Source organism: Micromys minutus (assembly GCF_963924665.1).
Source record: "Micromys minutus genome assembly, chromosome: 10".
In the NCBI taxonomy this organism is placed as follows: Eukaryota; Metazoa; Chordata; class Mammalia; order Rodentia; family Muridae; genus Micromys; species Micromys minutus.
The window spans coordinates 50,433,862-50,504,791 of NC_137979.1; the positions used below are offsets into that span (position 1 = coordinate 50,433,862).

The 70,930-nt window shown below is 50.3% G+C and overlaps 2 protein-coding genes across 5 annotated transcripts; both read left to right on the plus strand.

Annotated features, from left to right (window-relative positions):
- Nucleotides 1-13,243: 13,243 nt before the first annotated feature.
- CRHR1 (corticotropin releasing hormone receptor 1) lies at nt 13,244-53,233 on the plus strand (the record flags this gene model as incomplete). 4 transcript variants are annotated; one of them, XM_080923366.1, is made up of 13 exons in its annotated part: nt 13,244-13,276; nt 32,925-33,012; nt 38,832-38,951; nt 42,993-43,078; nt 48,148-48,254; nt 48,836-49,055; nt 49,245-49,398; nt 49,600-49,660; nt 51,618-51,690; nt 52,023-52,108; nt 52,309-52,444; nt 52,594-52,635; nt 53,093-53,233. In XM_080923366.1, 13 exons carry the CDS (start codon nt 13,244-13,246, stop codon nt 53,231-53,233), a joined length of 1,347 nt encoding a protein of 448 aa, XP_080779492.1. The 4 variants fall into 4 exon arrangements, with proteins under 4 accessions (XP_080779492.1, XP_080779493.1, XP_080779494.1 ...); XM_080923367.1 differs by having other exon boundaries at nt 48,935-49,055; XM_080923368.1 differs by lacking the exon at nt 52,594-52,635 and having other exon boundaries at nt 48,935-49,055.
- A 12,823-nt stretch (nt 53,234-66,056) lies between these two features.
- SPPL2C (signal peptide peptidase like 2C) lies at nt 66,057-68,132 on the plus strand (the record flags this gene model as incomplete). Its single annotated transcript, XM_080924629.1, has 1 exon — nt 66,057-68,132. The coding sequence occupies one exon, from the start codon at nt 66,057-66,059 to the stop codon at nt 68,130-68,132; it is 2,076 nt and encodes a 691-aa protein (XP_080780755.1).
- Between the last annotated feature and the right edge of the window lie 2,798 nt (nt 68,133-70,930).

A 70,930-nucleotide genomic window follows, 5' to 3' on the forward strand; every position in this document is an offset into this window, starting at 1 on the left:
TTCCCAGTCACTGGACCTTGCCCTTAGCAGCCCTCCACTGAATCCCAGGCAGCAACTGCTACAGAAGAGGCTCAGTAGTCCGTCTTGCTTTTGCTCCCCCCTCAGAGAGCTGTAACTCTTTGGCTGCTCCTGCTGGGTCAGAGCCCCGTGGATGTCTGCCAACAGTGCCCCAGCACGCAGAACAGCAGTCTACATGCTGAGCTCTACGGCCTGAATGGAACTTTCATCATGGAATTAATTGTGGTAAGATCTGGGAGCTTGTGATAAACATACTATCTCATTTGAACAGCGGGGTTGTAAGGGTAATACCATTAACTTAGCCTAAAGCTAAATTTTGCTCTTTTTTTAAAAAAGATTTCTTTATTTGTGTGTGTGTATGTGTGTGTTTGCCTGCATGTGTGTATATGCACCATGAGTGAGTGCCTGTGGCCTGAGAAAGCCAGAGTGGGTATCAGATCCCCTAGAGCTGAAGTTACATATGGTTCTGAGTTGTCATGTGGGTGCTGGGAATCAAACCTAGGCCCACTGCAAAGGCAATACTTGTTGCTGGACTTCTGGCTACTTTGTGGGTTCCCTTTTCTTCCATTTTTTCACCTCTCTTCTTCCCCCTAACACTAGATTGGAGATGGGGAAAAGAATTAAGTGGGGAGATCCTGGAATAAAGTTAGGGATAGGAAAGGGGGCAACTATATCATTAGACGACTTCCTGCTGATTAGGGGTGTTGAGTTTCTTGGGACAAGTTTGATCTTCACCATCAGGTTACCTAATTTTTGTCTCTTCGCGCACAACTACGTGACCAACTACAGCAAACCACAAACAAGTACCAACAGGGCAGCTCCCTCTATCAAGGCTCTAGCATGTATTTATCTTCTGAAAAGTCGCCAGAATCACACACTTGCAGAAAGTGTCCGCAGCTGGCAAAATCACAGCCCTGCTAGAGCACGAGGCAAATCATAGTCACCTGCTGTAGCCTGGGCTTTAACCTGGGGTTAAAACAACAACAAACACATAGTCCTATAATATTTCTGTTTTTTTTTTTTTCAAAAAGAAAAACAGAATTCTCACTGCAAATAAGTGCTCTTAACTGCTGAGTCATCTCTTCACCCCACTACATGGTGTTTAATAAGTGATTTGATGAGTAACAGAAAAGCTCAGTCTGAAGCTGCCTCCGCATGCTTAAGTTGGCTTACAGGTTTCTCTGCGCATAACCAACTATAACCTAATTTGATGTACAAATTGTAGCTGGTTCCATCAATCACGATCAGCCAGTCACAAGCAGCCAACTGTCCCCCATCAGACAGTGTGTGCCTCACTTCCGGCTTCTGGGTGTCATCCCCTTTCCTCCAACTATAAATATAACCCGCTCCCCTGGTAAAGCAGGACATCCAGAGAGCCGTCTGGGGCTCAGCGTTGCACGGTTATAGTCACAGAGCTATCAAGGGTCTGGACAGCTCCTTGCCTGGAGCCATGAGAAGAATAAAGTGAGTCGCTATGGAGTTTGAGAATAAAGATTTAGGCAGAGCACTTGCTGAGAGAGTGTAAAGCCCTGGTTCAGTCCTCGGCTCAGAATAATAATAATGATAATAATAATAATAATAATAATAATAATAATAATAATAATAATAATAATAATAATAATGTCACAGATTTGCACATACATACGTAAGTTCCTTTACATTTTTGTTTTGTTTTTTGACACAGGGTCTTACTATGTAGCTCTAGCTGTCCTAGAACTCACCTTGTAGACCAGGAGGCTGAACTCCAATGCAGAGATTTGGCTGCCTCTGCCTCTGCCTCCCAAATACTGGGATTAAAGGCTTGTGGCATGATGCCTGGGCATGTATGAGTTTTTAAATGTGTGCTTTAAAAAATGACTGAGGAACTTGGTACAAAATCTCAAAGACAATAAAGGACTAGCAAATCTCCTTCTTGCTTTGCACCCCTGCCCCAGCTCTCAGCACCTCATCCCTGTCGCCCCAGCCCTCAGCACCTCACACCACCCCAGCCCTCAGCTATTCATTCCTGCCCTAGCCCTCAGCTCCTCACCCCTGCCCCATTGCTCAGATACTCACTCCTGCCCTAGTCCCCATCTCCTCAGTCCTGCCCCAGCTTACAGCTACTCAGTTTAGTCCTTAGCACAATCAATGGTCCTCTATGTATGACCCCCCCCCAAAAAAAGACACACCACCTTTTTCTATCTTGTTTTAAACATTTTTTACTTATTCTTGTGGCAATTTCATACATGTGTATAATGTGTTAGATAATATTCACTCACACACACACACACACACACACACACACACACGCACAGGCACAGGCACAGGTAGCTAACTACAGTACTGAAGAAAACTCACCCCTACTCTCCCCTCCCCCCCACTCCCCATCCCCCACCCCACCTCCCTCCACACCAGCAGCCCAATGGCTCCTCAGCAGGTGGGGATAGGGCACCTGCTGCAATGCTGGCTGTGCAGCTGCTCACAGCTGCTGTGTGCTTGTGAGAGAAGCACCCATGCCACATCCAAAGGACAGTATGTCACAACATCCCCCACCTTCATTCTGATCACTTGTTTTTCTTTGTTGGTTTATTGTTGCCTAATCTGGCATCAAATTTAGAATTTCTCCCACCTGTGCCTCCCAAGTACTATGCTGAAAGATGTGGACCACCACACCCAGCAGACATTTTTCCTTCAATTATGGGCCTTGAACCCAGGTCCTCACACATGTTAAGGAACTGCGATACTACTGACCTCTGACCCGTGCCCCAGACCTTATATATCTTAGAAGTAACTTCCGGTTTAAATAAGAATATGAAAAACCAAACAGGAATCCTAGAAAAACTTTGGTTTCCCCAATCCCCAAAGCTGATACCCACCTCGGAGCAACTGTGGTCAGTGATCCATGCTATTCCTTTAAAATGTGACTGTCACGGCTTATTCAGGAGAGAATAGTCTGCCCAAGAGAGCAAGTTACAACTGAGAACATGCAGGATTAACGAGGAAGTGGGCAGAGGCTGTGGCAAGTTCCCAGGAGATATTCCGATCATCTCAGAGGCATGGGATAATTTCCCTCTGTCCCTGCAGGAAGATTTATCATCCACCCACTCAGCCGCCCCTCCATCTCTCCATCATTGCTGTAGGGGCCTCCATTAGGTGATGTGCAGGATGCAAGGAGGGATGAGACACACTCTCTCATGTTGTTTACTCAGAGCAAATCTAAGAGGGACAAGAGAAGCCAGCCAAGGTACCTCTTGCCACCATGACCATGTCACAGACCAACCCAAGAGACGTGACTTTCCCAAGGTCACTTAGCAAGAACATGGCTGGGCCAGGGTTAAAGGTCGGTTCAGGGAGACAACCCTTGCATAAGGTGGGCACCAGTGCATGAAAGAATTGGCTGGAAGTCGTGGCTTTGGAGTAGATCAGTCTGGCTGTGTCGGAGCAGTGGAGGGTCTTCCAGCAGATGATGGGCTACAGGAAAAGTCCTTGGGTTTAGAGGCACTCAAGGTTATTGGTTAGAGGACTCAGAGCTACCAGGAGGGACCCTCAACCAAGAACCACAGCTAGCCATGGTTGACTCGCAGCTGGAGAGTTGGTGGGATAAATTTCCCAGCCTTCTGCCATCTCCAGCCAGAGCTTCCTATAGGCTAAACATGTTGTGAATTGGGAAGAGAGATGTTACTATGAGTGTGAATTACTTCATCCAGCTCTGGGATAGTGCAAATGGGGAAGGGTAGCCGTGAAGGGCTGAAGTGGAAACTCAAGGGTTCTTTGGAAAGTCGGTTGGATGGTGTTTTGCTGGGGCAAATACTCGAAGGAACGTTTCACATTTCATGAAAGTGGACACAAGTGTGAAAGGCTAAGGCAAACTCATGAAGGGATGTTTCACCGGAGCAGACACAGGACAGAGGATGTTCTGCTAAAGCAAGCACAGGAAAGGACACATGACAAAGGCTTCTTTGCTAACAACAAGCATGTATTGGTCTGTCTTGAACTGCATAGTTGAGCTATACTTGTCAGGACGCCATAGAGAGAAACACAACAAAAACTTCTGGTGGCGAGCTGCAATTTGTTGTCCCTTCCTTGGACAAGAGCTGATTGGATAGATGTGCTTAGGCAAGACCCGTGCTGAGGCAAGACACGTGGAGGACATGTGATGTTTAGAGGGTAGAAATAGGACTCCACGAAGTGACGGAGACAGAGCTTGGCTTGCTGGCACAGCTAGCTGTGCAACATTTGTGGGTTTCCCATCTTTGGTGATCTTCACTTCCCTGAGAGAGGCACAGCCAGAGAATGTGTTCCTGTTGGTCCCTCCTGCTGATTCTAGTCTAGGCTAAGGCCTGGCTGTCTCTGCTTGGTCATGTCAATGCTGTTGCTAACCCAACTCTACCAAACTAGACTGCTGGTTGTCTGTGAAGTGTTTGCAAGTGGATCGAGCTGCCGCTGCTGACCCTTGAACCGAACTGCCGATTTCCAGACAACACAGATGGAAGTTGCTCCAAAGAATCTTTCTAAATAGGTCTACTTCCCCCTCCCACATATCCTTTCTTTTCCACTACCTCTGGTGGGTGATGGGCTAAAAGGGAGGTTAAAGTGTTTAAGACCCATCATTAAAAATAAGGATTGGAAAAAAACTGAAGTTACAGAAGGCAAACAGAAAATTCAGTGCATTGGTTCCTCTTTACTATCACCTGGTGCCTATTCTCCTTTGTGCTCTTAGCCCAGCCAGATTTCTGGCCATAGACCTCTACTACAATGTGACAGTTTTCTCCACATGTGACTCAGTGGTCCCCTATGCATTTAACCTGCAGATGGGACCCAGTGTCTTCACCACCTTCATCTGACTACATAGGGGTATAATCCCAGAGAGATTCAGGCAAAAAAGGGGGTGGGGGGGAGACACAGCATTTTCCTCCCAGAATGTGATGCTGCTGCTGCTGTGTGATTTTAGTCTGGAACCTGCTCACTCCCTGCTCCTCTGCCTCAGGTGTGTCTGGAAGGCACTGGCCCCTGTCCAGCTGAGCCGTTGGGTCCTGGCCACATGGCAGGCAGCAAAGCCAAGACTGGCTCAGTGCCACAGACCCAGCTTTAGAAATCAAGCCATGGGTGGTCAGAGGGAAAGGCAGCATGTTCCCAGCCAACTTGGAGCAGAGATGGCACAGACCATCCAGGCCCCCACTGGACTTAGACCCCAGGTCCTTAGTCTTGCAAGGACCATGAGCAGCATCCATGCTGGAAGAAGCCGGTATGCCATCATATTGTGTGCAGGAGGCTAAGAGCTGCAGCCTCAGCTGAGCCAGATGTGTCCCCCAACATAGCTGGTCCAGGGAAACTCTGAACTCCATAGGCAGGAACCTTTTTGCCAGCTAGAGCTCTCCTGCAGAACACCACGATCTAAAATCCGTTTCAGGCTGGACAGTGGTGGTGCACACCTTGAATCCCAGCACTCAGGAGGCAGAGTTCAAGGCCAACCTGGTCTACAGAGCTTCAGTGCAGCCAAGACTGCCAGAGAAACCCTATCCTGAAACCAGAACAAGACAATGACAACAATAATAACAACAGCAACGTTCTCACCTGGTATAATGGTGAACGCTGGAAGTAGAAGTAGGAGGAGCAGGAGTTCAAGGCCAGTATGGATTATTCACCACATTCAGGAGAGCCTGGGCAATATGAATCCCTGCATCCAAAAAGGGCCAGTTATGTAACTCGGTTGATAGAGTGCTTGCCTACCATGCATAAAGTCCTGGCTTCAATCCCTAGCACCTTGTAGACTTGGCATGGTGGTGCACACCTGTCACCCCAGCACTTGGGAAGTGAAGGCAAGAGGGTCAGAAGTTCAAGGTCATCCTCAGCGTCTTTGCAAGTTTGAGGCTAGTCTAGGCTACATTCGACCCTGTCTCAGAAACAAACATAAAATTATAAATGTTTTAAATTGGTTGAAAGGGAAGTGCACCCTGACATGATGATATCTCACTCCTCTCATCCCAACACGCAGGAGGATGAGGCTGGGGCTTGAGGCCTGCATGGGCTACATAGGAAGAAGAGAAGCAGGAGGAGGAAGAGAAGGAGGAAGAAAAGGAGGAGGAGGAAGAGGAGGAGAAAGAGTAGAAGAAAGAGGAGAAATTTCACCCTTCCAGCTCTTTCCTCCCTCAGCATCATTCCTGGAGGCCCCTCCTTGAGAACTCAGAGTTCACTGGAAATGGTCTAGAAATCCCAGTCCAACCCCTAATGTTTCTGTAGCTCCTACATGCTCTGAGTTTTTTTACTGGCTGTTTGTTCTGGTGTTGGGGTCTCATACCTGCTAACCACAAGCTCTACCACAGAGCTGCATGCAACCCCTCATGAGTATGTAGATAATCTAAATGTGATCTTATATGTTCATGTACCCATCATTCGGATTCAGCTACAACAATGGAATCTGGGTGGCTGGGGGGATGGCTCAGTGGTTAAGAGCACTGACTGCTCTCCCAGAGGTCCTGAGTTCAAGTCCCAGCAACCACATGATGGCTCACAACCATCTGTAATGGGATCCGATGCCCTCTTCTGGTGTGTTTGAGGAGAGTGACAGTGTACTAGTATACATAAAATAAAAAATAATTCTTAAAAAAAAATGGAATCTGGCTTTTATCAGGATCCTGACCCATTCTGTTTCTTCCAGTATCACTCTGCACAAATCTAGAACATTGTGACAGTTCATCTGTAAATATTTCAGTTTGTGTCTCCAAAAGACAGGCACACACACACACACACGAGCATGCACTTGAGCACGTGCACAGAAGAGGGCTCCAGAATCCCTGGAACTAAAATTGCAAGTGGCTATGAGCTGTCCAGTGTGGGTGCTAGCCACAGAACTGGGCACTCTGTGCTAGAGGTGACATTGTTCAGAAAACAGACTGTGGCCTCTCTGTGATTCCTATGCAGAATTAGATATTTAGGTTTGGACCCTAGTTTCCTGGAGTGTCAGGTCTTCACAGCACTGGTTGGCACAGATGTCTGTGGGTCTTTTGAGCCAGGTAACTCTTTGTTTTGGGTGCACCATTTTATACTTTGTAGCATATCCCTATGGAATGAATCCCTAGACCCCCGGATACCAGCAACAATTCCCTTAACCAAGGCAATCAAAACTGTTTTTAGACATTGCCGAAGACTCTTCTGGTCTGGACATAAAGGGAACCCTGGTCTACTGGCTCTGGCTTAGGCCTCAAGAGGGAGATACTGTCTCTGTAGAGATCGGTGGATATGTACCCTTCCTTTAAAAAACAATTCTCTCTATCTCCAGAATATTTAGAGGTATCTTCTCGTTGCAAACCCTTCTATTTCCATGCTCCTTTAAAACGTTGTGTTACAGAGCCAGATGTGGTGGTTCACGCCTTTAATCCCAGCACTTGAAGGGCAGAAGCAGGAGAATATCTCTGAGTTCGAGGCCAGAAAGATCTACAAATGGATTATAGGACAGCTACGGCTGTTACACCGAGAAACGCTGTCCTGAAATAGAAAAAAATTTTTTTCTTTCAAAAAAACCAAATAAGTATCATAAACAAACAAAATATATACACCAAAATAAACCAGACCTCAAATGTATATGACTCAATGAACATCTATACAATTTATTTGCATGTTTTCAAGTGACAAATCTATAAAAATTTTAATAAGAAGAACCAACCGATAAACTTCAATGGCCTTCTTGTCCCTGCTTAATAAATGCAGAAATATGGTAATTGTTCCACGGATACGTGTACCTGGTGCCTTTGATAGATGCAAGCTCACACTTGGGAAGGGCAAGGAGGATCCACAAGAATTCTCCTTTGCCTGTGACTCTGCCAAGCCCCATCCACAGTATGTCTCATCCCAAGGTATCACTTTCCTGGAACTGAAGGCCCCTGAGTCACAGTGCAACTCCCTAGAGGACCAGGTTCAAGCCATCTTTCCATGGTACACCGGAAATGTCCAACCCCGGGATATGGGGCTGCCTGTGTCTAGTCAGCTGTGTGAGCATGGATGTCAGGCCTGAGAGGCTTTCCCAGCTGTGAAAGGCCCCCATCACAGAGCTGTTGCCAGGATTAAATGAGGAACATACATGGAAAAAACTGAACCCTGAAAGCAGCCTTCCCAAAACCATTGTCCGTCAAGCCCTGTCTCCAGCCTTCCCCTGCTTGCAACAGCCTCCTGTGCCCAGCTTGATCTCTAAGAGAATCGTCTCCCTCTCTTGCCTCTATTGCCTGTCCACATTCTCTTCCCACAATCCATCTCTTCCAGAAAACTCTATCCTCTGGCAAAGGCAAGAAGAACAAATCCAGGTTGTCCTCCTCCACTTAGTGTGACATCTGAACCCAACCCCAAAATTAAGGGCAGTGTGGGTTACATCTCTAGAACGATAATATTGCGATGGACATTTATAATATTTAATAAGAAGAATGGCAGCTGGGCCGGAGGCATGGCTTAGTTGGTAAAACAGTTGCCAGAAGCTCTGGGGTTCATCAGAAGCACCACACAACCCAGACATGATGACATATTCCTGGAGGCCCAGCCCTTGGGGAGAGAAGGCAGGAAAATCAGAAGGTCAAGTCATCCTTGGCTTTTTGGTGAGTTGAAGGCCAATCTGGCCTGTATAATAATCTCTCTCTAAAGAAAAGAAAAAAGCAAAGGAGATGGCTCAGTGGGTAAAAGTATACTTTTCACACAAGTCTGAGGACTGGAATTCCACCCTGGAACCCTCATAAAAGCTAGACACAGTGGTACACGATCCTAAAACAAGATAGGAGAGAGGTTACCTGGAATAGAAGCAGCTTGAGCAGAACTTAGAGAGACCCTGCCTCAAAAAAACCGGGCAAGGGGCTGTGGCGTGATTCAGCAAGTAACGACTTGTGCTATTCAAGTCTGAGCCTGGTGATCTGATTTAAATCCCTGGAGCCCTACGTAAAGGTGGAAAGAGAAAAGCAGGTTCACAAAGTCATCCTCTGAGCTCCACATGTATCACAGCAGGTATTCTCAGACAACCATCTTACACACATAATAATAATTTGTTTGTTTGTTGGTTTGTTGAGATAAGTCTTCTCTATGTAGCCCTGGCTAACCTAGAATTCACTCTGTAGACCAGGCTGACCTGAAACTTACAGAGATCCACCTGCCTCTGCCTCCCGAGTGCTGGTGTTGAAGCAGCACCGCTGCCTAGCTAATACTTTTTTAATAAACATTTTAATTTTACGTGTGCAAATTGAGAACTGACCTAAGTCATCTTCTTACCTCCACACAGAGCCTCAGCCATGAGCATGTACCTCCACTCACACACAGAGTAAGAGGTCAGTGGATCTCTTGAGTTCGAGGCCAGTCTGATCTACAGAGCAAGTTTCAGGACAGCCAGGGCTACACGGAGAAGCCCTGTCACATGGTATAGGGCACTGCACATAAAGCACTGTACACACTTTAGTTGTTGAGAGCAGGTGCTGAACAGATACCTCTCTCCCTCCAGATCCTGAAAAGCCTTGCTTCCTCTATAGATTCTTCCCTGTTGGCTCAGGCAGGATTAATATTCCCGCCTCTGTGACCATAGTCTGCCCAGTCTATTGTTGACCCAATTTTGCCAGATTTCAATTATTCACCCAAGTGTCTGAATCCTACTCCAAGCTGTGAACACCTTGAGGACTAGGACCCTGGCACATTAATCATTATTAGCGTTGGCATCCCACGGTGACTGGCACATAGTTGGTGCTCGTTAAATGTTTGTTGATTAAGTGGAATAACTCACACTGTCTCCCAGTGTTCCTGGGATTTTTAAAGACATCTCTCTCTGCAAGGCCATTTTCCTGGCTCCATCCTTGGGACTGGAGTATGGTCTATAGACTGATGTAGGTCTGCCAACTGTGTTGCCAGGGTGTGACAAGGTTAGTGAAAAACATGGAATAATCATCCATGCACGCCAAACAACCCGGTAGAGTTGTGTGGGTCTGCTGGATCCTCTCGGGTTTTAATTGTGCCTTTATTTTATTTTATTGTCTTAAATTTCACTTCCTAGTCACTTATTCCCATTGCATTTGCAATAGTGTCAGCTGTGACCAATTAGGACATTAAAAATAGCTAGGTTTGATGGAGCATGCCTGTAATCCCAGCATTGGGAGGTTGAAGAAAGAAAATTGACATGAGTTAGAGGCCAGTCTTGGGCTAGAGAGTGACTTCCGGGACAGCCTGGGCTACTGAGACCCTGCTGTGATATATAAATAGGCCTGGTTCTTAGGTGATCTGAGAGGTCTGAGACCTTCTGCCTGACTGGAGTGTTCTCCACACTCCACACTCCACACACACACACACACACACACACACACACACACTGCTACTGTCCTCACAGCTCTCTGTGAAGGTTGTTTGGGTTACTTATTCGGCTCCTTTCTTTGTAAGTGTTACCAGGGAGAAAGCTGATTCCTGCTTGGACCTAGACTGAATAGAGGGCAAAAGAAAGAATGAGAAGAGAGTGTGGGAAGGCTCTAGCTGGCGAAAGAAGGCTCAGATGGGTCAAGCAAGCCCTGGGCAGAGTGTGGTGAGGCTGTAGAAGTGGACGGTGGGGTGCATCAGGCGGTGGGGATGGGGTGATGGTAGAGAAAGAGTTGCTCCACAGCAGAGCAGAGAGCCAAGCCTTTGAAAGTAAAAGGTTTGCAGTTTCCAGACAAATACAAGGGAATGCTATTGAACTGTGGCTCTCAGAACAGGTTAGATCCTGTCATGAAACCTAAGCCCCGGCTTCAGCCTGGGGTCCTGATGGAGGTTAGGTCAGGGAATTAACACAGCCAGGGTGACTGTTGGAAACAGCTGGACTGGCTGGAGACACTTCAGGGAGGAGGCTGGAAGCCAGAAGAACCGGAGCTGATTTCTGTGAACTGATGGCATTAGCATATTTAAAGATCATGTCAAGGGGAGGAGGGTGAGCTCAGAGCTGAAATCTGCTGCTTACTGAGCCCCAGGAATCAGGATCCAGAGAAGAGCAGCCCTGAGTCTGTCCTTCCCCCAGGGACTGTGCTCCAAGGCCAGGACTGAGATATGGCTCTGGAGACCGGCTGGCCTCCCCTCCCCACCCTCCTCCCATCCCTCAGACCAGGGTTCCGGGGCTCTTCTCAAGACTCTATTTCCTGACAAGAATTTCCTGGAAGAGCACAGGCTCCACTCTGTCTTGATGAAGATCGTGACCAGACACTTTTCCCCCAACAACCCTGGGAGGTACGCATTCCTGTGCCCATTTAAGAAGTAAGAATATTGAGACCCCCATTAAATCATTTTCTAGAGCCATTCAGCTTAAAATTGGAAGAACCTAGACTCTAGCTCAGTTGGCCTGACTCCAGGACCAAAAGGCTACCCCGCCACACTGCATTCCCCTTTTGCTGGTAACCGTGGACACAGTAAGTTGGCATTCTGGTTAGTATGTTCACACAATCATCTCTCAGGGACTGACTGGAATGAGTCACTGCTTTGAACCTGAAGACTTGGGACTCTGCCTCACTGAGATGTGTATTCCCAGTGGCTAAGCCAACGTGAGCAGTGGGTTTAATCAATGATCCTCTCGACTGCACCCCATCAGAGCCAAGACCACTAGGGATACTGAGTTGGAAATTAGGAAGAAGGGGGCTGACTGTGGGGGTTGGGACAAGCCACTCTCTCCCGTGTCTCAGTTTCCTCACCAGTAAACTTTCACATGACCTACAGCAACTCCAGCTCCAAAATGGCTATCGCCTGGGCCCCTAAGCTGTGAATCTTGTCCAGTGTGCTGAGAACAGAGGATAAGGGAGAGGAGTTGCACAAAGCAGAGTCCAGAGCAGACGTTTTAAAGTAAGCTGGTCCTCCAACTAGGACCTTGCCTTTCTCCGTGCTTCTGGGAACTCAAGAGCAACCACCACCAGAACTGGAGACCCGGATCTGAGAGGTGAAGATGTTTCTACCTCGGAGACTCCTTTTCTCCTTCTCTAGCTCTCGCTGGGGAAGGAAAGGGGGGTGAGGGGAGGATATCAAAAGAACAACCTAACTGGCCTGAAGGTGGCGAGAGCTGTTTTTCAGGCTGGGAGTGGAATTAGAAAGCCAACCTAGATGAAGACCCTGAGGTCTGGCGGGACAGCCCTATCCAGCCCCGAGAGCTTGGCCAAGAGGGGGCGCTGTGGCTCCCTCCACGCCCTCCCGGCTGGATTCCCCGCTGCGTCCACAGCGTTGCGGCGCAATGCGCGCCCTGCTTTCCCCTCCTTACAGTCTATGTGCCCAGCCCGCTGTCTCCACTTATCTTGGGGATCCTAAGTAGGGTCTGGACCAAATAAGACGCCTTAGCTCCAAAAATGAATGAATGAATGAGTGAACGAACGAAGGATTGAAAGGGGAAGGGTTCCCGCCGCAGAGCTTCGGTGTCTCAGCACATCCTAGGTGTTTCTAGGCCAAAGGCGTGCGGAGCAAGGGGCGAGGGTTCGGGCCCGGGTTCCCCTCCCCACTAAAGTGGAGGTGAACCTCCTGGATGGTTGGAGGGCGGGAACCACCCAAATGTAGTTCTCAGCTTCTTTTTCCACGCAGGCTGAGTTTTGTGGAGATCGCCCTATTCCCCAGCTCTTACTAGCCTCCTAAATTCCCCCGAGCCCCGCAAGTACCCCGAGATCCCCCTGACTCCCTTGGTCGGGACATCTAGCCTCATAGGAGGCTAGAGAAAAAAGGCTGCCTGCTCTCCAGCCGCCGCCTTCCCGATCCCCGTTCTCCCCTAGCTGCGGTGGCCGCCACCGCTGCCTGTGCGCCCCGCGCACTGCCGCAAGCCGGGGTGCGGGGAGACTGGGTTCAGCACGGCCAGGGTGCGGGGATACGGCCCGGGGTTGGGCTGGGGACCGAGGAGGCGGGAGCCCGCAGCCAGTGAAGGGGCGAGGAGCGGAGGAGGGACCGGAGGGGAGAGGAGGGAGAAAGAGGAGGGGACGCGAGGCGAGGGGGCGGGGAGGCGAGGCGAGTGGCAGGCGGACCGTGGGGGAGGCGACTGGGCTAGGCGGGCTCCAGGCAGGAGAGAGGTGGCCGCGGGCCGGGCTGAGACAAGAGAAGGATACCAGACTTGCTCGCTCGCGGAGGGTGAGCCAGCGCCTGCCGGTGGGGCGGGGCGGGGCGGGAGGGTGCGAAGCCGGGCGCCTGGGCGCAGCTCAGCGGCCCGGGAGACCCGCCGCCCACCGGAGCCCGCAGTCGCCCGCCCTCCGCTCTGGGATGTCGGAGCAATCCAGGCATCCAGGACGCTGACGGAGCGAGCCCGAGGATGGGACGGCGCCCGCAGCTCCGGCTCGTGAAGGTAAGAGCAGACCGACCTGCCGGGATCAGAGGCGCTCCGGGCCAAACGAGCGCAGGACAGGCGTAGGCAGGGGTGCCCGGGGGTGGGAGGGTCGGGGAACCCGGTGCCACCCGGGAGTCTGGGGCTCTGCCTGATATTCTCTACCTGGACCTTTGAAGCCGGGCTTCGGAGACAGAGGGACAACTCTGGTGGAAAAAGAAAGGGTGGTGGTGAAGCCACTGCGGTGCGGGAGGAGGAGGGGGTCCGCCCACTCGAAGAACGGGCTTTGCGCGAAGAAGAATCGCTGCAATCTTTGGGGTTGAAGCGCCGTCCCCTTCAGGTTTTGGATGGGGTTCCTGTCCCTGCTGGACACCCTCCGAGCCGGCCCTGTCCCGGTCCTAGGCGCTCTTTCCTGCGGGTTTTCCTCCGTAGATAGCTTCAGGTTCCGGAGGTAGATGCGGCCCGCGCGTCGCGGCCCTTGATCGACTTAGCAGCTCCTGGAGGCGACGGTGCGCGCGCCCCAGTGTCCGGCCGATCCTCCGGGGAGCCACAGCCCCGGAGCGCAACGCATTCTCTCGCGGCGCTCGCTCCTGCCACCGGGCTGGAGAAGCGGTTCGGCTGGCCCGGAGTTTCGGAAAGTCTCCAGGAGGCGTTTACAGCGCCTGTTGGATAAAGTTCGGGGGCGATCTGGGGCTGCGCGGGGGTGGACAGAGCCCAGGAAGAGCTAGGAGCTTCTCAACCAGGCCCGCAGCCTAGGGACAGGCGCCACTTCGCTGGCGCGTCCCGGAGCGCGCGCGCTCACTGGGTACCAGCACCTCATCACCGGTGCTGGAGAAGGTGAGTGGGACTGGGCACTGTCGTCCGGCAGCCCCAATTGCCATACCTGGGTCTCCGGACCGCTCAGGGCCGACTTAGACCTTCTGGGCCACAAGCCGGGTTAACTGTGGTCAGGGACATTCAAAAGCGACTGCATTCAAAAAGATCTAAGTGGATTTGAGAGGAGCAGTGCGAATTGACTGACTTTGATCTTTCCGTCAGTTATTAAACCGGCTGCTTTTACTTGTTCGAAAAGCGTTTGAGTTAAACCACCACGCTTTTAAAATGTGACAGACTGTTCTGCTCGCCAGCGACTCAGGTTCCCATGACACCCCGCCCCTCCAAATACTCAAAGGTTGCTTCACATCTGAGGGAGTCTCAGTGAACCTAAGGTCTGGAACCCGAGATTAATTTTTGGGTGACCAAAATCTTCCTCAAAGAAGGTAGGGAAGCTCTTGGAGATTGAATAGATAGCATCAGTGGAAGTATTTTCCCAAAGCTTCCTGTGTTTACTGAGCCATGATCTAAATTCACAGAGGGGTTGGAAATGCAGCCTCTTAAGCAAACTCAAAAGATTGGGCTGAGGATATATATATATATATATATATATATATATATATATATATATTAAGTTTACATTGAAATCGATAAATGTTCTTTCTGGGGCCATTCTTAGCCTGTTTAACATGTCCACATTTTCTTAGGATAAAAGGTACTTTTTTTCTCTTGTTCTATGGGTAGTGGAGTTGGGGGGACTTGCCTCACCCGATACATGCAGCGTGTGCTCAGGAAATGCAGAATGAGAGGCCATGAATGTGCCATTTGTGTGGTACACACACATTTCCCAGGGCTGGTCTAGTTGCTTCGTAAATATTAAGTCATGCAGTCGTCATGACAGTCCAAGAAGTAAGAATTATATCCTAGGCATAGAGAATCAAGGCCTTTTGTTCAGAAAGGGACACCACGAGCTTGGCAGTCAGCGAACCTGACCTTGCCCATAGCGTCTGCACACAGATTTCAAACCCAAGAACTCCAGCCTAGGACTTTGTTTTGTTAAATTCTGGCTTGAATCTCACTCTCCAACCCTACCAGCTGAGGGCCTGAGAGTTTCATCAGTGTGAACGTGTGCATCTAGGGAACCAGCTCTCTCACTGATGATTGACAGACAAGCCATGCTTGGAAAAGGGTCACTCAGGGGGCCATAGTGTGGGTTTCTCACTGAACTTGTTATAGAGCGTTGTGAAAGAGTGCAAGGAAGATGAGGTGTGTGAGTGTGTGTGTGTGTGTGTGTGTGTGTGTGTGTGTGTGTGTGTGGTGTTTGTGGATAAGTATACAGAGGAAAAATGGTCCCTCTTCCTGTGACCCACGCACTAGCTGTTCTCCTTAGAGACAGATCTATGTTCTAGTGACAGATGATTCCGGATGGTGACTGTGTGGGGTGAAATAGGCCTAAGTGTGTTCTTAAAGGACAGTGAGTGTCCAGTGACTTCCAGGGAGGCCAGTTTCATCGCTACTGTTATTGCTGCTGTTATTGTTTTATAGCAATTTAGAAGCATTAAGCAGAGTCTAAACCAGAGGAGCAAATGGCTGTGACATCACTCACGGTCCCTGCAGGTCCTGTTTATAAGAACAGGTCTGGGCATTGCCATGACCATTGGACAGCCCTCTCCCTTGCTGTGTCAGAACCCCAGTACTGTCCTGTGCCATTTTGAGCATTCAAAGGGAGATTGCCCATTTCTGTAAATGCCCATAAGTGGCTACGGGTAGTCCTCTCTTCGGCCGTGTCTTTTCTTGAGTCATAATGGAGTCCAGTTTTCTAGAGGCGCTGAGAAAGAATAGAAGACAAATATTGAACCAGGGTGGGACTGTGGTCTGTGGGTTAGGAAGTGACCTGGCCACAGACCTGAAACAGAATAAGGAAGGGGAGGCCCAAAACAAGGGCAAACTGTGGGATTTGATATCCAGCCTGGGGAGAAACCTGGCACGTAAGCTCCTCTTTAGTGTGCGCAGACATGAAAAAGCAAGCCACGGGCCCGGAGCTCAAGTGAAAAATCCATTTCTTACCCTTGCTGACATTTGACTCCTTGGGGAGCATCAGCAGCTAGCAAATCAGCCTCACAGAAATAGTTTAAGGGTCAAATGTGCCCTTTGGAGCCACTGTGTATGTCCAAGTTCTTGGCGAGAGCCTGAACTCTGGTCCTAGAGATGAGGACGTAAGGCCTCCATGGAGGAGCAAGGTGCAAGGCTGAGAATTTCAGTAGAGAAGCAGGTAGGTCATCAGCTTGGCAGTCAGCAAGCCTGACTTTGCCGTTAGCTCTGCATCTAACTAGCTGTGTGATTTCTGGTAGGTTAACTTTCCTCTCTGAGCTGCAGTTTCTTTGTACCTGAGTGTGGAGCTGACTATCCTCACTCACTGGCCTCTCTCGGAGGCTCCCATGAGCTCCTTAGGGCTGCAACCTTATGTGAGAAGAACAGGTCCAGGGAACTGAACCCCCAGTTCTGCTCCTCTTCCTCCGCAGACCTCAGTGTGCAGGGACCAGGGCTCTTCTCTGTGCCTTAGCCTGAGCTGATATTTCTCCTTCACCACTGGGCCTGGAAACCCAGTGAGTACAGTAGATGTTTACCAAATACCTGGGGACTAAGATAAGGGTGGAATTGTCACCATCTTCTCCTTTTAGCTTATGCCATTGGGATAAAGAAACCCTTGTTGCCCCCGTGGGACTTGGATGTCACCTAAAAACAGAGGAGCCCAAGATGAAACAGCAAAGCAAACACCAGATACGCTGTTTGCATAAAACAACAGAAAGGGGGAGAAAAGGGGGAAAACGAAGCCGAATCAGATACAGAAAACCCCAGAAGCCCACCTTTGACCCAATGGTTATAACAAAAGAGAAAAGAAAGCCACCAGCACCATTACAGTTCACCCCAGTGACCTGGGGGTGGGGCGTGGAGCAGCCCAGTAGGGAGTCTGGAAAAATTGAGTGAACCCTGCAAGGTTCTGCCCTTCCTGCCTCCTTCTGGGTGGCAGGAGGGCCGAGGGTGCTGTCTTCCATCTCAGATTCCGTCCTGCCATTTCTGGACTGTCTGGAAATGAGAGTCCATCGGGGACGGAAGGACAGGTGGAGACACCGACTGCTGTTTTCTGGTCAAATAATGAATTGTTAATTATAACCCAGTCGTGTTAGAGGTCCCCAGTCATCGGAGATACTTGTAAGCTGGTATGGTATACACAGAGCCCTCTTAAAAGGCTCATCATGAGACATCTTGCTCTAGACCAGGCATTTTCTTCTGGGAGACGGGAACATCAGGAAAGCAGGTGTGGGTGGACCCCGGCTCTGCTATGAGGCTCCGAGCAAATAGGGTTATCACTCTGAGTGATATCTTCACGGTTTGAAAGACAGGAAAGAGGAAGCTGGAGATGGGAAAGATGAAGCTCAGTCAGTACAGTACCTGCCGTGAAAGTGGGAAGAGCAGGTTTGGGTTCCCAGAATCCACATATAAAAACTTGGGCATGCAGAGGTCAGGTGGCTGTCTGTGGTCCACGCTGTCACCAGATGCCATGTGGGAGTAACCCCTGTTCTCCCAAAGTAACAACAACCTAGACAGGAAGCCATCAAAGAGAACTCTTAAAAATTGTGATAAGGATGCTGGTTAGCTGTCCACAGCTGACAGCTTCTGGTGGGGATGCTGGTGGTAAGGGATTCAGTGTTCTTTAAGGGACCGGCCATGGGGAGTTTGACCATGCTCCAATGAGTATGTGGATAACACAATTTGACCTTTCTTTTTCCTTTTCCTTCTTTCTTTCTTCTTTTCTTTCTGTCTTTCTTCTTCTTTTTTTTCTTTTTCTATTTTCAGGAGAAGGCATTAAAGGTAGGAGGCAGCACAGGAGAGGTGGGGTGCGTTCTAAGACAAGTAGATCCTTGAAGCTTATTCATTAGCCCAGCCCAGCCTAATCAATGAGCTTTCAGTTTCCGTGAAAGATGCTGTCTGATAAAATAATGGCGAAGAGTCATAGGGAAAAGATACCTGACATCTGTGGCCGCCCTAACCACACACATGCATATATGACCCTGCTTTATCCACACTAGCAAACACATACATCACACACACACCGCACAACACATATGCACACTCTCCCCAAAACTGGGAAAAGGGGGTAACCATGACTTCCTGAATTGTTGAGCATGGCAAGAAATAGTCCCAAAGGATCAGGCAGACAGCCTGCCCTTAGTAAGTATGAACTAGAGTGGTCTATGAGAAATCCTGCCAATGTCTCCAGTCTAAAAAAGGCTGTCTGAGGTGAAGGAGGGGATGGGAAGGGGGTGGGGATGTGGTTCATTTGGTAGAATGTTTGCCTAGCATGCAAGGAGTCCTAGGTCTGACTCTTAGCTCTGTATAAACCAGGCATGTGCCTACCATCTAAATATTAGGTGATAACAAGAGGATTAGAAGTTGTTGGTCATCCTGGACTACATAGTGAATTTTAGGCCAGCCTGGGCTACATGAGACCCTATTGAAAACAAAAACAAACAAAAAACTAAAAGAGGAGAAGGAGGAGGAGGAGTAGAGAGGAGGGAATATTCCTAGTGCTTTTCACATTTCAACCTCCCCCACCCCCTACCTCCCAGAACCTACCCCCTTGGAAAGGCTAAAGCCCTAGCTTACTGCTGAGTTCAAGGTCAGAGGCCACACCTTCGTGTGGAAACATTTGTCAGTAAAAATAGACGCTTGCAAGAAGGTCGATACAATGTGATTAACTTCCCGATACAGGCAATTATTTTGAAAAAAAAAAATTCCTTGGGGTCTGTCAGGAAGCAGAGTATTAACCTCTTATTTTAGAAGTAGGAGCTGCTTCCGTGAAATTAAAAGGCAGGAGGATGGGGTAAGAGGGAGCCTAGGCTCTCAGAATTTCACCTCAGGCCTGGGAAAGATCCTTCCTTCCGAGTGCAGTGGATATGTCAGGGTTCTGCTCCAGGACATGGGTCCCTTTGCCCAGAGCTACCTGTTGAGATGCCTCCGGCTTGGCCGTCATCCACCATGTGATTCCGGACCACACGGAGATGCTGCAGAAACAGACAATCCCGACACTGGTCTGTTAGGCCAGGGAACAGCAACTACAGGAGCCCAGAGATGGTCTGAATGTCCCTCATCCCTCTCCACTATCATCCCGATCTCTGGTCTGGTAGGGAGCCACGGCACCCAGGTCAAAGTCCAGGACAGAAACTGGATGGTCAGGTCCAGCCGCTTCACTGCTTGGGGTCAAAGAGTTTGAGCTGACTTTGGATTCTTCTGTGTTTGGCTTCTTCAGGCCATTTTGGATAAAGAATTGTCTGAGACATACAATAAGCGCTGGAGGTGTCCAGCCTACCAACCAAGAGTGTAATGTGGCCACGGGGTGGTAGGATGCTTCTGGCAGAGATTTAAGGCTGTCAGGAGGCGTAGTAGGAATCTTGGTTGAGTCTTTAGGCACTGGGAGGTCAGGGCATTCAGAGGACTGAGAACAGCTTCTTTGGTCAAAGTCCCTGGCAAGGACACAGAGCCACAGAGATAAAATGCAGTGAGCCCAGGTAAATGGCTAGAACAGGAGCTGGTTACAAGCACAAGAGTGTCATCTGACAAAGGGCGGAGCTAATCTCCCCCTTAGACGTCCCTTGCTTTCTCAGCCCTGTTGGCAAAGGCTAAGTAGTTGCTGGAAGACCTTTTTTGGCTCATGGCCCCCTTCTCTCATGAGGGCGTTGCTGGTGGGCAGCCAGTGGGCATGGATGGGAGAAAGAGGAAGGCTCAGGCAGCCTCGGAGACAAGAAGGTCTTTGCTGATGAGAAGCCAAATGTTGTCCTTCTGGGATCATACAGACTTCTGTCTTGTCCACAGCCTACCTTGGAGCAGGCAGTTTGGTGTTGATAGAGGAGTCTGTCTTCAAGACCAACAGTTCGGTAGAGAGAGGCTTCACTGGGTAATAGAGGAGAAAGGGTATTGAACATGAACATGAGATCTGAGCAGGCATGGGAAGGAAGCTGGCTTGCACGACTACTTTGGTCATTCTAGCCTTTCCTTTCTCTCTAGTACTTGAGGATAGCTCTGCATCCTGGTGCTGAGCACTTAATAACACTCAGAGGTCCCAGCCCTGTGTCTCCTGGCATATGGACAGGTGGGTCTGTATCTTGAGGGTTTCTGGAGGAATATTACCAAGGGGAGGCCAGAACCCAGGCTGGGGACATAAGAGAACAGGGTGTCACAGAGCAGGCCTGGGTCACTTCTGTCCCTCCCGGTGGGATCAGAGGTATTCTGATCTGTCTGGCAACCAGGCAGGAGGAACCAGGAAATGCAGAAGTGTCTCAGAACAGTAGCATTGCTGTCTCCTCTAGACAGTCTTGTCCTGAGAGTATGTTGCATGCCCCTAGCTTCTTATGGGTGGCGGTGGAATGGCCTTGGGTCCTTTCTCTGCAGATAGCTGTGCCCTCTGGTCTGAAAGAAATGCTGCTACATGGCTGTGAGACCCAGGCCAGGAGTGGCAGGGCTAATACGTTGTACCCCTGGTGTCACAAGGAAAGTTGTCCCCAATGCCAAAAGAACAGGAGTCCTGGGGTTAGCATCAATTCTGTCCCTTCCTGATTGGGTGACCTTTGGAAAGTCTCTCTAGGCTTCTGTACACTCTTTACCTGAACAATGGTGAGGATTGATAGAAGATGCTGCAACAACTAAAGCTCAAATAGGGGGCCCTGCTACTTTCCTGGGTATCTGCTGTCTTCTCTGTTCCCCCCACACCTCCATGCTAAACTCGGCAGTTACTCAAACTGTCTCTTCAATGAGGCCTTTCATAATGAGGCAGTTGGAGCTCTGTCCTCCAGCTAAGCCAGCAGGGAGAAAGACCACGGGGATTTTCCAGTCCTCTGCAGACTGGCATGTGGTCTTGTCGGCACCCGTGATTCACCTTGCCGGTCTGACAAACACTGGGATCGGTCTAGACCCAGTTCAAGGAGATGAGTTTATTGACAACTTGCTTGGGTGTCACAGCAAGGACAAATTCCCATCCAAGTTTCTAAATAGTGGAGCTCGATTTTTGGACTTATCACACTGTGGACTGATATGGAACAGTTTGCCCTTGACAAAGCCCTGCCCAGACAGGTCTTGAGCATCCTTTGAGTAGCACTGCTCTGAGATGCACCTGGGAGCTACAATTCCCACCTTCAGTGCTGGGATCATTGAGCGTGCCCTGTGTCTTCTCTTCAGCTCTGCTTTAGGGACTTGAGTTAGAGAACATCTCCGGTGTGGAGCCTAGGAGGAAACCTTGTGGGTTACTCTGGCAGGAGAGGGAGGGCTGGCGGCATGCTCTGGCTTCTTTCTTATTCTTTAACAGCAGAAACCTGAACTAAGATAATCGCCAACCTGTCCCTCATCACTGAGGGAGCCTAAGCACAGTCAGCAGGTCCCAGCGCTGCAAAAAGTCCAAAGTGTTTCTTTCTGCTATTGGCTGAGACTCAGTCTAGATAAAAGAGACAAAGTACCCAGTCCAGCACTGTGTTCTGACAGGTGCTGGCCCTGTGCTGACTGCCCCTGAGCTTCTGCCACACCAACCATCTTTCTGGCCCTCTGTGGCATCCCACCCAGGAGGAGCTGGGAGGAGCTGGTTTGGGTGGAGCGATAGCTACCCAGGTAGGATCTTTGTGACCAGTTCTCTGATTGCAACTTGAAGTAGAAACAGGGATGACTGGTTCACGGTGGCAGAAGGCTTTTGATGGACAGAGAGCAGCCAGAGCTTCTCCCTGGATGTAGAAGGTTCTTTTCTTGTATGTTTTCCTTTCCCCCCAAAGACCTCCATTGTCTCCCTTTTTTCTCCTAATGAGCAGACAGATGAGTACCTTCATATAGAGGTATATGGCCATATAGAACTGGCCAAGGCCACTATTACTAGCATTTGGTGTCAGTAGTTTCGTTGTTTATTTGTTTGTTTGGTGTGTGTGTGTGTGTGTGTGTGTGTGTGTGTGTGTGTGTACATGTGTGTATGACAGCCAGAAGACAACCCTAGGTATTATTTTTGGGTCTGGAGCTCACCAATTAGGCTAAACTGGTTGGCCATCAATCCTTAGGGTTCTGTATGTCTCCACCTCCCCAGCATCACATTCAGCATCTGTATGTGGATTCTGGAGACCAGACTCAGAACGTCATGCCTGCAGGACAAGCACTTTGCCAACCAGATAGTCCCTGAGCCTGAGACAATAGTTCTTTGCTATGGGAACTGCCTTGAACACTGGGATGTTTATCACCCCTGGCCTCTACCTACTAAGTGCCAGTCACTCTTCCCCCCCACGCATCACCTGGAAACGAGAAACAAAGACAAGACCATTGCTTGCCCCATGATTATTCCTCATTTCTGCTCAGTGGGCCTTGGTCCAGCAGCAGACAGCTCATGCTCCCGAGTGGCCTTGGCAGGCAGCTGCTCACCCGAAACATCCAGTTGCTGAAGTTCTAGGCTTTCTATAATAGACCCACTTGCAAACTGCCAAGAAGTCTCCATCTTCCTTCCCAGCATCCCCCAAATAATGTCTGAAATGCTTCTCCTCCAAGGACATACTTCTGCCACTGCATGGTGACTTTACACTTGCCTCCATGCAGCTGATCAAGGTCCCCCAGGGTGGGGGTACGTCACCTGATGCCTCCAAAGTTGTCCTAAGATCTGGCTTCTGCCTCCTCCGGGAAATGTATCAGGAGTCAGGGTTCACACATAGCTTCCGGTCCTCCAAACTGAGAGCAGTTTTAGAGCCCAGTCCAGGCATCTGTGAGAATCAAACTAAGTTCTACCTAACTCTTGTCTCCCCATCCTGGTCCCATAAGGGACTCTGCTTCCCTGTTCTTTCTACAGAATACTGGAGCTCTAGCTATGACTTAGAGGCATAGAGGCAAAAGAAACCGGTACCTATTTGGATGCATTAGCCTTATAGAAGACGTCAGGGAACAAGTTGTCTTACTGGGACAGGAGAGCAGCTCCCAACCCAGTACCTCTAGTTGCTAGGGTAACAGCCATGAGCAAGACTCTCTGTTCACACCAGTTTGACATCTGTACACAGGGAAGAGGTGGTAAGGTCTCCAGGTTGGGATGGGTAGAGATTACATGAGTGTCTTAGGCAATGTTCTATTTCTGTGAAAAAACACCACAACCATGACAACTCTTATGAAGGACAACATTTCACTGGATTTTGCTTTCAGAGTCTTAGTCTGTTGTCAAGGTGGGAAGCATGGTGGCATGCAGACAGACATACTGCTGGTGAGTAGTTGAGAATTCTTCATCCTGATCCACAGGAACCAAACAGAAGGAAAAATAATGGCCCTAGCCTGAGCATTTGGAACCCAAAGCCCACCCCTAGTGACATACTTCCTCCAACAAGGCCACAATCCCTGTCAAGTAATGCCACTCTCTAATGACCAAGCATTCAAGTCTATGAATCTATGGGGTGGGGGAGGCTATTCCTATTTATTTCACAATGAAAAACACTATCCCTGAGTCTGTTAATGGGCAAGTCTTTAGTAAAACCAGGAAATAGAAAGGCAAGGAAGGAGGCTAGAGGCCTACACTGGACAATCATGTCACTGGGGTTATCAGACAGCAAGTCACACCATTCGAGCTAGCTTATCGTCAACTTGATACGAGTTAGAGTTTTTAGAAAGGGGGGAATCTTAATGGAGAAAATGCCTTGGAAAGGTTGGACTATATGCAAGTTTTCTTGATATTGTCTTGATAACAGCTGATATGAAAGGGCCCAGCCACGGTGGGTGATGCCAACCCTGGGTGGGTGGTTCTGAGTTGTATAAGAAAGCAGGCCGAGCATGCTATGAGGAGCACACCAGCAAGCCTCGCTCCTCCATGGCCTCTGCTTGAGTTCCCGCCCTGACTTTCTTGGATGGTGCACAAACATAAAATGAAATAAACCCTTCCTTCCCCAGTTTGCTTCTGGTGATGGTGTAGAAACACATTAGAAATTCTAAGACTCACTTAGGGCAGCACGTGAGTGACAGGCTGGATGGGTGTTTTAGTTACTGCTCTTCTCAGTGTGACCAAAGAACTGAAAAGCAACTGAAGGATGAAGGGTTGGCTGGGCTCATGGCCCAGGGGAGCAGAAGGCTACCACAGAAGAGGAAGCACAGTGGCAGAAGCATCTCTCTCTCTACGGCCCTGACCGAGAAGCAGAGAAAGGGGCATGCCAGACGGTCAGCCCGCTTTCTCCTCCCTCCACACCTTCATCCACTGTCAGACTTCAAGCCACAGGATGCCGGGTTATTCAGGTTATATTCAGGCTGGGTTGTTCCTCTTCACTGATTGAGATTTAACCTCTCTGGCAATTTCCTCACAGAGACATCCGAAGACATGCCTCGTTGTGTTTCTTTCTCTTTGTGGGTACAGACGGTTGTTTTTGTTTTGTTTTGTTTTTCAAGATATCTCTGCAACATGACTAGCTATCCTGGGACTTCTTCTGTAGGCCAGGCACCATTGTATTTCTTAACCCAATTCAGTCTATAGTGAAAATTAGCCAACATCGTGGGGATTAGAAACAGGTACCAGTCCATGTCTTCATGCCCAAGCCCAGCTAGTCCATATCAAGGGTGACACCACGAATGCACACACACACACACACACACACACACACACACACTTCATAGGTGACCACAGCTCTTGGGAACAGACTGGTGGTAGAGGATGATGGGCAGGATACCAGGCAGGGGCATTTCCGGTATGGAAGACTGGGTCACAGAAGAAGCACCCAGCATAGAGAAAGCCCACTGTGGTAAAGATGGCCAGTCCCTTGGTCCCTTGTCATTCTGTATGCGCCGAATAACCAAATAGTTCCAAGAGCTTCTGGGTGTAGATATTTCATTCATACTAGTCCCACTTACAGACGGGGGGCAGGGGGAAGGAAGACTGGGAGAGGTTCAATGGTTTTCTCAAGGTTACACAAGTGGGCCTGGGCAATAAGATGTTCCACTGTGGAGCTCCCCCTAGTTAGAGTTGGATTTGGGCTTTTCTGGGAGTCTTGGAGCCAGGAGAGGAATGTCAAGAACAAATGTCCTATGCATTTCACACTTGTGGAAACTGAGGCTGGGCAGCGACTTGTCCACTGTCCAGAGCAAGCCTGTCCTACACTTCCCTTGACCAGGGTGTGACTTTCTTAAGCTCAGCTCTCTAGATGACCCAAGGCAGTCATGCTGTGCAGGAGACCAGAGCAAGAGAAGGGATGCATGCCACCAGGAGAGGAGGAGAGAAGAAATAAGGAGATGCCAAAATGTCTTGGTGGAGCTGGGCACAGTGGCACATGCCTGTGATCTCAGCACAAGGAGGCAGAGGCAGGATTGCCGAGAGTCATGGCCAGTCTAGACTCCATAATGAGTTCCTAGGCTAGAGTGAGATCTTGTCCCAGAAATCCAAAGGGAGGAAAGGAAAAAAAGGAAGGAATGAAAGAAGGAAGGAAGGAAGGAAGGAAGGAAGGAAAGGACAGAAAAAGGGAGGAAGAGAAGGAAGAAGAGAGGAAGATAAAGAGGGGAAGGGTTGAAATTCATAATGAAAATTATCACAGGACCCTTTGGGCCATGGGGGTAGAAAGAGAAAGTCAATCTACCCTGTTCATTTGTTCATTCATTCTTTCCACATGCTTCATGATTCATTGAGGATATCAAAGTGGCCACAGACCCTACCCCAGGAGCTTATAGCCCTAGCAGACATACTCTGTACTCTCCAAGGTTATGTGTAAACTCCACCATCCAATGAGAGGGGCTGGGCTGGGGCAGGTCAGTCCCACTGTGAGGTCCCCATGGGGGGCAGAGAAGTGAAGCAGGAACAAAGGTAGGGATAGGGAAGAGCATATGGGAGCACAGGACTCAGGGAGGCAGTCTGGAGGTGGGGAACACCCAGGCCTGCACCCCCTTGAATGTAGGCAGGAGATTTTCCCTTCCTTTTTTTTTTCTTCTCTGTACAACAGCAATTTAACCTAATTAAATGCAACAATACATTATTTCTTGTCTGCCTGGAATAATCTTTCACTGCTCACCCACTCTGGGGTGGATGGGGGATGGGGAGACAGGGCTCTTTGCCTAGAGATAGGGACAGGTTGTGACTTTTAATAGAGATTGTTAGGGAAGACCTGTGGGGCACAGTGAGGGAGAAAGATTGAGTGGGGTAGGGCAGGAAAACTGAAAAAGGACATGGGACACTGTTGCATTCTGTCCTTAGTCTGGTATTGCCCTGACTCATCTTTTGGGTACCTCTGTGGATCAAAAGAAGCAAAGATGTTCCCTTCACAACTCAGCTGGGCTGTGTAGAGCATGTAGTCTCCACCAACACTGACCCCCCCTTTCTTGACACTTGTGACCCCATGGAGTCCACGGAGTTACCTGTGGGGTCCCTCGTGACCCCCAGAATCCACTGTCCGGATTCAGTTAGCTCACAGCTATGAGTGTGTCTGTGGCGGCAGAAACGAGACTTGAAGTGTTAGTTGCACACGTCTTGTTTCTGCAAGCTGAATGGCTGCATCCCAGAGCACCAGGAGAGTCAGCCTGGGTGCGGAAACTGCTTTATGAGCCGTGTGCTCCCCCCACTTCACATCTTGGCTTATTCCCCTCCGCCTTCCTAAACAGGGTACAGATCAAAGCAGTCAGAATAGCCGGAGGAGGGCTGGAGAGACTGCTCAGAGGGTAAAGCACTTGCTCTATAAACGTGAGGACCTGAGTTCAGATCTCTAGCACCCATGTCAGAAAGCCTGGGGTGGTTATGTGCCCTTGTAATCCCAGCACTGGGAGGTGGAGACCAGCAGATCCTCAGGGTTCACTGGCCACCCCACCTATTCACAGAGTGAGCTCCAGATCCAATGGGAGACACCGTCTCAAGAAATAAGGTGAAAATGATAGAAGACACTGATGTTGACCTCTGACCTCCTCGTGAGCACCCATAGACACAAGCCCATGTGCACGTTATCACACACCAGAATGCACGAGGGAGTTATGTCAAAAGCAAACAAGGGGCAGAGCTAGGACTTTGACCTCACTAGGATGTCAGGGCTGTTCTGGTCCTTCAGCCAGGGTCCCCATGTTCCCCTGAGCTTGGTCTCTAGCAAGGTCCTATGAATCTGCCTCATGTATCAGATCTGGCTTTTGGTTTTCCTTCAGGCCTCAGATTCTACACCTCAGTGATAGCACTGATAAGATCCAGTTGTCTGCTGCCCAGAAATCTGTGCTGGCTCTCCCAGCCGCCTGGATCCATCTCAGCTTAGGGTCTGAGTCCTCCCGCTCTGGCAGCTTAGGTCTCCCCAGGCCAAGAATGTTTCTCTTCCTGACTATGTCCCCCTTCACAGGCTCCCCTCCCTCAGAGACACACTCATGGTCATGCAGTGCAGCCCCAGCCCTGTACTCAGTTACACTCTTTGTCTTTGTGTGTGTGTGTGTGTGTGTGTGTGTGTGTGTGTATGTGTGTGTGTGTGCATATGTATGTGTGTGTATGAGAGAGTGTGTGTGTGAGTGTGCATATGTATATGCGTGTATGAGAGTGTATGTGTCTGTGTGTGTATGAGTGTGTGTGTGTGTGTGTGCATATGTATGTGTGTGTATGAGAGAGTGTGTGTGTGTGTGTGTGTGAGTGTGTGTGTGTGAGTGTGCATATGTATATGTGTGTATGAGAGTGTATGTGTCTGTGTGTGTGTGTGTGTGTGTGTGTGTGTGATCGTCCTGGTGCTTTCTGTCTCTAAATTTTTTCCTTTATTTTTCTACAAATCAAATTCTAAGCTTTGGGCTTCATGAACATAGAACCCCAGCTTAGCAAGGGCTTGCAAAATACGATAAACAACAAAAGGCCGTTCTTTTGTGCTGAAACCCCTTCCCAGATGCATGCTTACACAGGGGGCAGGCTGTGACGGACACAGTGAGGTTGGGGGCGGAAGCCTCAGGGTGTTATACCAAACCTGCCTTCAGGGGCTGAGGGGAATTCTGGGACTGGATGGGGAGAATGGCTCTTCTGGCCTCACATTCCAGAAGCTCTCCTTTCCTTGGTCTCTGGGAAGTCCACCTCCCAACTTTCTTGTTCTTGCTTCACGTAAAAGGAAATTACAGGTCAAGGGCCAGGCACTCACTCAGTCACCCAGTAAGAACAGTGCTCTGAGCTCAACAGAAGTGTGAAGGAAGAGGGCCCAGTGCTGCGAGGAGACCACATCTGCCCCAGAGCTCACCTCTTAGGATGATCCTGAAAAGGAAGGCTGATCCCTCTCCTGATTCTTCAGGAACATTGAGGAGATGGGGGTAGCCTTAGCTGCCTCAGGGCCACCTCTCCTTCCCTCCTGTGGCTTCTCAGGTCCCTCCTCAAAAGGTTAATCATGGAATTGTCCCATCAAAGAAGACTGTACTTTGTGCCTCAAAAGACCAAATGGAGCTTCCGTAAAGCGGTTATTTGCGGTCTCTAATAAGCATTTTCTGGGTGTGATTAACCTTTATGCCAAAGTCACAGTGGGAAACTGGGGTGGCAGCTCAGACTGCTGGCCTGGGAGTGGGGGCAGGGTGCTAGAGCAGGCAGCTGTCGGACTCAGCCTTCCCACCAACCCTCCAGACACTTCAGTACCACTTTTCTTGCTTTTCTATGATTCCTCTCCCATTGTGGGTGCCCTGTACTCGCCAGGACTTGGCATCTGTGTGCAACTTCATGAAGGCAGGTGACCTTTGAGTACCAGAGTGCCCTTGACCGAGGCTTGCAGAGATTTAGTAGTGAGAAGGAAGTTTGGTTCAGGGTCTAGAGCTGGCACATTGGGGTACAGATCCAGGCACTTGCTGCTGAGTGAACTGTGTCCCAGGGTGGGGCAGTATCCAAAGGGGGTTTCTCTGAGGAGAAGTGGGGAGGGTAATAAAGGAGGGGGTTATAAGGGTAGGACTGGGAGGAGAGGAGGAAGGGGAGGGACTGCAATTGGGATGTTAAGTGAATAAAAAATAAATTATTGAAAAGAAAAAGAAAACGGCAAGTTTCATGAGATTCTGAAAACTTGTTTTCTCAAAACTAGTGGTGGGGGCCTGGGAGATGGCTCAGTGTGTAAGGGAGCGTGCTTGTTGCGTAAGCATGAGGACCTGAGTTTGAACCCCAGTACCCACATAAAATGTTGCACATGGCTGCACCTGTTTGTAACCCCAGCGTTAGGGGACAGATCCCAGGGACTCACTGGGCATCCAGCCTCACTAATCGAGTGTGCGACCCTGTCTCGGAGAAATAAGGAGAGAGACACAAAAAACAGCGTCTGACATCTTCCTCTGAACTCTATTCTTTTGTGCTGCACACACTCATGGGCATGCAACATACACACACACACACACATGCAACACATTCACAAATGCACACACATACACACATACACACCACACAAAGTTTAAAAAGTGGTTCTGAACACACAGCCAGTGTCCAGTGCTAAGGCTGGAAGGAGGGAAGAACAGGGTAGACACAAAGGAAGTGGTGGTTCTCGGAGTAAATGTACTTTGGTCTGATTTTAAAAGATTCTGATCTGGTTGTGGGAGGTCTGGGCCCTGCTGCGAAGTAGAGGCAGTGATGAGCTCTCCTGAGAAAAATAGGTTTAAAAAAAAAAACTATTCTGAAAAAACATTCCACAATTAATCACAAGGCATTCACATTGCCCACCCTCCACCCCTCCCTCGTTTGCTTGTGGAGCCCAGATTAAGAATTTTCAGCTTTGCTGGGTATCCTGACCCACTTGAGAGACAGAAACAGGGGGATGTCTGTGAGTTTGAGGCCAGCCTGGTCTACAAAGCAAGTTACAGGATAGCCAGGACTAAAACCCTGTCTCAAAAAAAAGAAAGAAAGAAAGAAAGAAAGAAAGAAAGAAAGAAAAGAAAAGAAAATCCCAGTTTTAGCTGGTCATGGTGGTACACACTTGAGCCTGGGAGACTGAGACAGGGGGATTTTGAGTTTGGGGCCAGCCTTGACTATGTAGAAAGCCTGGCTCCAAGCAAACAAATAAATCTTCATTAAGAGCAAGACAACATTAGCCTGGAAAGTTTGGGACCCTTTGGCGCCAGCAGAGCCCTTTCCTGCTGACGGCGAGAGGAAACAGAGGTGACCGTGGAAGAGATCCACAGTCTGCAAGAGGAAAACACTGGGCCGCTTTATGGAAGTAAAATTTTAGAATCATCTAGAAGCTTCTACAAACCTCCACAGAACAGGAGGGGGTGCAGGTAAAAATTCTGCCACGGAGCTGACCTTTTGGAAGAGGAAAGACCAGCTTAGGAATTTTAAGAAGTATTTGCCTTTGCATAATGCAGCCCAAGTTCTCTGTGAACAGAAAACAGCTCTATGACCTAGTAGATCCAAGACAGACAGGCAGACAGACAGGCAGACAGAAAGACAGACAAGCAACAGGATTCCAGGTCAGCTGAGCCCTTTGCCTTGTGGCATTTGGGTCTTTTTTCTCCCTCCAACAAATCTGGACTTCTGCTCTAATGAACTCTAGGACATTAAGATGTGAATAAGAGCTTCCGGTCCTCGAATTCATCATCTAATTAGAGCTGGGTTGAGTGGGGGGGGGGTAATAAGCTGGCTTTCATGTACTCTGGACTACCCCCAAGACCTCCATTGGGAGTATCCCTAATAGCAAGTATGGGGCCATACAAAAGGCACACCTAAAGGGTATACTGAGTTATTTTGCTTTGGAGTACTAAGACGGGTTTTGGCTCTAAGGACAGCTGAGTCAACAGGTGCTGGACAAGATTAGAAGAGACACAGACTGTGTGGGCAAAGGTGGACCAGAACAGGAGGGGCTGTGTGGAGAGAGAAGATACTGGGTAAGTAGATGGGAATGGAACCTGAAGTGCCCTCAATCAGGAGCTGAAAAATGGAAGCATGTTTTAAATATTAAATTGATTAGGGTGGGAGTCAGGCAGTAGTCTAATATTTTCCAATAAGGTTCAAAGTTTATTTAATTTGCCTGTGGCTGAAATGAGATTGATTGATTGATTGATTGATTGATTGGTTGGTTGATTTGTGTGTATGTGTTAGGAGGTGAAGGAGAGCAGGATTTTCTATCAGGGACCTCTCTCCCCAGCAACCATTACCCATCTCTGAGGAGAGCACAGAGCCTGGGCCCCTGCTGGTTCTGAGTGAGCTGCTGAGTAACTTTGTCAAGAGAACACTGCCCTCTGCTTAGCTGTCAAGAGCCACCCACTAGGCCTGTGGCTTCCTCTTCTCTCCACTTCTGCCTTTGCATTTGGAAATGAGGCTAATGGTATTTCTTCACCTCTCTGGAGACTAAAACTTAATTACTGATTAGTAAAGTGTGGGAAGTTGCTTGGGGCCAGGGCAACAAATGGGTTTATTCTAACCACTGCCAAGGCCCTGGGGTGAGCCTGCTATCCCCAGGGCTGATGGCAGAGCAGATCCTGAACCTGCCCAGGATGGTGTGAATGGTGACTATTGAGGAGTCTGAAGTTGTGTCAGCAAAGAGAACCCTAGGGTGAGATGGAGGGAGGATGCCTGAGGTAAGAGAATGAATTAGATAAAACCTACTAAAGACTTGGGCAGACACCAAGGGGGACAGTGTGGCTCTGTAAGTCACCAGGATTAGGGGTGATTTCTTGTGGGGGGCTAGGTCCAAGCTCTCGTCAAGAATACAAATGCATTGTGGGAAAGAAGGCAGCAGAGCCAGCCTTTGTCATCAACACCTGAATGAAGGGAGAAAGAGTGAGTGTTGCTGAGGCTGGGGGACAGCTGGATGGGAGGAGACACGGGACACTCCTATCAGGGAAACATAGAAAACTAGCTTCTAAAGGGAGATGGATGGACAAATAGACACATACACAGAATCAAACTTTAACCAACCACAGTCAAATTATTTTGCTTAAGCTGGGTATACCCGTCCTTGATAATTCTCTCGAGCCTAGGGCTTGCAGAGAGGGGAACATGAGAGAGAGTAGAATGCTGTGTGGGGGATGCATCCAGGGTTGCCATCCAACCTAGGGATTCTTCTCCCATCTGGAAGACGAAGCTGCATGTGGTAGTACCCCTCTCCTATCCCTGCATGCTTCTGGACCCCCTTGCAAAAGGAACCCCCAACAGACACAGCTCCGACCCCTGTCTCCACCTCACTAGGCCAGATAGCAACCACTGAGTTCAAGTCAATCTGTATGTCCTCATTGAGTGCCTATTATATAATCACAACACAACATCGTTCCTTAACTTAGTTGCCAGATGCGAACTCAATACACGTTCTCAAACACAAGAGAGATGAACTTGCCTAAGAGTGCAGACACTGTGGCCCAGAGAGGTCACACAGCCCACCACCCAGGCTCTAACCTTAGAGACAGCAGTAACCTAAGAAAGGTATCACCGTGGTTGGGAATGTCCATTCAAAAAGAGACAGCCTTCCAGCCATCAGGCCATGCTGTTCCCATCCCAAAAGGGCTGTGATCCTGGAGTCAAAGTGACACAGAGCCCTCAGTGGGGCTAAAGGACACAGGCCTTCCCTGGAATAGGAATCCATCTTTTCAAAACCGATCATTTCTTCAGTGCCTCAGTTTCTCCATCTGCAATAACCATGTCCATGCTGACCCCAGGAAGAATTAAGCCATCACAGATATCACAGTATGTCAGAAGAGTCTGACACCTGAAGAAGGAGAGGTTGAAGGTTGGGTGCAAATGTGTACCTGCCTTTGCAGAGACCAGATCGGACACAGGGGGATGACCAGAGACAAACACCAGGCAATTTCAAACATTTAGAAGGGCACCAGGAGACTGGGAAAGGGTAGGATGCTGGGCAGAAGAGGAGGGGCAAGAATCATCAGGTCAGACTGCTGAGCACTCCTAACAGTGTCCTGTATCCTCTTGTGCCCACAGGCCATTCTCCTTCTGGGACTGAACCCCGTCTCCACCTCCCTCCAGGATCAGCACTGTGAGAGCCTGTCCCTGGCCAGCAATGTCTCTGGTGAGTCGCCCCTGCCCCTGACCTCTCAGGATGCCAGGTTCTCACAGGGTCTCCTGCGTTGGAGTGGTCGGTATGGAGAAGAATCTGGGATTGGAGTCAGTGAGGGAACGAGGACTGAGGTTATCTACCAGCTTTGGCTGTGGGCACAGGAGACAGCAAATGTGCCACATGCTCATATCCCATGGGCAGTAGGTGAGGACCCTCCAGGTCTTGCTACTGGGCTGTGAATTGGGGACATTGGCAAGGACAAAGGTGGCTGCTGTTGCTAAAGGAGCTGGATTGGAGTGTAAGGTTACAATGCTGCCAGCACAAGAACTTCAAGATACTGTCACTCACTTGATACCTCAGGCAACTGAGGCACAGAGAAACGCTAAGAGCTGAAGCTTGCGCTGCAGAGGCAACCTGGCTCCCTCTGGGTCCGCCATATCTCTCCAATACAAAAGTCTAGATGACTGCAAATGTCACCAAGGTCTGTGGCTTAGCCATTGGAGGAAGGCTTCTGTATAGTTATTTTATCCCCAGTGAGATAAAGGCCTGATGAGGAAACTGAGGCATGAACAAGTTTCATAAATTTCCCAGGATGTCGCTATCAATAATAGCTAGGTCTTCTGGACCCCAAGGCCAAACCTCCTCTCATTCTGGGCATGGCCTGGGGATGGCAGGTGCCAGACAGTATGTATTGCATTAGCCTCAGATGCATCAGATCCTATGTAAGTCGCCAGAGGAACCAAGAGGGTCTCCCAGTCTCACCCAGGTCCCCAGGGCTGAAAGCCAGAGGTCAGAAGAGCAGCCAGTGGAGGAAACGGACTCAAGAGCCGTAAATGAGGCTAGAGGAATTGATTTCTAAAGCTGAGCCTGGTAGGAAAGAAAGGAGGCTTCTGCAACTGAGAGCAGCATTCCTCCTCCAACTGACTCCTAGTCGGGCTCACTCACACCCCAAACTGTGGAGCTAAGGACTGATACCCAAAGGAAGCCTATACCCTAGACTTCTTTGGGCCTTCCTTTGCTCAAACGGAGGGAGGGAGACCCCATGAGGTTAAATGAACTGAATTTTGAGGATCTGTTTCACAAACTGCAGAGGGCAGATAGCAGATGGGTTTAAGCACTTTTTAAAAGCACTCAGCTGTATAGCTAGGAAGAAGAGAAAGTACACGTTACTGATTGCTCAATACTATAAATGGGGTGATGGGAGACTGGGACAGGGGTGGGGCAAATCTAAGAAGCCTTCCTGAAGGAGAGGGTTTTTTTTTTTTTTTTAAGTGAGCCTAGAGACAACAATAAGCAATTGAACACCAGTGGGTAAAGTTTGGCAGAAGAACTGACCAGGGTAAGAGAGGCACTGGTCCTCTCAGCCTTGGACTACCCACTGGCTGAACTGAGCAGGAAGAGCATTGTTCTCAGCCTGTGAGCAGTTGCAGCCAAGAACAGGGGGGCAGAGAGGATGCCTGGAGGAAAGGTCCCCATCTCTCCTCTCTACCCCAGGCTCCATTAACTTGCTTGTGTTCAAGAGAAATGACACCCTGGAGCCACGCAGGTGTCACCTGTCCTTGGAGGCAGTAGGTTGTGATGAATGGGGTTCATTCCTCCGTGATTTGTACTGGAGGCTCCACCCCCATCCCAGCCTGCCTGGCCTCATAGGATGCAATCCATCACCCTCACAATGGCCTCCGATACAGACATTTGTCATCTGATGCTGAGATCAACCCAGACCGATGGGCATTGGCAGAGACAGATGGTGAGGGTGGGGCGAAGAGCCTGGGACAGATGGATGGATGTCTGGCCGGAGTGGCTGGCACTGTGCTGAAACCTTCGGGGGGCCTTGCACACGCTTCGTGCCAGAAAACAAGGAGGGGTTAGGTTCCTGTGGCCAAGGCCCCATCATGTGACAGATTACAGAGCTGGCTCCTTATAAAATCATAGCATGAGTATGTCTGTGCCAGAAAGAAATAGAATAATAGCATAACAGACGAGTGGGATCAGAGCTCCCGGGGCCCTGGGGTCACCTGTTCCTCTTCCTGTTGTTAAGGTGGCAATGACTAAGGATTGTTAAAATAAGAGTTAGCGTGTGTGGATGTCCACTTGTGTTGGACTCCGCTCTAAGTGCTTAGCCTCATTCAGTCGTCATAGCGGAGTCAGAGAGGATTTTTGTTTCTGCTTTAAAGAAAAGGAACCTTAGACACAGAGAAGTTGAATTACTCTCTGAGCGCACAGTTACTAAGCACTGGCCTCAAGAGCTCAGCCAGCTGGACCTGATTTCAGATTTAGTACAGATTTGGTCACTTAAGAGATTTGTCATACCCACAGCCCAGTGTCCTCAGTTACTTAGAGATGCAGTGTCACTCCTGAAGTTTTCCCTGTACACGCTGAGCTTTCATACAGTCCTATAGATTCATTAGCACCTACTATGTGCTTGAACTTCTTCTAGGTACCAAGTGTAAAACTCAGAGTGTTCAGAGCCACAAAACAGGAGGGCTCATGGGCTCCTACATTTTCTCCCCAGAGATACCTTTTTCTTTCGTTTTGGTGTTTTGAGACAGGGTTTCTCTGTGTAGCCCTGACTGTCTTGGAACGTGCTCTGTAAAGCAGGCTAGCCTCGAATTCAGAAACCCACCTGCCTCAAGACACCTACCTTTGCCCTGCCTTTCTTTACAGCTTAACCCAAGATGGCAAGCCTGTCTGCCTGCCATGACAGGTTGCCCAAACAAAACCATTGCCCCTCCATCTCATGGCACCAGCCTCCCACTGGCCGGAGTGCCTGCCTCAGAGGCTGCCCATGGGCCCCTGGCTGCTCTCCAGGCAGCCTCAGAGTTCCTCTTCCAATCTCAAGCCAGATGGGTAAACAGACTTCCTAACCACAGGGGGATGCCACGTCCTCACATTCTTGTGACTCTCTCAGAAGCACGTGATGGGAGACCCCTCACACCTGGGCAGGAGCATTACCTACAGTGAAAGTGTCCTGTGAGCACCCTTGGGCACTGATCTAACGGGGAGGGAACTGTGTGGCCAAGTTAACAGAAGAAATCAGTGTCCAACTGTACACATGCAGTAACTAGGCCACCCTTGGAAGAGTCCTAATCTGTTAACTGAGTGACCCAGTGACAACCCCAGATACCTCAGCAAACACCTCCCTAGGACCTTGGTACCAGTTGCTCCCTCTCCTTTATGTATGCGTGTGACTTCCTCCCACCATGTCTGTAATTAAACTTAGTGTTTTAGAGGAATACAAAATTAAAATGGCACCCAGTCCATCTTCATCTCTGTGCATTTTTTGTAATATTCTGCACTGGATAGCACATACTTGCTTCCCCACTGTGTCTCCCAGGATAGTGAAATCCCCCCTTAGGGATGGACATCTATTTTATTCATTTTTCTGTCCCCAGTTCACACCACTTCTTGGGTGAGTTAAGTACTTGAATTTTGTTTTGTTTTTGTTAAGAGAGGGAAAGAACATAATGGGGAAAGATCTGGGAGAAGTTGGGGGGAAGGAAAAATAAAACCAAAATATATCCTGTGAAAATAAGAATAATTTTTAAAGCCTCCCTTGCTCTTCCCTGTTCATTCAGCAGCTAACCACGAAGGGGCTTGTAGGAAGTTGGCTATAGGATGAGTTAGCACCCTGAGCACAGTTCATCTTTGCTGCCGCAGGCTGCTGAATCTGATTAGCTAAGCAGGCTGGCCTGGCCTGATCTAAACTGCTTCTCACCTCAAAACTCTGATAACAAAGTGGGATGATATCACTCTCCCACCCAAAAGGAGAGAAGGGGAGAGGAGAGGGTGTTGGTGTAGGGGTCATTGACCTAACCGTCCAAGCTTCCGGTTGGCTGAGGTGGCTCGGTGAGCTAAGACACTTGTCACCAAACCTGAATACCAGAGATCCATTCGCCTGACCAACATGGTAGGAGAAAATCAATTCTCCCAAGTTGTCCTCTTCATATGAACCATGGTGTGTCTCCCCCAACCCCCACCCTCAGAGAGAGAGAGAGAGAGAGAGAGAGAGAGACAGACAGACAGACAGACAGACAGACAGACAGACAAACAGAGGCAAGAAGAGAGGCAGAGAAAAAAGACAGATGGGGCGGGACAAGGGTTAAAATTTTAAAATAATCCAATCTCCAGCAGCCCAGATTTTGAGGTGCTTGGGTGCATCAGGCCAAGACGTGAGAACTCCTATGCTCTGAAATCTGTCTCTGTGCCTGCATTTTCCCTGCCCTTCCGGGCTTTAGCCTTAGTATATCCTTTATCCTTTTGCCCCAGTGTGTTTGGAGTCTAACACACTCCAAACTTGCTCTGTTCTTTTGCTATCTTTGTCTTTTCCCTTCCTCAAAGTGATGGGTGGATGGCAAAGCACCCTTTACAATGCCTGATAACATTCATTCTGCCTCCCATGTCTTATCTATCTATGGTCATCTTCAGAGACCCTGTCTGTCTACCGGATTCCCAGGGACCCTGCTCTTTCCTAGGCGTGGTCCACAGTGTGTGCTGCAAACGCTGGTCAGGCTGCAGGTTACAGGACAGCAGGAGTCCCCTGGGGAGGTGGTCTAGAGACTGGAGGTACGCTGGGCAGTGATGTCTGAGGTCCTTACATGCTGCCTGCTTGCTGTTAGCTCCCCATCCTCCTTCCTTTCATTTCTCTGACACCCCATGGTCTGAAACCCTAGTGCTAGGTCAGCGGCTAAGTGCATCTGCGAAGGCCGGCCGCAGCTCCTGATTGGCCTCTATGCCCTTGACTCCGCCCTCTCCTGCACTGCCCCACCCACAAGTCCCAGAGCTGCTCTCTTGGAAAAAGCTCCTGTCTTTGTCGCTTACCCGTTAATTGCATTTCTCTTCTCTAGTCTTGCAGCTTTTCAGAGACTTTCATGCTCCAGGATTTTCTGGGCTTTTAATAAAAAGGATCGCTGTATCCCCATTGTCACTTCATCAGCTTTCTATAAGCGTCAGGGACAGGCACAAGGAACGTGGTGCAGAGAGAAGGGAGCACTAGCCAGATACAGATGCAAGCCAGGGACCTATATGGAGCAGTGGAAGTTCCTGGTTGGCCTCAGAAGCCCAGGGTTCAAAATCTACCCTGCCTTTTGGTAGCCACTTTGGGTCGACCCCTGTGCATTCCCGATCCTTCAAAGTTCCTTCTCTTTAAAGCAGGGAGTTAGCGCCTAAAATGGGCAGGTAGTGAAAGACCAGAATAGATTTTAGGTTATTTAAGGGAAGACCCTAGGACATTTGCCATTCTGCAAATTCACCCACCATCACATGGGTCCTGCTCATCCATGGATGAGCAGTGGGCGGAGTCAGAACTCTGAATAGGGTCTTTAAAAGGGGGGGGGGGGACATTGGGGGATGGTGTTTCCAGTGGGAAACTCTTCCAGGTGGAGCCTCACCGCTCTAGCTGATCTTGACATCAAATGGTGATGCTATCTGCCCTTAGGTCCTTCCCGCCTCTAGCCTTAGCAGAAGTGTATTTGGGAACTGTTAAAGGTAAGAGAAGAGGCAGGTGCCTGTCTTTAGCAGAAAGTACAGTAGGCATTTCTTTCCCAGGACACCTGACAGCATTTTACCCTCCACCAAGCTGGGTGAATGCCTAAGCCCCTCACCAGCACCAGGAGATCTGACAGCTGGGGCTGTAGTTCTTTGTTTTTCTCTGGAACTCACCATCTCCCTAGCGCTGTAACGGCAAACTCACATTCCTGTATTGGCTGGGCTGATAACCACACTGAGGCTTTGCGTTTTCTGTTTTTACTAGGACTGAGGATGGGCAGAACTCTAGAGAGGTTTCTGTCTGCCTGGACGTCACTTTTTTTCTCACTAGCTGTCTCTGTTCCTAGGCCTGCAGTGCAATGCCTCTGTGGACCTCATCGGCACCTGCTGGCCCAGGAGCCCTGCGGGGCAGTTGGTGGTTCGACCCTGCCCTGCCTTTTTCTATGGTGTCCGCTACAACACAACAAGTAAGGAAGAGGGGAGGGGGAGGGTTGCCGGGGCTGAGTGGCGGCAGTTTGGAGGTGGAAGAAATGTCTGCATCACTCCTAGGACCAGCTCTGCTCTCTGCTTGTTCCTGCTAATTCTTGCAGAGAAAACACCCAGTATATAACCAAGGCACCTGGCCTCAGAGAAGTTAGGGAACTTGCCCAAGCCAACAGCCAATAGGGGGTGAAGCTGGAACACTCGGGTCTACCTGACCCTTTCTTCTGTAGATGTAGTTGACTAGCTTCTGGTTAGTCTCACTGAGCCTCAGCCACTCCTGAGATGGGTGGGTAATTGTCTTAATAGGGCAAGGAAGTTCCACGGAGACAGGACACCTAGAGTGACTTGCATCCAAGTATCCCAGGCCTACCGCTGTGATGGGGGAGGGGAAAGCAGGACTGACCCATGGACTGAGCAGATACTGATCCCCATGTAAACACCTTGCTCCCCAGAGGCCCAGCCTTCATGCTGGGCTTTGCAGATCCCTGCTATAGCATCTGCCACCCTCAGAATTAATTTGCTTTCTCTTGCCAATGACTCAGGTCCCTGCTATCAAGGGAAAAACAGATGGAGCCCAGAGGCCCTGGAATATGCCAAGGAGGTTGGGTTCTGGGTCCCTGGGGACTAGGAGCCCCTGTGTGAGTCCTGAAGGTGTGGGTAGGTCATCCCCAAGCTCCCAACAGGTGCCAAAAGTGACCAGATACCAGGTGACCCATCTCAAGACTCACTGGGTGACCTCAGTATGTTCTCCCTTCTGTGGACTTCTGGCTTCCTCATCTGAGGTTTAGAGGGCTGGTGACCTCTTCCCACTCCAAACCCTCAAACGTCTCCTCCCACCCCTCCTTTATTTACTAGATGGCTGAAGGGGATAAAATTGGGAATATAGACAGAAGGGTTTGAGAGGGTGGTCATGGGAAGGTCATGGGAGAAAGAGAAGAAATACTAGAGTGGGTGAGGGTTTAAGGGCCAGGTAAGAAAAAGTAGTGAGAGGTCAAAGAGGAGACTTTGTGGCACATAGTAGGCTAGCTTCCAACTAGGGCATGTTTTGTAAAGAGGAAACTGAGGCATAGATTGATGGATAACCTAATCAGAGGCACAGAGCCTGGAGGTGGAGTTGAAACTGGGGGCTCTAGGCCCTGCACGTTGCTCTGTATCCCACACCTTGTCCCAGGACAGTGGCAGCATGTGTTGGTACAGCCAAGCTCCACAGGAGGCCTTTTTCCTTTCCCTGCAGCACTAGGGCCTGTTTGGCCACCCTTAAAGCACTCATTTCCTTCCTGCCTACTGCCCAGCCTCAGGCACTCCAGCCTAAGCCCTAGTGTGACCAGTCTGAACTTGTTACACCCCACTCTTCTGCTACACCTTTCTGTGCCTCACCATTGCCTGGTCGAGTGAGTCTACTAGGTTGGCTGTGGTTACAGCCCTGCCCACTTCTGCAGCCAGCCTCACCCATTCTCCATTGGTACCCTCAATTCGGAATACCAAGGTTTACTGGACACATTCCAAAAATTGCTTTAATGCTATGGTACACATGAGGCCTGCCTTCAACAGACGCCAGGCACTCTGTACTCCAGCCCCACCTCTGTCTGTCCATAGTTCAGGACTCCTTGGTTTGGGGCCATCTCTGGGCCTTTGTTTCTCTACCTGCAGGATGGTTGAGGGTGTGTTGAGGTATCCCCTGGGTTCCCTTGCTCACCCAATAGTTCCAAAGAGAACGTCGAGATGTTGATTTCCCTGGCACGGGCTGCCAGACTCCCCATGCAGGTGCCCCTGGCGCCAGACAATGGGAGTGTGCCCACGAAGTTGTCGGGAGGGAGCAGAGATGCTCCTAATCATTAGCTTCTAATTAACTCATTTACTGATGAGGTGTTGCTAGGACTTCCAAGCTGCTCCTTACCGTTCTCCCTCCTGCGGCATCAGATCTTCAGAGGGATGGGAAACATTTCCAAAAATATCCATTTTCCCATGATCCTCTAAGAGGACTGCTCAGCTCAGCAATTAGGCAAGGAGGTTGGCTCCTCCCTGGCAACAAGCCCCTGTGTGCCAGGCTTGTTTTCCATCAGGGTCAGTTTGTCCCTCTGGGTCAAAGCCTCCAGCTTCCAATGGTCCATCCTGTGGACCAGCTCCAGACACCCTACGTTAGGTGGGGGCAGGTGAGGAAGCTGTTGAACAAAGACCTAAATCTCCACCTGCACCCCTTGAATGGAGACAAATGATATGTGCTATTATGTAAGGTTATATAAAAACAGCTCAGAGACAACAATAATAGACACCGAGCTGACACCATATGCCCGGTACAGTTCCAACTAAAAACACTAACCCAAAGAGGGCAGAGTGTCTTTAAGATGGTTCTTTGGCAAGTCAGGGAAGCCGAGCAATCAAGTCACTCACCCAAGGTCACACAGGTTGTGAGGTAGTGCCAGCATTTGAACCCAGACTCTGTGGCTCAAGGTGCCCTGTTCTGAGCCCTGCTTTGTGCTTCTCTCTGCCTCATGCTCTCCCCATCCATCCATCTCTGCCACAAGCCCCTTTCTCTGCTGACATTCTAAGCAGCCTCTGGTTGGTACCAGGCACATCCTACCCATACTGTGTGCTGTAACCAACCTGCTTGCTCTTGGCCCTCCCATACCCACAGATATCCCAGAACATCCTCATTGTGAGTCCCTTGGGGATCAGCTCTTATTTAATACCAGTGGAGAGCCTTTGGCCTCATTGTTGACTCTATACAGATCACAGCTTTGCAAAGCCTCAGATTTGCTCATGATGAGGCCAAGCAGAGCTAGGAAAATCCATAAAGATAATTTCCCCCATCGGCTAGCCGCAGCCAGCTTCTCAGGTTAGACAGGAGGCCACAGCATTTTAGGTTGGAAAGTCAGACCAGCTCCCTCTGTTGGGGCAGCTTTAATTCTCCCTGACCTCTCTGAATTTACCTCTGGTCCTGATGCTGCCAGGGAGGTGGCTCCCAGGCTGATAATGGCTCTTGGGCATCAACTGGAGCATCTCCACCTTTATAAATGAATGGAGGGGCTGAGAGGCACTCTAACTGCTTAGCCATAGCTGAGCTTTGCCTGTTGGGCTCTAAGCCCAGGACCTGGGACTCTGGCAGCCTTTCCTGACCTCTTCCAGCCGGTGGGTCAGTTGGAGCTACAGACTGAACTAAAGGAAGAAAGACTACAGTGGAGATGACTCAGGGCTGGAGTAAGAGCCAGAAATACAAGGAAGCGTAGTTAACAATACTGATGCCAGAGAGAGTGGGAGACTCCTGGTCTCCCTCCCTGATAGATTTCCCAGCTCTGCTACCCAAAGGGCTATTCAGGAAATGGGTAAAGGAGACTCTTTTAACAACCCTGCCTCTCCCAAGGCCCTAAAACTAAATAAAGCAGCCCCAAGGTCCCTCCAAACTTCCTTAGGAGGTGAGTGGTTCTAGCCATAGTCCAGCCCGACAGTCACAGAATCCCCCATAGCCACTCCCTGGCTTTTCTAATGTCACATCCCAGGACAGGAGCGGCAGCAACAGCAGACCTAGTAGTGAGCTAGCTACCTGACACACAAGTGTCACTTGTGCCATCCCCAGCACACCCCTGCCATCTGCTCTTTTCAACCCAAAAGGCTGGAGTAAGAGCCTCTTTGACATGAGGCGTGCTGTAGAAAAACGGTACTATTAGGACCTCTGTAAGTCCGACGCAATAGGAAACACTCCGATGTGAGAATTCCACACAGAGAGACAAACACAAGGAGCCCCATCATTTAAGCCACCCAAGTGAGCAGTCAGTGCACATTCATCCCCAGATCCTGCCCGACCATGTATTTTATTTTACTTTTTTGTAAGACAAGCTCACTATGTAACTCTGGTTGACCTGGAACTCACAGCGATCTGCCTGCCTCTATCTTAAAGCGTATACCATCACTTTCAGCTGCCCAGCGCGATAATCAGAGAGTCCCCCTCCCAGTTTAGTTCCAGGGTTCCCAGCCCGCATGCCCTGTGCTAGTTCAGATGTGTGACATGAGTTTTGTTCTCTTTCCAGACAATGGCTACCGGGAGTGCCTAGCCAACGGCAGCTGGGCAGCCCGTGTGAACTATTCTGAGTGCCAGGAGATTCTCAACGAAGAGGTGAGGATAAGCCACCATCCTGAGGAGCAGTCCAGGGCCACCAACACAAGCCAGGAGCAGGGGAGTGGGGCACTGCTGCATGAGCAGTTGGGGTCTAGGGAACTTTCCTGAAGCTGGTGTTAGGACTCTGTCTTACAGGAGCTGGTGAGAAGCCTCTGAATAGCATAGCATAGTGTAGCAAATTCAGTCCTGGCTCTCTTCCTTCCTCCCTTCCCTTCCCCACATCTCTTTCCCTCCCTTCCTTTTCCTCCCACCTTCCCTCTCTCCCTTCCTCTCATACTTGTCTTTGGCTGCTTGCACTGGGTGTGGAACGGGGGGCGGGGGGGGGGCAGCCAAACCCAGTGGTAGATGGATGCTCAGACATCAGCGTCCAGCCATGGGACCTGTGTCAGAACCGAGGCTAGAAGTGAGGCGCTGATGCAGTTTTAAAAAGCCCCAGAGGTGCTTTGCCAAACTTCAGTGGTTTTGAGCAGCTGTTGCTTACCCGGAATGCAACATTTAAAAGGTACAAATGGGAATCCAGCGAGAAGCACACCTCCTGTTGCCATCCCTAGCCAGTTGCTCACATGTTCTGCATGTACGAGGCAATGTGTCTCTGTGTGACATTCTTGGCCTTACTCAGACATCGCTTGTCATACAAACTCCTTGATATTGCTTCTTCATGTGGCCATCTATCCTAGGGATTGTTCCAGGGCAGTTTAGAGCGAGCCTCTTCATTCTCGTTAGACTCACACACTATCCACATCTGGATGTGCCATAACTTAGCGGGCCAGTTTTCATTCTGTCTTTGGTTTTTACAGACAGCATCATCACAAAGACCCTTCTATAAATGATGCTTGGGTTCCTCCAATCACCGCCTCTCTATACTCAGTCCCCCTTACTAAGGAGGATGAGAATGGGCTGGCAGGACAAATGAGCAAAAAGCAGAGGGCTGGAATAAAACGACCCCAGGTCCCTGGGCCTTAGAATTAAGACAGACTGGTCCAGAAGAGCCTGGAAATTCCATCCTCTGAAAGGTCTGAGTTAGAAAGGAACTTGAAGACCCTCCATCCCATCCTGAGATTTCCAGAGCTGCTTAATCTCACCCAGAACACACATTCACACACAGCCTCCTGAACAGCCAGAGCTCACAGTGGGAGGGACAGTGGTTGGAATGAGCTGCTAAAATGTTGAGATGTCCCAGGATTTCTTGGCTTCTTGATTAAAAAAATAAGATTCTCATTCTATGTGACTGGTCTGGGTCTCAAAACTGCCTTTCTCGAGATGTCTGCAAACTCATGGGCTCTGATGCTCTTGGTTCAAGGGCCACACTTTATAAGCTGGAGGTACAGACCACCCACAGAGGAGTAAAAGACAAAGCTCAGGAAGCCAGATGGGCAGAAGAAGCCTGGTGGTCAGGGAGGGGGAGTGAGACAGGAAGGCCACTGGAAGGAGCTCGGCTTTCATTCTGGCAGGGCAGCCAAACAGGTCTGGTGCACCAGCCTTTGGGGCAAGATGATACCTTCTGATCTGACCAGAATCAGTTCAGCAGAAACTTCTTGTTAGAGTCTGGTCTTAAGGGCTGGGCAGAGTGGTTCCTCTCCAGCACCTTACTCAGTGCCACCCGCCTGAAGGAGCCTGTGGAGCTCAGGTCTCCAGACTGGACAAGGAAAGAGTCCTGGTCAAGCTTCTTGAGGTTGGTTTTGTCTTCTCGTGCTTTGGGACATCCAGTGGCTTCTGCATTTCTTGGTGGCTTGTCCCCAGGAAGTCAGAATGCATGAGGGTGTCACTGACATCTTTTGCAGGGAGTCTGGAGAGGTCATTGGCTGTCTCTTTGGGACATCACTGGCTGGTCTCTCCAAGTGTCATTGGCAACATCTTTGTGTGTTACTAGCTTTGCCTTGGAGGTGTTACTGGCTACTCTCAAGGTGTTGCTGGGTGTCTTTCCAGACAGTGCTGACCTGTTATGGAACTTTCTCAGTGTCACCTACTGTTCTGCCTGGTGTTTCTGGATCATTCATTTCTCAGAGTACTGGCAAGTGTTTTGATCTGGTTCTGCTACTGTAACAGAATACTCGAGGTTGAGTTTTTTAATTTTTGAGACAAGGTCACATGTGGTCCATGCTGACCACAAACTTCAGATCTGTATGAGGGGCTAGAGAGATGGCTCATCAGCCAGGTTTCATTCCAAGCACTCACATGGTGATTCACAACCATCTGTAACTGCAGACCCCGGAGAGTCAACACCCTCCTCTGACCTCTGCAGGCACCAGGCACATGCTTGGTGCACATACCTGCAAAACACTCATGCACGTAAAGTTAAAACAAATAAATCTAAACACTTCTTAAAACTTGAACCCCCAACCCTTCTATTTCTGCCTCCTGCGATCCGGGCTTACAGACATTTGGCAGTGCCTCCCATATGATGAATTGCTAAGAACCGAACCCAAGGCTTCACGAGAGGTAGGCAAGCATCGTATCAACTGAGCCAACTTGTAGCTCGTTTATAATCAATAGGAATGTTTCGGCTTTTGGTTCTGGAAACTGAGACGTCCAAGGTTGCAAAGGCCTTGCTGCTGTGTCATCTCATGACAGAAGACAAAGAAAGGGTGAGAGAAAGCAAATGGACCACACGTTCCTTTGGAAGGAACCAGATCCTGCAGTGAGGCCCCCATTTGACTGAGAGGCCCCACATCCAGCAGCTCTTTACTGGGCACCCCGTTTCCAGCCTTTAAACTTCGGGGACACATTCTTATCATAGCAGTGGCCGTGTCTCGGGGCACCTCTGGCACTCCTCTGTGACACTGCCATCCCTGCAGCTGTCTTGGTGCTCTGGTCCTTGGGTGATCAGGCCCACGGGGTGAGCAGAAGCCAGAGCTTGACCCAGTTGTATCTCTGCCCCTGTGGTTTTTGGCTCTGTTTTTCCCTTCCAGCCTTCATGAGCCACACTCTCAATGAAGAAGCCCCTCCACCAAGATCTTGGACACAGAAAACACACACACACATACAGAGTGCCTATCCCCCAATCCCTGTTTGTCTCCCTCAAAATACCCTATGGGTGGAAGGAGAAGAGAATCCTAAAAGCCAGACTGGTCCAGGTTTTGATTGCTAACTATACAGCTTGAATCAACTCTATGGCCTTTCCAACCAGAAAACAAGGTTGTGGGACCAACCTCAGAGACTTCACTGAGGACAATGGTGTGACACCCAGCACACAGTAGGTCCTTTCAGAACTATCCAGCTTCAGTCTGACAAACAGAGAGGCCAGGGTAGAGGCTCGGGCAGAAGAGGCCAGCAAGCTCCCCGCCCCACCCCTCCTAGACCTGAAGAGAAAGCTGGGGCACGCTAGCAGCTCAGCTCCACAGATGCTGTTATTACCCAGGGGCTTCTCAGCATGGAAGTGTGGAAAATTTAATAAAAGGAAATCAAGTGTTGATTTCAGACAGGCTTTGCGTTGTGCATGTCTGTCTGGAGCCTCGGTAGGATCCCGACATCTGCTGCATGCCCTTAGAGACCCTCAGTGTTTGCCGGTCAGAATGGACCACCTCCTTTCTTGCCTCCCTGTTCTGTCTCCATCCACCGTCGTGGGGTTCCAGGGCTCCAGTGGCATGAGATGCTGCTAATCTGATGTCCTGCCTTCTTTGGGCCAGAAAAGGGTACATGGGAGTTTTGCATTGGGAATCTGCTAATCGCTGAGCACCGGGTACTGGCTGGTCCCCTATGGACTAAGGACCCATGTGTAGGATCAATATCTTGCCAAGCTTCACATGTAGGTAAGAGATGCTTCCAGCTGAACTGAGCAAGTCAACATAACCCTGGGGTTTCTTTTCTGCGAAGGAAGTTACAAATGCTTTTCCTACAGGGCCACTTTGAAGTTTGGAAATGATGAGAGAAACTCTAGGGGGAAGGCTTTCAAACTTGTGCCAGTAGCTCCCATCACGTATTCATAATTGAATAATTAAGAAGGTTAGGGGCCAGAGAGATGGCCCAGTGGGTAAAGGTGCTTGCTACCAGGTGTGACAAAGTGAGTTTAATCCCAAGGATCACCTGGTGGGAGGGCAGACCTAGCTTGTGCAAGTTATCCCTAACCTCCACACACACACACACACACACACACACACGCTATGACTACCTTCATATACACACACTGAATAAGTAAATGTAATTAAAATTTTTTTTAAATTAGGAATGGCTGAGGATGTAGTTCACAGGAGGCAGAGCACTTGCCTAGCCTGCTCAAAACCCCAAGTTCCTTCCATTCAGAAAAAGTGGAATTAGCATAAAGAGGAGGCGTAGGCAGAGGGAAGAAATGGAGAAACACAGAAATGGGCCTGGGATGAGGGAAAGGCTTTGAGAATAAGGAACTGGTGTTTGCTTCTTTCAGGGTTATGTGTGTGGTACATGCATGTGTTCATATATGCACGTGGAGAACACACATCCATGTACACCTGTGGAGGTCAGAGGCGGACGTAGAGTGTTTTCCTTAATGGTTTTCCACCGCATTTGTTGAGACTGGGATCTCTTCTCTAAGCCTGGAGCCGACAGTGTCGCTGGGTTGGCAGGACATCGGTCCAGGGATCCATCTGTCTCTGATCCTGTGTTCAAGTTACAGGTCCCCACAGCCATACCCAGCTTTCTTGACGGTGTCAGGGACCCAAACCCAGGTCTGCATTCAGACAGATTCCGGTGTGACCAGGAAGATGAGAACTCAGTTCAGAAGTGGGGCTGCGGTTTCTGCACCCACCGGAGACTGTGGTGTCAGTACAGAATGAGACATGGGCATGTGTGGGCACTGGAGTGTATGTGTAGGTGTGTACAGTGTTCATGTGACACAGGAGCAGCGTGTGACATAGATACAGCTTCAGTTCCTACCTGTCAGCAACACGTGACAGACCGGATTTGGAGACTGACCCAAGTGGATGGTGTTACTCCATGGCTCAGAGGGTCACTTGGATTGGGGCATACTCTTACTGGTGCCCACTCTTCCCCAGCACCCCTCCCTGGTGCTGTCCTCTCGGAGCTGTTTAGCACAGTGGGTGGAGGGGTGAGGCTGTGCAGGAGGCTGACCTCTGCCCTCTCTCCTGCCTCAGAAGAAGAGCAAAGTGCACTACCACATCGCAGTCATCATCAACTACCTGGGGCACTGCATCTCCCTGGTGGCCCTCCTGGTGGCCTTTGTCCTCTTCCTGCGGCTCAGGTGAGAAGGCGTAGGCACTGCCGCCCGCCACCCCCTGGAACCTCGAACAGAGCGGGGAGGTGGGTAAGACCCAGGCATAGCTATGGGGTGGGGGCACTGACAAAGGGGTAAGCTATCTCTCATTTGGATAGAAGAGCCTCATCTATGTAAAGCTCGTGTCTCTTAGGACCTCTGCCGAGCCATGCCTGTCCTTCCTCCCAGCTGGAGAAAGTAGGGTAGGGAGAAACAAAGCCCAGACTTACCCGTGTTACCAATGCCTAAAGCCGGTCTGGTCTGTATCTTTCTTGGGGTTATAAGGCAGGAGACCACCGGAGGTGAGGATTTTATCAAGTGGCATCTCTCTCACAAGGGTGCTGTGGCCCGAGTGATAGAAAAAGGCTGCGCGTGGGTAGCACCAGAAGCTGAAAGTCAAGATGGGGTTTACTCTTGGAGGCTCCTGTTTGCAAGCACTCTGCCTTTCAATCTTTGGGTGTCCCTGGCCACAGCAGGCTCTTTCAGGAGCAGATGTCTTGGTGACCCCAGATAGAAAGGGACCAGTGGAGTTAAGGCAAACTCAAAGACCCACTGGCTCCAAATTTCAGTCTCCATTCTTGCTTTGGGGCTGGAACCATTATCATACTTGCCCTCATCCTCTCTTTCCTCCGGTTGCTATGGCCACCTGCCCTCTCCTGCTGCCCCAGGAGCATCCGGTGCCTGAGAAACATCATCCACTGGAACCTCATCTCGGCTTTCATCCTGCGCAACGCCACATGGTTTGTGGTCCAGCTCACTGTGAGCCCTGAGGTCCACCAGAGCAATGTGGTAAGTCTCCGCTAGAAAAGCAGAAAAAGCCGAGCTTAGGTCAGAGGAGCTAGTGTAGGGCTACCCTGTGCTGAGGGAGGGCCAGGTCCGGACACCCACAGAACAAGAACAGCACCCCAAGGAGCCTGAGAGTTGGACACTGGGGTCTCTGGACACCCCCAAACTCACGGTCATCTCCGGTTGGGGTAGGCCTGGTGCAGGTTGGTGACAGCTGCCTACAACTACTTCCATGTAACCAACTTCTTCTGGATGTTCGGCGAGGGATGCTACCTGCACACAGCCATTGTGCTCACATACTCCACTGACCGGCTGCGCAAGTGGATGTTCATCTGCATTGGCTGGGGTGAGCTGAGCCAGCCCTGCCCCCGCCTCTCCTCACTGAGGCTATGGGCCAGCCGGGCCAGGAGGGTGGGATGTGCACCCTTCTTAGGGATGAGAGGAGTGAGGTTGCCATGAAGCATTATTCAACTCCCATGAATCCCTGCTCTACCGCAGACTCCTGGCTGCCCCGGGGTCCTCCGATGACAGCCGCTCTCTCCCTCAGGTGTGCCTTTCCCCATCATTGTGGCCTGGGCCATTGGGAAGCTGTACTATGACAACGAAAAGTAAGTTGCTTTGTGAAGTCAGAGCCTAGCTCTACAGTACACTCCCTAGGGGTCTCGGGCCACCGTCTCTCCTGTAAAGACAGTGGCTTCTTCATCCACCAAGGCAGCGCTGAGCACTGGCCTCAGTTCTCGGATCCTTTCCCGTGCTGTGCATGGGAAGGTGGCACTAGGCAGCCAGGGTCCCCAGGCTGTTATCTGTCTGGAGCTTTAAGGGGAGCAGTACTCAAAGCCACACTGCTGAGGTTCTGAATTGTGCCATCACTGGGTGTGACCTTGGAGCTCATTGTCACAGCAGGCCTCAGTCTCCTCATCCACGAAATGGGCACCTTCGTTTTATTTATTACTTCAGGACTGTAGTGAAGATGAAGGGCATTCGTGCATACTAAGCACGTAGAATAGACCTGCTTTCCTGCTACCCAGTAAGTGCTGCATAAATGCATTAACAACAAGTGTGTTTTACAATAAGATTCTTTTGTGTTTTTTTTTTTAAACTGGCCCAGGTGGTTTCAAAGACTCCCCCAGTTCCATCTGAATCAGCCTTGCACTTGGGAGACTTCCCAACTGTCCCTCACAAGAACTATATGGGACGATCTAGAAAGTTCTATACCTTGGAGCTCCGTGTTATCGGACTGGGGTGTGGCCTGAGTAACAGGGTGGTTACAGTGTAGAGTTGAGCTTGAGGACTTCACAGGGAGATTGAGAAGGTGGGAGGAGCTGGACAAGATGAGGCACTGTTGTTACACATAGCATTCCCTGCTCTCAGCTGGCTGACTGGAGGATTCACATAGACAGACTCTTCCCTCCCCTTGCTGGGCTGCAGGAGAAGCCTGGGATAATGGCATCCACATTAGTGAAGGTTGTTCCTTCTGCCTCAGGCTGGGCTTTTTGTGCTGCAGCAGGGTAGGCGGCAGGGAGCCGGTTCACTGCCGGGGATGCGGTATCGGGGTGGGGGAGGTATCCTCTTGGGAATTCCCGGATAGGGAATTCCTGTGCTTTGTAGGGTGTGGAAATTTGACTACAAGAGACAGGGCAGGAGGAATGGGGAGGGGGGAGAGATGGGAGAAGGCAAGAGATAGGCAGGGAAGGAAAACCCAGAAACGAGCCTGCTCTCACCCCTGGAGCAGGAAGAATGCTGGAAAGTTAGGTGTGTGCAGCCCTGCAGCCCCATCTGGTGGACAAATGCAGACAGTGCAGCAGAAGGAGCAGGGACGTTGAACAGAGAGGCCCCCAGGGTCTCAGTCTGGAGTCCACAAAGAGTGGTATTCGCCATGAGTGGTGTTTGAAAAGCAAAAACAAACAAACGAACAAAAACCCTTGGAGTTTAACCTCTCGTTCTGGCTTAAAGCATCCATTGCAAGTTCATATGCCCATAAGAACGTGGCCTTCTGAACAAAGAACAGCCCGGGAGGAATACAGAGCAGGCCTCCATCTTGCAATAGGTGTTCGTTGTGAAACCCTCCCTGCATGGGCTGTACTCCCACAGGGTCCCTTGGAAACTGCTGTTGGTGTCCACTTGTATGACAGGGCAGTGGGCCATAGCTACTCCCAGAGTCTCTCAGGGGCCACCAGAGAACACGGTGCTGTCTCAGGCTGCAGGCTGCTTCTGGATTGTTGTTTGGGGAATTATTTCCCTGGGAGATGTAGACAAGCAGCTGCCCCTTCCCGATAGGGACCCAACTGCATGGATGAGGATGGTGGCTGTCACAATCAGGGGCCTTTTTCTCAGGCCCTCCCTCGACAGAGCTTGCTCCAGCTTCGCATCCTCTGGCAGAGGGCGCCACCCACTTTGCGGTCAGGATCACTGAGGCACTGAAGGAGAGTTAGTTGGCTTGGCTCTCTTGGAAATTGGGGTGCCCTTTCCTGACCACTGGCAATGATCGTGTCCTGTGTGCAAGCACTATACCACTGAAAGGACTCTGTTGGTCCCTTCCTTCTCTTTCCCTGTGTGGTCTTCTAGGTGCTGGTTTGGCAAACGTCCTGGAGTGTACACTGACTACATATACCAAGGCCCCATGATCCTGGTCCTGCTGGTAAGAGCCCTGGGAGGTAGTAGGAGACAGGACCACCATGGGGAGGGGCAATCTGTCTACCATGGACAGAAGGGGCCACCTAGGTAGGCCCAGAAAGGGCACCTGGGCCAGGAGTTTATAGGTATTAAGAGGAGGGCGGGAGAGGGAGAGAGAGCTTGTGTGGATGAGAGAGTGCAGCAGGAATACCACCAGCAGAGCTGAGAGCTGAGGGCTGGTCCTGTCCACCCCACCCGCCTCCATTCCCTGCATATGTCCCTGCCCATCCCCACCCCTGCTACCTAGCCCTGCCCCTGCCACCCATCCTCACTCCTTCTGCTGTGCTCCAATTGCAGATCAACTTTATCTTCCTCTTCAACATTGTCCGCATCCTCATGACCAAACTCCGGGCATCCACCACATCTGAGACTATTCAGTACAGGTACCTGGCTCCCCAGAGATACTTTAGAGGTTCCAGCCTCCTTTGAACCAGATCTCTTCCAAGTCGGCCAGTCAACCCAGAAACTGCATCTCCACTTTACCCAGACGCGCCTGAGACGGTCTCCCAAACCCGCCGCTCTCCCCCGAGCTAGCAGCCCCACTCCTGGGTAGCCTGTGACTCTGGCCTCTGTTCTACCCTAGGAAGGCTGTGAAGGCCACTCTGGTGCTCCTACCCCTTCTGGGCATCACCTACATGTTGTTCTTCGTTAACCCTGGGGAGGACGAGGTCTCCAGGGTTGTCTTCATCTACTTCAACTCTTTTCTGGAGTCCTTCCAGGTACCTTTGGAGCCTTGCACTTGGCTCTGGGGGAGCCAGATTTGCACATGTGGGTGGAGAGTGTCCTGGAAGAGCCTGGGGGGAGGCGGGGCCGGGACAACCTCGGCTGGTAGGACCCCACTCACCTCTGACCACCCTCTTCCTTTCAGGGCTTCTTCGTGTCTGTGTTCTACTGTTTTCTGAACAGTGAGGTAAGGACCTAAGGCCAGGGCTGGTCTCAAAATTCTGAGACAACCAATATTGAGAGCTGTCACCCTCTTATCTCTTCTGCCCTAGGTTGGTTTTCATCCCTTTTCCCAGGCTCCCGTGATATGCTCCTGGGAACTTTGAGAAAGTCCCCGTCCTTGTTGATCTGTACCTGTGTTCCCATTCTGTACACCTGGAATGCGAGTGGCTTGAAAATAGGGTCTCTCTGCCTTAGGGAGAGTGGGACAGGGGTAGGGAGTCTGTACGGCAAAGGCAAGATGGCACCTCTGTTAGACTGGGGGGAAAGAATGTCCCTTCCTCGTTTGGGAAAACTGGCTCAGCAAATGGTAAACCAATAGAAGTAATTATGTGAATGCCACCACCTACAGATGCCTGGAGCAACCTAGAGGATGAGAGGGGTGACCTGAGACTGCACTCTGATGTGTTATCCTATGCCCACAGGTTCGCTCTGCTATTCGGAAGAGGTGGCGTCGGTGGCAGGACAAGCACTCCATCAGAGCCCGAGTGGCCCGCGCCATGTCTCTCCCCACCTCCCCCACCAGAGTTAGCTTTCACAGCATCAAGCAATCCACAGCGGTGTGAGCCTCGGGCCACAGAGCAGCCCCCCACCCCAGACCTGAAGCCAGAGAAATGATGCAAGCTCACTGACGCTGCAGACGCAGGCGGCCTTCCCGTTCCTTACCTGGGCTGCAGACCTGAGAGCCTGCCCAGCCGTGGATAATAGCTCATCGCACTGGGCTGCGCCCTCGGCCTCTGGCTCCTTGCTGCCCATTCTCCCTGGAAAGCTGAAATGAAAATTGGGGCTAGAAACCCTGCAGCAGTTTAATGGGCCCTGTGAGAGCTGTCTTTTCCCGGAGCAGTTCACAGAAGATCTGTTGTATTCAGTAGCTGTGGGGAGGCCACTTGTTACCCTGGGGCATCATGGGAAACTCTCTTCTGTGACTGTAAAGCCTCTGAGTGTTTGGGATGCCTTGGGATGCTACTGAGAAGCAATGTCACACGGTACAGTCGGGAGACCTGGAGATAGCTTTAGGAATCTGGAAACATCAGACTGTACTCCACCTCCCTAGAAGCCACTCCTGAGCCACCAGAATGTCATCAGCACTGTGGCACTGCCACTGAAAAGCCCTGCCTTGCTGCCTGGCTGCCTTGCACCTTTAGACTTTTACTATTCTGCAGGACAATCCAGCTTTCTGTCACTTATCCACTGACAGCAACAGTTCCCTCACCCCCAAACTCCCCCCCCCCACCTTTGATCTTCTAGCCTGTGAGAAGATGGGGTCGGGAAGGGGACTTGAGTTGCCTCTGAAGAAGAAGCAGAGTTGGCCCAGCCTATGAGGAAGGAGGGGCCCCTGGGTACCCAGGCCACTGGCTTCAATGGCTGCCTGGAACATGGTCATGATAAAGGGAGAAAGGGCCTCTGTACTCGAGTGCCCTGAACTGTGACGGGTGGCTACTGGGACAACTAATGGACAAAGCCCTTACTCCCAGGCTTGGAATGGCCCAGTCCCCACTGGGTGGGAGGGCTGGGGAACTGCAGCAGGACTGAGGTGGGGGTGGTATAAATAATATTTATCTTTTCAACTCCCTTTGTGAAGACTTGCATTCTGCTGGGGCTGGGAGTGAGCCAGAGGGTGGGCTCTCTGCACGGCAGGAAGCCTGATACATCTCACATGATTCAGGATGAGCCCAGGGGCCGGAGGCAGGACATGAACTCCAGACGTGAAGGTATGGGTGTGACCAAGGATGCTTATCAAGTAACAGCAAGGAGATAAGACCGAGAAGAGCCAGGCTTCCATGCAGGTTACCATAGACAAGGGACAGCCCAATAAGAACTTCAGCAATGAGACCAGGCAGAAGTGGGGTCCATTACTGCGGAGGAAAACCAGGCAGCTGTTAGGGAGGCTGAGCAGCCTCTGGAGCTAGAGTCATCCCAGATGCACACGTGGAGACATGGTGGCCAGGGCAGTCTCAAGGTGGGACTGGAGGGATACGACCAAGGAACAAGAGAAAGGGAAAGGCAGATGAATCACAAGCACCATGGCAGGTAGCTGAGAATTTGGCCTGCTGAGGAGTCTGGAACGCGGGATGAGAGAGCCGAGTTGGGATACTTGTCTACCAACTCTTACCCTCCCTCATTCACTGATTTAAGCTGCTCCCAGGGGACATGAGTGTCCCTGCATTAGCAACATCCGTGGGTCCACAGAGTCATCAGCTGCAGCATGCTGCAAGCCTCTGAAAGGAAGCACCAGAGAGATGATTAGAACCCCCACGAGGGTCCCAGCGGTACCTGGGCCATGCCTCTGGGGCCTGAGCAGAGAGGACGGCCACCTTGTGCACACACAGGAACGTGCACACAGTTGTGCACAGGGGTGTGTGGTAAGAGATGCCAGGAGACCGCGATATCTGTAGCCTGAGAGCACCACAGGTCCCACTGAGCCAGAAGAGTCCATGAAAAGGCCGTTCTTGAAAGATACATGGACTGCCCTCCCTGCCAATTCTCCAAGCAGGAGTGTGCCCTTAAGTAGAGGTGGGGGTTGGGAGAACACCAGGAGAGAAATGAACTGGTAAATTCTACATCAACTTAGGAGTTCATTGGGTGGGCTAGGGAGAGAGAGGGAAAGCTCCCCACACCAGGTGACTGCAGGGACCTAAATTGACAATAGCCACACTGAGATGGTTCTCCACTCTGCCTTTCAACCTGCCCAGAGGCTAGTTTCCCACCAAGCCTCTGTGCTGATGAAGCATTTGCCAAGACAGAAACAAATTGGGGGGGGGGGGGGAATCATCTTTGGAGGGAGCGGAAACAGAATGTTTCTAGACTCACTGGGCACCAGTATCTCGCATGGGGGTCAAACTGCTGTGTGTTGTGAAGCAGGTGCTGGTCTCCTGTTTAACATACGAGGAAAGTGGAGCCTGGAGAGAAGAGGTCTTCCTGAGGGATCTCCACAGAGGCATGGCTGAATGAGAACCCAGGCAGCCTCACGTGCTCCAGTGTTCCGCCAAGTGCCCCAGAAGCCCACCGCAAGGTGGCCCTCTATCTCCTCCTTTTGGGGACATGGTTCAGCTTCCGAGCCAGTAGACAAACAGCATGGAGCTGACTAAATAGCCCACAAAACACAGGCCTCAGACGACCCACTTGCCAGCATCCCCGCCTGTTTCAGCTTCACAGTTCAGCATGGCTTCCCACTCCCGTGTTAGCAGGAGCTAACATGCCAAGCCTGGGAATCCTGTAGCTCAGGGCAGAGGGAAACCTGAACCATGTGAACTTTGCTAAGCCCTCAGCATTCAGGGAACAGTCATGAGGTCCAGACTGCAAACCACTCCTCCTGTCTCTCTATGGGGTCCTGGTCAGAGCCCCTGACACCCAGCCTCATTATCCACTGAACAAAGACACAGGGCAGGAGCAGAGCCTTTCAGAGAACCAGGGAGGCTGAGGAAGACCACAGATGCCCCCAGCTAGGGTAGACAACATGGGGGGTGTCCCTTCTTTGGCCTTCATTCCTAGAATGGTGGGGAGGACACAAGTAGTACCCGGGCCCAGATCTGTTCCAGCTGGAAAGGTGTGGGCCAGAAGAGGGTCTGGGAAACCCAGTGTGTCCCCCACCTTTCAGAGTCCCCACTGTCCTCGTTTGAAATCCTCACCACCTTGATTGGATGAAGACAAATATTCTAGATACTGCCTAGGACCTGGGTCTCTATGGAAGCAGACACTGTCCTGAGCTACCTGGGGAGCCCCAAAGAGACCAGATCCTAGCTGAGGGTTGCAGTGGGGTCAGGAAACACCACTGATGCAGAACTGTTCCTGGGGTCATGGAGAAGACTATGTAGCTATAACCTGGAAAACTGTGGAGCCCCAGCTACTCCACTGAATACATGAACAAAGGCACCAAGTACCCACAGTGGGGCAATTCCAGGGCTGGTGGCCTGGGGGTTCTGGGATAGCAAGGACTGAATAGGTCTCCCAAACCCCCAGTGAGCTAGATGCCCCAGGCATATGGAGTGAAGGGTTCAGAGAATTCTGTGAGCCAGGCCACCTCATCCTGAGGACTGGATGTGGAGGGGGTGGTGTCAACAATATGGTGCATTTACATAATCTCAACCTCACTGGGGTACCTCCTGGCCAACAGAGTTCTGATGACCAAAATAAAACCCATTCTGGAAACTGCTACTGCAGCCGACTGAGGTGACAGCCTCACTTCTTGGTTTCCTTTTTCGTTGTGGTAAAATGCACACGGACATAGAAACTCACATCTTCACACCTGAAATTACAAATATGGTTAATTATTATATGTCAATAAAATACACCCACAACACTATTTACAGAATATTTTATCATCCTGAATGAAAAACTGGTCTCTCCTCTTCTTTCCCCTTCTCTTCTTCTTCCCCCTCCTCTTCTTCCTCCCCTTCCTCTTTCTCCTCCTTTTCCTCCTCCTCTTCCCCCTCCTCTTCCCCCTCCTCTTCCCCCTCCTCTTCCCCCTCCTCTTCCCCCTCCTCTCCCTCCTCCTCTCCCTCCTCCTAACACTCTTTCTCTCCCTCCTCCTCTCCCTCCTCCTCTCCCTCCTCTCCCTCCTCTCCCTCCTCCTTTTCCTCCTTCTCCTTTTCCATTGAGTCTGATTTCACTCCTTGTGGGTGGGTCCCCAGGAGGATGGCAGCTCCTAGAACAGCTCTCCATCTAACGTGAAAGCTGTCACCCTGCTTCCCACATGGCCACACCAGTGCACATTCTCAGCATCTGTGCAGAAGCCTCTAGTCTGTCCATATCGTCACGTGTGGCCAAGCGTATAGCTGGTTGACTGATTTTTAAGACAAGATCCCGTGTAACCCAAATGACGTCAAGCCTGCTATGAAGTTAAGGATAACTTTAAGCTTCTGATCCTCCTGCCTCTGCCTCCTGAGTGCTAGGGTTACAGGTATGCAGAACCACATCTGTACGCAATTCTGGGGATCAAAGCCAGACTTTCACACATGCTAGGCAGGCTTCCTACCAAATGAGCTACATCCTGGGCTGTTTGTTTGCTTGTTTTTCTAGATTTACTTATTGGTTTTATGTATATGAGTACACTGTTGCTGTCTTTAGACACACCAGAAGAGGGCATCGGATCCCATTACAGATGGTTGTAAGGCACCATGTGGTTGCTGGGAATTGAACTCAGGACCTCTGGAAGAGCAGCCAGTGCTCTTAACTGCTGAGCCATCTCTCCAGCCCCACCTGTTTAATTTTTAATAATAGTTGGTTCCATGGATGTGCTGGTCTTAGTTTCTAAAACAAAACAAAACAAAACACTTCCCTTGGGGAACAGGGCTTTAGTAAGGACAATAGCCTTCCATGAAGGCTGCCTGCAGTGGTTCTCAACCTGTGGGTCACGGCCCCTTAGAGGCTGCATGTCAGAGATCTTCCCTACCAGATATTTACATTATGATTCACAGCCGTAGAAAAGTTAGTTCCAAAGTGGCAACATGTAATGTTATGGTTGGGGGTCACCACAGTATGAGGAACTGTATCAAAGAGTCACAGCATTAGGAAGGGTGAGAACCACTGCTCTAAAAGGGTGCCCTCTGAGGTGACATTGCCACGTGCCCCTAACAGTTATACACACCAAGCTTCCTCCCCAGCCCCTATGCCCCTTAATAAATCTGTGCCTCTCTGAAATAAAGATTCCTCAGCAGGGGCCAGAGAAGCCAGTGGCAGCCCGCCCTCTGAGCCCTGCAGTTCCCCAGCTTGTGGCAAGTCGCCAGTCAGTTGGGTTGAGTCCCCGACATGTCTCTGACAGTTCACCAGTCATTGTAATTACTGTTTGTAATGTAATTAAATGTTATGTTAATGGATAAATCAGAAGAGCACAAACAAGGGGAAATGGTTTTGATGGTAATTCGGTTGGATGCTTTGAAAGACACAGTTATGAGTCACCAAAACCTAAGCTGTCAAATTAGATGTTGGCAAGGCGAGCGTAAATAATTAGGGGCAAGACAACGTCAGAATCTAAATGTGGCCTGCTGACCACTTTACCCGGGTCTTTTAAAATGGCCTCCACTTCCAAGACTCTGAGGTGGGTGCTGGGGACACCTCCTCTCTCTCCTCATCAGTGTGGCATAAACTAGGCTTTTGCAGTGTGATCAGAGTAGGAATGAGCGGGCTGTACACCGAGATGACACAGAGACAGGGGCAGTGGCATGTAACTGTAGCTGCAGTGTGGAGTGTCTCGGAGCTATAAGCTGGCCCGATGCCAGCCACCGCCTAGGAAGAGGTAAGCAAAGATGCCCCCTAGATTCCCCAAAGCTCAGGCTGCAATAGTAAGTAGGACAAGACGCTAAGGCAGCAAGCATTGGTCCGCTTCCGCTTCCGGAGAACACCAAAGGTCCGACGCCGGTGCAGCGGGAGGGCCCGGAGGATCCTGGGGCCCAGGATTAGGAGGCCATGGCGGCTTCTGCAGAGGATTAGGCAGCGGTTATAGGGGCCTCGGTCATAATCAAGGCCGAGGCTGTGGTCAAGGCCGCAGGGCTCGTGGAGGTAAAGCTGAAGACAAGGAGTGGATCCCCGTCACCAAGCTGGGCCGCCTGGTTAAGGACATGAAGATCAAGTCCTTGGAGGAGATCTACCTGTTCTCCCTGCCCGTTAAGGAGTCTGAGATTATCGACTTTTTCCTGGGTGCATCTCTAAAGGATGAGGTTCTGAAAATTATGCCAGTGCAGAAGCAGACCCGGGCTGGCCAGCGGACCAGTTTCAAGGCTTTTGTCTACAATCGGGGACTACAATGATCATGTTGGTCTTGGTGTTAAGTGCTCCAAGAAGGTTGCCACTGCCATCCGAGGGGCCATCATCCTGGCCAAGCTTTCCATCGTCCCTGTGTGGAGTGGCTACTGGGGGAACAAGACTGGCAAGCCCCACATTGTCCCATGCAAGGTGACAGGCCGCTGTGGCTCTGTGCTGGTGCATCTCATTCCTGCCCCCAGAGGCACTGGCATTGTCTCTGCTCCTGTGCCCAGGAAGCTTTTGATGATGGCTGGTATAGATAACTGCTACACTTCAGCCAGAGGCTGCACTGCCACCCTGGGCAACTTTGCCAAGGCCACCTTTGATGCCATCTCAAAAACATACAGCTACCTGACCCCTGACCTCTGGAAAGAAACTGTGTTCACCAAGTCTCCTTATCAGGAATTGATCATCTTGTGAAAACCCACACCAGAGTCTCTGATTAGAGGACCCAGGCTCCAGCTGTGGCTGCCACACAAGGGCTTTTATAAAAGACAACAAATGAAATGAACAAAGTCTGTTTAAAAAAAAAAAAAAAAAAAAAAACGTATTGTGGGACTGCAGAAGACCAAGGTGACCACTGATTTGGGTCCTGGCGATGGCTTTCCATCTATTATAAAGGGTCCCTGTCCCATTGTGTCTTCACAAGGCCGACAGATTATCACACCTGTGTATCTTTAATAGGTTCTAAGAACCTGGTGAGAAGGCTCCTGACCCATGACCTAGTCTTACCTGTGCTCACATTGTGAGCTGGGCTTCAGTGCACAAATGAGAAGAGAAGACACAAACCTTCAGACGACAGGTCACTTACACCTTCCAGAATTATAAGGGAATGTGTTTCTGATTGTTGTTATTGCTGCTGGTGGTGGGGGTAGTAATGGTGCATGTGTGTGTGTGTATGTGTATATGTGTGTGTGTATGTGTGTATGTGTGTGTATGTGTGTGTGTCTGTTTGTATATGTGTGTGTGTATGTGTGTGTATGTGTGTGTATATGTGTGTGTATGTGTATGTGTGTATGTGTGTGTACGTGTGTGTATGTGTGTATGTGTGTGTATGTGTGTATGTATATGTGTGTGTGTGTATGTGTGTGTGTGTATGAGAGAGAGAGAGAGAGAGGAGAGGGAGGGAGGGTGGGAAGGGAGGGGGAGGGGGAGAGGAGAGAGAGGAGTTGTTGAGGCAGGGTCTGGCTTTGAAACCCAAATCAGCCTCAGACTCACCATCGTCTTGCTTCTGCCCCCCTACTTTAATTAGCTATGTATCCCCTCACCTGGCTCTATCCCCAGCTGTTTTGTTGTTTTTTAATTACACTTTATCTATGTGCTAAGGAGAAGGCACACCTGTGCCATGGTGCATGTGTGGAGGTCACAGGACATGTTTCAAAAGCTGGTTCTTTTCCTTCCACTATTTGGATCCTGGACTGAGTTCGACAGGCTTGGTTGGCATCAGGCACTCCTGCCTGGTGAGCCAACCCCCCGGCTCCCATTCTGTGTTGGGTGTATGTAGTCGTCTTACTTTCTTCTATTTCTGTGCCAAAGCTCTTTTTAAAAGCAAGAATTTAATTTGGTATATGGTTTCAGAGAGAATCCCTAATCCCAGAGGGGGCGGGGAAACAGCCAAGAGCTCACCCACATCTTGGTCCACAGTCGCTAAGTGGTGAGCGCACTGGGCATGGCACTGGTCTTTTAGGAACCTGGAATCCTACCTTCAGTAGCGTAGCTCTTCCAACAAGCTCACACTTCATAATTCTTCCCAAACAACGGGGGACCAAGTATGGTTCCCGTGTGTGGAGCCAGGGGTGCTGATGCAAACCTAACTGAAGTGCTAGGAAGGCAGGCACAGGGAGATGGTGAGTTCTGAGGCCATGAGCTTATGAGGGGCTGTTCTTATTTAAATGGCCACCAGAGTGATGAAGAAAATGTGTGTGACTATGAGCCACACACATAGAGACCAGAACAGCACACATCAGGTGTCTTCCCCCATTACACCCTAACCAATTCTCTTGAAAATCTGCCCAGGGAGCTTCTGGTGTCTTTCCACCCCTTGATGCTACAGTTATAGGCACATGCAGCCATGCCTCGTTTTCAGTGTGGGTGCAGGAGAATCAAACTCGGGTCTCAGGCCTGCAGAGCAAGCATTGCTATCAACTCAGCCATCTCTCCAGTGCTAAGGTGCAGAGATTTTTTTTTGTTTGTTTGTTTTTTAAAGATTTATTTATTGTACACTGTAGCTGTCTTCAGACACACCAGAAGAGGGCATCAGATCTCATCACAGATGGCTGTGAGCCACCACAGAGTTGCTGGGATTTGAACTCAGGACCTCTGGAAGAGCAGTCAGCGCTCCCAACCACTGAGCCATCTCTCCAGCCCCAAATTTTTTTTAAAGGACTTCCCATTTTAATTGGCTTTGTCAATGAGTCCACCTCCCACCTGGTCTCCAGCATCACCACCTCCACAGTTCTTGAATGGGTGCTATGTGCAATAGTAATATGTTATGAGCAGTGATAAAGGATGCTATGTGCAGTGGTGACAGATGCTATGTGCAGTGGTGACAGATGCTATGTGCAGTGATAAAGGATGCTATGTACAGTGATAAAGGATGCTCTGTGCAGTGATAAGGGATGCTCTGTGCAGTGATAAAGGATGCTATGTGCAGTGATAAGGGATGTTCTGTGCAGTGATGATGCTATGTGCAGTGGTGACAAATGCTCTGTGCAGTGATAAAGGATGCTATGTACAGTGATAAGGGATGCTCTGTGCAGTGATAAGGGATTCTATGTGCAGTGATAAGGGATGCTCTGTGCAGTGATAAGGGATGCTCTGTGCGGTGATAAAGAATGCTATATACATTGATAAGGGATTCTATGTGCAGTGATAAGAGATGCTATGGGCAGAGGCTCTGATGCTTAGCATCTTGACCGTGAATCTGGTTTCTAAAGTCAAGTGGACCTTGAAAAGGCTCTGTAACTGCCCTGCACATCAGTCGTGTGAATGCAAATGCAATGTTTTGAACACTGCTTTCTATTCGAGAATCTTAGATCACTAAGTAGGACAGGCCTGGTCTGTGCCTTCATAGACCTCACGTGTCTTCAGTAGGAGTAGAACATAGCAGACAGGCACAGTGGTAAGTGGGGTGCAGTAAGGAAAACCTGCACTGTGATGATGACATGCTGGGAGGGGGCTGTTGTCCCTCCAGGAACGGTGATGGAGAAATCATTGGAGCCAAGGCCTAGATGGCATGGTCAAGCAGCAAGTGGCATGGGTTAGACTGATAGGAGACTTGGGGCATAAACCCATGCTCAGCTTCCCTGGTGTGCGCCTCACCTCCTCCACCAGCCCCGGAAACCTGGACTGGTTCCCAGAAGGGCCTCATCCAGAAGGAGAGTCTCTGCTGCTGTACAAAGAGGCTGTCCTGGGGACTGGTGACAGACCTTATCTCCAGAGAGAAGTGTCACGGGATGGCAAGGAAACGTTGAATGCCAGTTATGTGGCACTAGAGAATGTTCAGGTCAGCAGAAGAATAGAAGCAGGAGCCTGCGGGTCACTCCCACCGCTCTCCTCCGGTCCCAGGGGCCCCAGAGCACCTCCTGCACATACCAGTTGTCTTGACGACCACATCCTTCAATGTATTCCTTCCTGAGTGGCCCAAGGAAGACGGGATAGGATAATGTGAGTGTTCTGTGAGAGGACACCACGGCTTGCTTGAAAATCTGCACAGTCAGTTCTTAGGGTTGGTTCTTGATTTTAAATTTAGCTCCCGGCTCAACCGCAGAACAGAATCGGGGAGAACAGACTAGAATTCTCCTCAAAAGGTGTATAAGACATCAAAGCCCAGTGGTTTAACTATATGAGAACTTTGTAGACTGGTCTGCTTGGACAGCTTTGAGCCTATTGTACTCCTGATATGGAGGTATCAGGAAAGGCTAAGTCACTATGACAAAGACACCCATGACAAGCAAAAGACTTATTGTGGAAGGTCAATATCTCTAGTGAACACCCCAGATAATTACTCTATGAAGTTGCTCAACTCCCCTTGGGTCAACACTGAACACAGCCCTTCAGCCCCATCTCTCTCTTTCTCTCTCCCCCTTTTCTTTGCTCAACCCACAACTCCCTTCAATTTGTCCCCATCCCTTCAGGCATTGACCCAATCATGGTCCTATCCTTGTCCTAAGTTGTAAGGGACAGATTCTACAAGAAGCTCCAAGATAAGCTCTGGTTAGCAGGATTGATTTCAAAGGACAGTGTGCAGCCTCCAGCTAGATGGGCTTTATAGCATTACAATAAGTCCAGATAGACACCCTGGACCTTAGTATGTGCTCCTTGTGGAGTTCAGTACTCAGGAGCCTAGAGGTGTGGTGTCCTTGTTACCCCACAGGTAAGACACATGGCCAGGGGCTGGAGCGAGAACTCAGTGGCTGAGAGCACTTGCTGGGAAACTTTAAGGAACTAAGTTTAGGTTCCCAGCACTCAGATCTTTAAAAATCGGATGTGGCCAAACATACCTGTCATCTCAGCCCTGTGGGAGGGAAAAGATGAGATCACTAGGACTTGCTAGCCTAGATCCAAGCCCCTGCCTCAAGGGAATAAGGCAGAGGGAAATAGAATAATGAAGAAGATGCACCAGTGGCCTTCTCTGAACATGCATAGGCATATGCACCTACATACATTTGTACACATATGATATACATACTGTCCTGGTTTGGTTTCTATTCCTATGATAAAACACTGTAGCCGAAAACAACTTAGGGAAGAAAGACTTACAGTCCACCAGGGACAAACCAAAGCAGAAACTCAACAATGGGGCTGAAGGAGAGGCCATGAGAGGTGCTTCCTACTAGCTTGCTCCCTAGAGCATGCTCAGTCTGCTTTTTTATAGAGCCCAGGACTACCAGAAGTAGTCCTTAATGAGTCACTAATAAAAAAGAATCCCAGCACTCAGGAATCAAAGGCAGGCTGATATCTGAGAGTTCAAGGCCAGCCTGGTCTACAGAGTGAATTCCAGGACAGCCAGGACTTCATAGTGAGACCCTGGTACTCAAATGGCAAGAAACTCCCTTTGTAAACTTTTTATACTTAGTAAACTTTGTAAACCCCCAAGGCTGGAAAATGCCCAGGCCCTCACTTGAGAAGCTCCAGCAGCCAGGCACAAACCCCAGACCTCCCTAACTGTCATAATGATATTTCCAGCCTCTGTAACTGTCACAAAGGTCATCCCCAGCCCCTCAGCAGGACCCTGCCCAGATTATGCTAATTTTAGGTGAAAAAATCAGAGCAGAAAAATTCACCAATCCCTTACCCTTCCCAAGCTCAGATGGTAGAATCCTACTAACCCTCACCCTGGATCTCTCTGCCCTAGAAAGCTCCAACCCCTAAGAAGCCCTATATAAAGGCTGTGTCTGCTCAGCTCCCTCCTTTCAGGAGCAGAGGCAGACACTCCTGGATTCATCCCTCCATCCCCTGGACCCTCCCAATAAATCTCTTTTATGGGATTTTCTGCCTGGTAACTCTCTTCAGAAGAAGCCAAAAAGCAACGAAGAGAAGAAGGGAAGAGAAATGGGGGTGAGGCTTCTGAGTTCCTCAGCTCAGCTAGGGAGACTCTCCCCTGGGAGCTGCAACACCTCTGCTGAGGAGGCTTCCTCTCAGAGCTGTGTGGTTCCTGGGCACATTGGAATATCTTCTCTCTTCAGGGCTGTGTGGTTCCTGGGCTTCTGAGTCCCAGGACACCTTTCCATCCAAGCAGGAAGGCCAACATCCTGTTGAGAAAAAGAAAGAAAGAAAGAAAGAAAGAAAGAAAGAAAGAAAGAAAGAAAGAAAGAAGGAAGGAAGGAAGGAAGGAAGGAAGGAAGGAAGGAAGGAAGAAAAACACCCACAGCCTTATCTATAGGCAATCTGCTGGAGGTATTTGCTCAATATAGGTTCCTTTTCCAAAATAACTCTAGTTTAATTCAAACACACACACATACACACACACACTACACACACAAAGAAACAAGGAAACAAAGAAACAAAGGAAGAAACTGGGCTGAAGAGATGGCTCAGTGGTTAAGAACACTGAGTTCAGTTCCCAGCAAGCACACGGTAGCTCACAACCATCTGTAATGGGATCTGATGCCCTCTTCTGGTGTGTCTGAGGACAGTGACAGTATATTCGCATACATAAAATAAATACATCTTTAAAATGAAAGGAAGGAAAGGAGGGAGGGAGGGAGGGAGGAAGGGAGGGAGGGAGGGAGGGAGGAAGAAAGGAAGAAAGGAAGGAAGGAAGGAAAGGAAAGAAAGAAACCAAAAGGAGAGGTGAACATCACTGCCTAGGCTTTCCAGGAAGCAAGATGAAAAATTCTTTCCAGAATCCTGCCTCCAATCTCCAGTCCCCACACACTTCAACTAGGCCAGCCCTACTGAGGCCTGGGTGGAGATAAGATCTCAGATGAACTCCCTGTAAGAGCCAGGGTTGAAAATATGATCTGCTGAGGGGCCTGTGTCCCATGGAGTGCTCTACCTCACTTTATGACAAGGTAGGTGTGGCTCTGGTTTCCAGGACTAGTGGCCAAGCTGCTCTGTGACAAAGAGCCACACCCTCCCCCTGGGAGGGTAATAGAGCTGTAGGCAGCTGTCTCCTTGGGAGGACACAGTGGGTGGCTGAGGAGGATGGCTCACCTGGGTTCCGTCCTCCCCATGAGTTCATTCTTCCTCCTCCTCCTCAGCCTAGAGGCCCGGGGAGAATACGGAGTGGTTCGAGTCCTGTCAAAGAACTGGAGCAAGGACTATTGTGTTCTGTATAGCTCTGACTATGTCACCCTCCCGGGGGACCTGAGCCATGCCCCACTTCTGCCCCTGCATGATGGCACCAAGACACCATGGTGTCCGGATGAAGACTCTTTCCACCAGGCCCAAGACAGTTTCCCTAGACAGCGACCCCTGCACCAGACTACTACCATGGTCATGCGTGGCAACTGTAGCTTCCATGCCAAGGGCTGGCTGGCTCAAGACCAAGGTGCCCACGGGTTGCTCATTGTGAGCCGGACCAGCAATCAACAGTGTTCAGATACTACCTCAAAGCCCCAGGACCCCAGCAAGCTCCAGCCTGCTCTCACTATTCCAGTGGCTGTGCTCCGCTACACGGACATGTTGGACATCCTCAGCCACACTCACGGTGACACCAGTGTCCACGTAGCCCTGTATGCCCCCCTAGAGCCCATTATGGACTATAACATGCTGATTATCTTCATCCTGGCTGTGGGCACTGTTGCTGCAGGTGGCTACTGGGCTGGTTTGATGGAGGCAGACAGGCTGCAGAGGCGCCAGGCCCGAAGAGGAGGGGGACTTGGTGGTCACAATCAGCCACAAACCGTGGCAGCTGAGAGGTCACAAAGGGCCTGGGAAGATGAAGACTATGAAGACGCGCCTGTGGATTTCACGCCAGCCATGACGGGCGCCGTGGTCGCCATGTCCTGCTCTATCATGATTCTGCTGTACTACTTCTACGACTGCTTTGTCTACGTCATGATTGGGATCTTTGGCCTGGGTGCCAGTACCGGCCTCTACAGCTGCCTGGTCCCCATTGTGCGCCATCTGCCATTATGGCAGTACCAGTGGGTCCTGCCTGGACACCGGGCTTCTGTAAAGTTGCCATTGCTACTGCTGGCGAGCCTGTGTGCCATGGTGACTGTCCTCTGGGTCATCTACCGGAATGAGGACCGTTGGGCATGGCTCCTGCAGGACACTTTGGGTGTCGCCTACTGCCTTTTTGTCCTGAGGCGGGTGCGGCTGCCCACGCTCAGGAACTGCACTTCGTTCCTGCTGGCCCTGCTGGCCTTCGACGTCTTCTTTGTCTTTATCACACCCCTGCTCACCAAGACTGGCGAAAGCGTCATGGTAGAAGTGGCCTCGGGCCCGGCAGATTCTTCAAGCCACGAGAGGTTACCTATGGTGCTCAAAGTGCCCCGGCTGAGCTTCTCGGCCGTGACATTGTGCGACCAGCCCTTCTCCATCCTTGGCTTTGGTGACATTGTTGTCCCTGGCTTCTTAGTGGCCTACTGTCACCGCTTTGATGTGCAAATCCAATCTCGCCAGGTCTACTATATGGCCTGTACACTGGCCTATGCCGTGGGCCTGCTGGTCACCTTTGTCGCCATGGTCCTCATGCAGATGGGCCAGCCTGCCCTGCTCTACTTAGTGTCCAGCACTCTGATCACCAGCCTTGCTGTGGCCGCCTGCCGCCAAGAGCTCTCCCTTTTCTGGACCGGCCAGGGCAGAGTCAAGATAGCCGCTGAGCCGGTGGCACAACCCTGCATTGCCTCTGCTGCAGGCCCCAAGATAAAGCTGGGCGGTGTGAAGACTTCCCGTACAGCCAACAGGTTTGAGGAGGCCTTTGATGGAGACTCTGGGGACTTAGACAGCAACACGGGGGATGATGTGGCAGAAATGACCATCCTATCTGAGGATGAAGCCACGAGTCCAGAGGGCCACAGCGAGAGTTCTGAGGGCTGGAGTGACGCCAACTTGGATCCCGATGAGCTATCCTCTGGCTCCCCTATGGCCCTAGAGGAACTAATGCCTCTGGCCGTGTTGATACCGCTGATCCCACCAATTCCACACCCCTCCGAGTTGGGCCAAAGCCACAACCAGTCCCAGGTCCACGATAGCAACCTGCCCTGGATGGGGCTGCACAAGAGAAAGGGCTTGAAGGTGAAGAAGAGTATGTCAACCCAGGCTCCCCTATGAACAGAGTTGCTTAGGACCTGTACCTCTCAAAGGGCTTCCAGAACACTGCACAGGAATGCCAGACAGGATAAGAGACCAGGCATTAGAGAAACTCCCTCTCTTCCTCTGGAGTCACTTTGCTTGTTAGTACTGTAAGACAACAGTAGCTCAGAATAAGTCTATCCAAGCCTGGGAAGGTCCTGTGGGTTGGTACCACTTCCAAATTGTGCAGAGAGGAAACTGAGGCTCAGGGAGGTCACACAGCCGGTACACGTCCACTCAAGATTGTCCCTCCAGATTCCCTGGGAAGCTACTACCCTTTTCCTATCTGCCTGGCTCCTCAAACCAAGGCCGCAGTCCCTGACCCTGATATATAGCTACCCCTCCCACTTCGTTCATCCCCAACATCAGAACCCCCTTGAGGTTTCTTGATCCTTTCACATCCTCTTCCTCTCTCTCTCTCTCTGTACACGCTGTTCCTGCTAGCTGGATGCTTTTCCTGTCACAGAAAGACCCCAGCCCCAGGAAATCATGAGGTTTCCCTCGAACCTAAGCTCACGGTGGGCTTGCTGAACCCCCTCTGCTCAAGGCCTGGTCATCAGCCCTTAGGCCCTGTCCCTGAGACACTGAATATGCCTCTGCTGTGCCCTGTGAGGTAGTAGCCACAGGAGAAGGGCCCTGTCATCCAGAATAAGAGCAGAAGTATAGGACAGGCAATGACTGAAAGTCATGAGTGCAGAGAAATGGGGCTTCAGTGGGAAGTTTTGCAGATCAGATAGCCAGGTTCCGCTAGCTCTGCGTAATGAGCAGGGTTCTGCAGAACTCAAAAGGCCCATTGGCAAAATGTAGCTTATAATAATACTGTATCCTCTAGGAGCAGGGGCATGGACAGGATGACCCTATGGTGTGCTTAAAAGTGTTTTGATCAGAAAACCAGAGTATAGAATAATGGAACGCCTTCTGAAGGAGGCCCTGTGGGGTTTGGGGCCTCATGTCTCAAGAGACAATGCTGCAAAGGAGCTAGAGTCGAGTAGCCGGAAATCTCAGCCCACACTGACTTAGAGTACTCACTTAGTGAAGACCAATGCTCTCATAGGATGAGCAATTCTAGAGATTGTCAATAGGTCTGAAAGAGGTGTCTGTCGAATGACCAGTCCCTTCTTTGTGAAGTGCTCTGGTCTCTTTTGCATCAATATATCCCGTTTCTCTGGTTTTTTTTTTTTTTTTTTTTTTTTTGTCCTTTGCAATAGAATTGGGCTTTGTGAGGGTGAGGGCCTGCCTTGTTTTCCTGTTCTTAGCTATGTTTCCACAGCAAGGGCAGAGCCTAGCATGTCATAGCTAATTGGCTTCTGTTTGCTGGATGAAGGAAGGAAGGAGGGAGGGAGTGGGGAGGGAGAGAAAGAAAGAAAGAAAGAAAGAAAGAAAGAAAGAAAGAAAGAAGCAAGGAAGAAAGGAAACGAGGGAAAGAAAGAAAGAAGCAAGCAAGGAAAAAAGGAAGGGAGGAAGCAAGCAAAAAGAAAAAAGAAAAAAGGACGGAAGCAAGGTAGGCACTGGTGTCAGTTCAACTGTAGAGGACAGAGGGAGTCTCGTGAAGAAAGACCCCATTGCCTAGGCCTCTTTCTTAGAGTTTGGTGAACAGGTTTTTCAGAGCCCACACTTACAGGGAAGAAACCCATCTCAGCCAACAGTGGCTGCAGACGCAGCTGGACAGGATGGGATGAAGCACTTGAGCCAGGACTCTGACCTGAGGCTTTGCCAGACCCTCCCGCTGCTGCCCAGTGGCCATCTGGCCTGGACAGAGGGGCCGCCATAGGCCCTGGCACACCCCCAGTCCAGGCAGCCTCCCCACTGTTGGTCTGCGTCACTGGACCCACGGGGCAGGCTGCACCCCTGCCAGGCCCCAGAGGAGGGGCTGGACAGACTCCAGGCCTCAGCCCCCTCAGTCCGAGTTGGAGGCAGGCAGCAACTCAGGGTGTGCATAGCAGAATGCTCGATAGATGCCAGCCACAACAGGTGTGACAGTGACGGTGCTGGCACAGGCCTTCAAGGAGCAGAGCCTCAAGGAGGCTCTGCATAGAGCAACTACTCTCCTCATTTACCAGAGTCCGGGTGGCCAGGAGCAGCTCGTAGATCTGAACGTGCTTAGTATGTGCTGTTGGGACAACACAATACCCACAGCGATTTGGAGAACAGGTCTGTGCTTAGTTAGCCTAGCATGCAGTGGACTCCAGTATCCCAGACAACTCCGGTGCAAATCTTAGCTCCTCGATGGAAAACTATTCCTGTCTGCAAATACCCAGCTCCCCTGGGTGCAGCTCCCAATCTACTCCCTTCCCGCAGGATGCCTGAGGAAAATTTTGTGTGAACAGCCTAAGCACCAGAACTCACTAGAGGCTGGCTCTTCCTTCCCACCCTGCTCTCTACCCTTACTCCTAGGTGTCTCTCCAGAGCCTAGGCCTCTCTGCCTCCTCGAACTCTCCTTAGCATCATTCCTGGGATCCCAAGCTAAGGCAAAGAAATCGGGTCCTGAGTGTGACCTGCAATATGATGAGATTCCCTGCTTGCTAGGCTCTTCAGCACAGTAGGAGTGGGAAGGGACAGGAGAGGGCCAAGGCATTTGCTTTCTGTCAAGAATATACCACAGCAACTACACCCACTACAAACACATCTGGGCAAAGACGCCAAGCAGATGCTGCAGCCTGGGGTGTTTAAACATGAACACACAAATGCAGCTGCACATCTGGCACTCAGCTTGGAGGCACATTTGAAAAATAAAAGCTCTTGAGCTCCAAATTCTGACCTAGCACCTGAGTGGGATC